The sequence below is a fragment of the Nicotiana tomentosiformis genome, chromosome 1 (genome assembly GCF_000390325.3).
Source record: "Nicotiana tomentosiformis chromosome 1, ASM39032v3, whole genome shotgun sequence".
NCBI lineage: Eukaryota > Viridiplantae > Streptophyta > Magnoliopsida > Solanales > Solanaceae > Nicotiana > Nicotiana tomentosiformis.
In genome coordinates this window covers 130,385,773-130,457,861 of record NC_090812.1, presented here as the reverse complement: position 1 = coordinate 130,457,861, position 72,089 = coordinate 130,385,773, and the positions used below count along the sequence as shown (strand labels likewise).

General features: G+C 37.4%; 3 protein-coding genes and 1 non-coding gene across 5 annotated transcripts in view; 3 read left to right on the top strand and 1 right to left on the bottom strand.

Moving 5' to 3' along the window:
- The first annotated feature begins 20,946 nt into the window (after positions 1–20,946).
- LOC117279763 (small nucleolar RNA R71) lies at positions 20,947–21,053 on the top strand. Its single transcript, XR_004510178.1, has one exon. It is a non-coding gene; the product is annotated as a small nucleolar RNA R71 (small nucleolar RNA).
- A 5,405-nt stretch (positions 21,054–26,458) lies between these two features.
- Positions 26,459–46,278, top strand: LOC104108958 (uncharacterized). The gene is made up of 13 exons (XM_009618119.4): positions 26,459–26,673; positions 26,774–26,859; positions 27,442–28,630; positions 28,749–28,816; positions 30,152–30,234; positions 31,391–31,490; positions 31,702–31,787; positions 35,004–35,086; positions 35,841–35,968; positions 36,077–36,178; positions 44,341–44,634; positions 44,841–44,963; positions 45,629–46,278. The coding sequence occupies exons 1-13, from the start codon at positions 26,670–26,672 to the stop codon at positions 46,010–46,012; spliced, it is 2,730 nt and encodes a 909-aa protein (XP_009616414.1). The 5' UTR covers positions 26,459–26,669; the 3' UTR covers positions 46,013–46,278.
- Positions 46,279–60,984: 14,706 nt separating this feature from the next.
- Positions 60,985–65,015, top strand: LOC104108960 (uncharacterized). The gene is made up of 4 exons (XM_009618122.4): positions 60,985–61,556; positions 62,248–62,469; positions 64,039–64,128; positions 64,553–65,015. The coding sequence occupies exons 1-4, from the start codon at positions 61,215–61,217 to the stop codon at positions 64,781–64,783; spliced, it is 885 nt and encodes a 294-aa protein (XP_009616417.1). The 5' UTR covers positions 60,985–61,214; the 3' UTR covers positions 64,784–65,015.
- A 688-nt stretch (positions 65,016–65,703) lies between these two features.
- Positions 65,704–72,089, bottom strand: part of LOC104108959 (V-type proton ATPase subunit d2) — a 9,511-nt gene continuing 3,125 nt past the window's right edge. The window contains exons 3-11 of one of the 2 annotated variants that reach the window (XM_009618121.4): positions 68,322–68,429; positions 68,135–68,237; positions 67,669–67,749; positions 67,465–67,550; positions 67,307–67,366; positions 67,169–67,217; positions 66,715–66,849; positions 66,062–66,200; positions 65,704–65,971 (exon numbers count right to left, since the gene is read on the bottom strand). In XM_009618121.4, the coding sequence (XP_009616416.1) occupies positions 66,069–66,200; positions 66,715–66,849; positions 67,169–67,217; positions 67,307–67,366; positions 67,465–67,550; positions 67,669–67,749; positions 68,135–68,237; positions 68,322–68,429 (754 nt within the window). In that variant the 3' untranslated portion in view covers positions 65,704–65,971; positions 66,062–66,068. Of the gene's footprint in view, positions 66,201–66,714; positions 66,850–67,168; positions 67,218–67,306; positions 67,367–67,464; positions 67,551–67,668; positions 67,750–68,134; positions 68,238–68,321; positions 68,430–72,089 lie in introns of both variants that reach the window. The other variant, XM_033659358.2, reaches the window with a different exon arrangement.

Below are 72,089 nucleotides of genomic sequence, written 5' to 3'. Positions count from 1 at the left end.
TTATCATATCCAATTGATATCCATCATAATAATAGTTCTCGTCTGCACACAAAATATTATAATTAGCGCGTATCAACTTTCTTAATAGCGCTTAAGTACTTCAAAATTTTTCGGGATGTTACAGTCAAGGTCTGCGGACGCCAGGCAGCTACCTCGATAATCTCCGAATGACTGAAAACTCTAAGAATCACCAACCACTGTGTCCGAAAATACCTAGATCTGCACAAGAAGTGCAGGGTGTATCATGAATACAACCAACTCAGTAAGTAATAAGTCTAACTATTGGGCTGAAAGCAGTGGCGAGCTTCACAGGTACAGTTCAATTACAGAATTACAGTACAGAAATATAGACATGCTTCCAAGTTTAACAGTAAAAGCCCAAACAGGTAAAATATGTCAAGTTTAATTGAAAAAAGATATGGTACCTCTCGATATTTACATGTCAATTATGTATGCCAACTGAAGTGCAAAACAGTGATGAAATCATATGCATACTTTCAGAGTATTAATCACTCAGTCCTCCCATTAACTCCATCCTTACAGTCACTCAATTCTCCCAATCGTTCAGCACTCGCACTCGCACTCAGTAGGTACATGCGCTCACCATGGGTGTGCAGATTCCGGAGGGGCAAATCTAGCTCAAGCTCTATAATAAGCCAATCATGGCATGAATCAATAAAATATGTTGCGGCGTGCAGCCCGATCTCATAAATATTCTCACAATCAGGCCCTCGGCCTCACTCAGTCATCAATCTCTCCAGTCTCTCTGTCTCACAAGAATCATAAAAATCAGCCCAAACAATGATGATATGATGTATCAATAAATGGTAGAGATACTGAGATATGATATGCAAATAATAGTTGTGTCTGAGTACATAATTGATATTTAAGAAAATAATTCCACATACAACACAACCTCTATGGGTCCCAACAGTACCAGCATGTAGCCTAAGCATGATTTCTAACATGACTCGTAGCTCAATTTTTCTAACACAAGGAGAATATACGGATAACAACAAGATTATTTAACTATACAGTTCCACGGAATCGACCAAGTCAAAATTCCTATGGTGCACACCCACACGCCCGTCACCTAGCATGTGCGTCACCTCAACACCAATCACATAACAAACAATTCGATACAATCAACACGAGCTAAAGGAATCAATTACATAAGAAAATACTAAGTTCTTCATCAAAAGTCAAAAAGTCAACTCAAAAGTCGACCCCCTGGCCTACGTCTCGGAATCCGATAAAAGGTACAAAATCCAAAAGTTCATTCAATCACGAGTCCAACCATACCAAATTTGCCAAATTCCGACACCAAATCACCACTCAATTCCCCAAATTAAACTCTCTAAATCCCTAGCCTCAAACTCTCAAAATTACACCTTAAAACACATAAACAATGTGGGAAATTCAATGGGGAAACAATGTTATTGAATATAAGTGATCATAAGTGACTTACCTCAAGAAACCCCTCGAAATCACTCTCAAAAATTGCCTTAGTCCGAGTTTGCAAAGTCCAAAATGAGAAAAATCACGAAACCCTCGAATTAAATATTCTGCCCAGAGATTCCGCTTCTGCGGTCCAAAACTCCGCTTTTGCGGTACCGCTTTTACGGTCAAAAATCCGCACCTGCGAAATTACACTCAACCCCGGTATGCCGCTTCTACGGCCAAAAGCTCGCACCTGCGAGACCGCACTTACAGCCCCGCGTCCGCATCTGTGCGCCTGGAGCCAAATTCAAAAATTCGCAACTGCGACCACCATTCCGCTTCTGCGGACTCACAAATGCGCTCCATCCTCCGCGCCGACGATACTCCCTTAGCCAGACCAACTTTGCTTCTACGACCAATCCCCTCGCAGGTGCGATCACACCAGAAGGCCCCCAGCTTTAGCAATGCTTCAAGTCTCATTTTTTATCCTTTAACCATCCGAACTTCACCCAAGGCCTTGGGGACCTCAACAAAACATACCAACAAGTCCTAAAACACGATACAAACTTAGTCGAGGCCTCAAATCACATCAAACAATATCAAAACACGAATCGCACCTCAATTCAAGCCTAACGAAAACTAAGAAATTCCAACTTCTACAATTGATGCCGAAACCTATCAAATCAAGTTTGATTGATCTCAAATTTTTGCACACAAGTCATAAATGACACCACGGACCTACTCCAACTCTGGGAACCAAAATTCAAACTCGGTAACTACAAAGTTAACTCTCGGTCAAACTTCTCAATTTTCAAAACTTCTAATTTTCCAACTTACGTCATTTCAAGCCTAAATCAACTACGAACCTCCAAATCAATATCCGGACACACTCCTAAGTCCGAAATCACCCAACGGAGCTATCAGAACTATCAAAACTCTATTCCAAAATTGTTTACACATAAATCCACATCCGGTCAACCTTTTCAACTTAAGCTCCCAACCTAGAGACTAAGTGTCTCATCTCATTGCGAAACATTTCTGGAACCGAACTAACTACCTCGACAAGTCACATAATGACAATTGAGCATAAAATAAGCAGTAAATGGGGGAACGTGACTACAACACTCAAAACGGCCGGCCGGATCGTTACAATCAACTTCGCTGTAGCACTCAAAATTGATCAAAATCAAGTTATATTAGTATTATCAAAGGATTACTACTGTAATTACTTCTACACATCAAAAGTTAACAAGAAAAAACAACATTAATATCTAATAAGTTCTACACTTTCACCACCTAATAACAAAACAGAACTATGCAGAAACGAGAAGACAACAATTCACAACAATTCATCTTCTTCTTGATGGCTGCCTCAATGTCCTACACTTCTCTCACAACCTGCTTCATTTTTCCAACCCATTTTAACCTTCCAAATACCAAACCTTTCCCTTAATTCCCTCTTCATTACATACATTTTCTCCTTCAACATCCACTGCCAAAATAATTAAAGAAAAGATGAAAATGATCATGTAAACACATGGCCTTCTTCAAGATTGCTAGTACTTGTTAAACTAAGAAAGTGACAAACTCAAAATTTCAACCCAATTGAAGTATTTAAAATTGATCAGAATCAAAAAGTCTTATTAGTGAGATCACATGATTACTACTGCAACTAAGTACTTGTACACATCAAATGTTAACAAGAAAAATAATATTAATATCTAAGATCTACACTCCTACCATAAAAAACAACACAAAACTATAAAGAAGCCAGAAGAAAGCAGTTCATAACAATTCTTCTTCTTGATGGCCATGCTGAAAAAACTCTCAAACACTTTCATTTCAAAAACACTCTGAAGAGCAAAAAGCGACCCAAAAGGCCAGTAGTCCAACCCCTAAATTGAGCATCCACCTCGAGCAAAACTCAAGAACAAACCACCAAAATTACCATAAATTATAAAACACAGATTATAAAGATCATTGTCTGCTAGCAGTCTGCATCAAATTATAGTGTGAAGGATACTCAGTAAGGTAAAATTACAAGAGTAAAGTGAATAAAATCATAAGGTTGATGAACTTATTAGGCCCCCTTGATTTTAGTAATTGAAATACCCCAATAAACGGAACTTTCAACAATTAATTCGGCACGCAGGTCAACAAAGCAAGAAAGGTACAGTCAGTTACTCCCCCAAGATATAATTCACATACACAACAAAGGCATCCCAGTGCACAAATCATTCCGCAAATTTATGCAGGCTTTGGAGAAGGACCGCATCCAAGGGTGTAATATGTAGATCTATAGGTCACATACACAATGACACTCTAGTAAACTTCTAATAGTCCGACCCTCAGAATTTATGTCCTCTCATACTTAGTTAATTACATAAATGATGCGATTTACCAAACATCACATGTGAGCTCATGCCAGAAGCAACTACAGGTGCATAACTCTTCTACAAAATGTGCTTGAAAGGTCAAATTTATGGAAGATTGAAATTACGGCTATTACCTTTCAGTTAACAGCATGCACACGTGGTAATTCTAAATAAAGACATTTCTAGGACAACACCCCTAAGAATTAACAGAAAAGAAGGCGAAAAAAGGTACATATTTCCATGCAAGATGAGTTAACAATGAAAACATTAGATATGAATCAATCAATCAAGGCGCTGGCATAAATATATATTGCAACTAAGCTCATAAAGGAAAATACTACCAACACCACCATTAAAGAAAAAACACTTGTGTCTGATATTGCAGTTTCGCTTTCAATGCTTCATCTACCGCAGAGAAGTCCTAGTCCCTCAGAACACGAGATTTTGCAACTTCGAGAAGTTCATTAGCTGCGACAAAAAATGTAGCAGTTTGTGAAACAGATTCACAGGAACCAAAGCTAGATGAAGATCCTGAGACAAGGATATTTTTCTCTTTAAAAGGCAACTTTTAGTTCACATATACTTGACAGAATTGGAAGGTTACAAATCCTTTTCGCTGATGTCACTGACACATGCTATAGTAACAACGCTCTTTGAGATTACCTGCAATAACCAAGATTCACCAATTCACCATAGACACTCTTTTAATAGTTTTCTAAGTTAGGTACACTCATGAGAATCATAGATTTGTACAATTGTATAAGCGGCTAATTTATATTTTCTTGCAATTCTAAAACGATAGCTATTCGTCGTTTATGGATTTCTGTTATCATAATTATCTATTTTTTAAATTATTTTTCACATGCATTATCCAAAAACATTCACGAGTCACTTATAATAATAGTTCAATCCTTTCAGTAAGTAGTAATCTATCCGTGTTTTTATACTCCATTATTAGTATAAATATTTGTTTTATTCTTTACACATACATTACCTAAAATATTCACGGAGTTAATTATAAAATAGTTCAAACCTGATAACCTCAGAGAATGCAGCCTCAGTTACGACTTCTTAACAACAAGTATAATCATTGGCGTAATTTCTCTCTCTATTCTTTTTAAATTTTTCCTTTTTGCCTAATGGCATTACCAGTAAAGTAAATGTGACCAACTTCAGTTGACATGGAATTCATATATTCCTTCAAAGACCAAAACAACAGATTCTTTGAGAAGGTAAGCAATCAGAGCATAAACAAATTTCTGTCATTCTGATCTTTTCATTGGATGATCCATTTAATATATATGACAAGGAAAATGAACGCCAGGGCAAGCACCCTTAACCATTATAAAGCTCTTTCAAGGGTAATACAAGAAAAGGGCCATATCAGGAATTCTAAAAATTTATTACAAGCTAGAAAAACTCAAAGTGATTAAAAAAATAAAAGTGAAACACATAATTGTAGGAGTCATCATCAGTTGAGAAGTTAAAGTCACCAAAACTTAGAATTTAACTATAGAATTTCTTCTATATAGTTTCATATCTTTATATGAGATTTCTGTTTTCCCTTAAAATTGAATAACAATTAAACTTATAATATGATTCTAAGGACACGTGATTTCATCTAATACCAATTGACAAATGTGAGGATGATTAATAGAAATTAACAATAAAGTAAAGCAAACCAGTTTTAGAATGAGACTCAGCCCTCGAGTTTGGACACCCTCGAATTGGTTGGTGCAAGAACTATGAAAGTATAACAAGCTGAATAACAATGGTGAGAACAATAAAGAGAATTATATTGCTTTTTATGTCTGTCAACCGTGTGCTACAAATGAGTAGAACCCTCTTTATATAGTAGAGGAGTTCCACTTATGGTACAATTCTAATTACAGAAAGAAACCCCATGATTATCTAAGTCTAAGGATTTACTTAGACTTGACAAAATAGAAATGAAAAATCTCACAATCGATGGCTCAAGTTGGATATTGAATGACTTGTTCGATGAAAGAACTTTCAAGTTCGTATTTGGCTGGGTGATGGCATCAAAACGCCATTCATATTTAGACAAAATTTCATCCCACTTGATCATTCTGGGGATGAAAGTATTATTATGTTCTTGATTTGCTTCCATGAGCATAGTATATCCTTTATTACTTTCGATTTTAGCTTTTGGGGCTAAGGTTGTTTTCATTAGTCTGTAATATACTATGTATATTATGGCTATTTCTCTTGTATTAACTTTGCTATTCATACTTTTTGTTTTTATATTAAGAATTAATGTATCCAAAACATTCTTGTCATTTATGTCAACCGAAAAATTTGGATAACAATTAAAGTATACTGGACCTTGGGCTAGGTTACTTTGTAAACCTCCTAATAATGAATCATCAAAGTTTAATAATCAGTCATCTCTTAATAAGAGACAAAGAGGGGTGTCTAAACCTAATATGTATAAAGGTTTGATTGCCACTTGTACTAATCCAATATGAAGAAAATTATATTTTTCCTATATTGTTGAATATCTTGTGTTGCCAGTAACTTGATTGTTTCTATCGAGTTATTAATGGCAACAGTCGATTCACATGTTTTGATGTTATAATTTTTTATAAAATCAAACTTGCCAGTATTATATGTTGTACTGTAGGATTCTTTTGGAATACTCCAGTTTTGTAAATCATTTTCAATTTTGGCAATATCAGTGAGGATGGTGTTATGCGACTCCAGGGTCGTCTATGTGTTCCTAATGTTGATGGACTGAGGGAGAAGATTTTAGAAGAGGCACACAATTCTCGGTATTCTATTCATCCAGGTGCTACAAAGATGTATCGCGACCTGAGGCAGCATTATTGGTGGAAGCGGATGAAGAAGGACATAGTTGAGTAAGTAGCGAGGTGCCTAAATTGCCAACATGTTAAGTATGAGCACCAGAAGCCAGGTGGCCTACTTCAGCAGATGGTTATACCTGAGTGAAAATGGGAGCGCATCACTATGGACTTCATAGTTGGGTTGTCGTGGACTTTGAGGAAGTTTGATGCAGTTTGGGTCATTGTCGACAGGTTGACCAAGTCGTCACACTTTATTCCAGTTGTGACTACGTATTCAAAAAGATTGGCCCAGATTTACATTCAGGAGATTGTTCGGTTGCATGGTGTGCCTATTTTCATCATTTTAGATAGAGACCCTCAGTTTACTTCGCACTTCAGGAGAGCATTTCAGAGCGAGTTAGGTACCCGGGTAGAACTCAGCACAACCATTCATCCGCAGACCGATGGACAATCGGAGCGGACAGTTCAGATCTTGGAGGATATGCTCAGGGCATGTGTGATTGACTTCAGAGGGCAGTAGGGTCGATTCTTGCCTTTGGCCGAGTTTTCTTATAACAACAGTTATCAGTCCAGCATTGAGATGGCTCCATTTGAGGCTTTGTATGGTCGGCGATGTCGTTCGCCCATCGGATGGTTTGAGCTTTGCGAGGCTAGGTTACATGGTACTGATTTAGTGAAGGATGACTTGGAGAAGGTGAAGTTGATTTAGGAATGACTTCGCACTGCACAGTACAGACAGAAGAATTACGCGGATCAGAAGGCACGTGATTTATCATTTATGGTGGGCGAGAAGGTTCTCTTGAAAGTCTCGCCGATGAAGGGAATCATAAGGTTCGGGAAGAAGTGCAAATTGAGCCCAAGGTTTATAGGTCCATTTGAGTATTGAGCCGAGTTGGGGAGGTTGCTTATGAGCTTGTTTTGCCTCCCAGTCTATCGGGAGTTCATCCGGTTTTCCACGTGTCTATGCTCCGGAAGTATCATGCTGTCATATTGTATATGTTAGACTATAACACGGTTCATCTAGATGAGAGCATGTTGCCATTATTGACAGGTAGGTTTGCCAGTTGAGGTCTAAGAAGATTTTTGCGGTAAAGGTTTAGTGGAAGGGTCTACCAATCGAGGAGGCAACTTGTGAGAAAGAGGAGGACATGCAGAGCAATTATCCACACCTATTCAGCACTCCAGGTATGATTCTAGACCCGTTCGAGGACGAACGTTTGTTTAAGAGGTGGAGAATGTAACGACCCGACCGGTTATTTTACTTTCTAGATCCTCGTTCCCCTAATTAACACTACCCGTATGTGTTTATACTATTTTATAACATGCATGTATGGTTAGTTCAGGTTTGGAAGGGTTCGGGTTGAAATCGGAACACTTAGTTCCTTAATAGTGGCTTATAATGGTTAAGTTTGACTTGAGTCAACATTTTGAGTAAATGACCTTAGAACTGGGATTTTACGGTCCCAATAGGTTCGTATGATAATTTTGGACTTGGGCGTATGTTCGGATTGGGGTTTGGATGACCCGGGAGCGTTTCGGCGCTTAATATTGGAAGTTGACACATTGAAGGTTTTCAAGTTCTTTAAGTTTGGTTTATAATAGGCTTTGGTATTATCGAGGTCCGTTTGGGATTCCGAGTCTGTGAATAGTTCTGTATGGTGATTTGTGACTTGCACGCAAAATTTGGTGTCATTCCAAGTAGTTTAGGTATGTTTCGGTGCGTTCGGAGAAAGTTGGAAAAACTTGAAGTTCATAAGTTGATTTGATTTGGTTTTGGGGTGCGAATCATAGTTTTGATGTTGTTTTACGCGTTCCAAGGGTTTGAGTGAGTCCGTTTTATGTCCACGAACTTGTTCTTATGTTTGGGTGAGGCCTGATCTCGGCTAGACCCACACCACAATTAAGTAGTGAAGCGGTCGATGCAATAATAAACCCAACGAAGGTCGGGATCGAATCCACAGGGAGTTAGAATATGGGATTAGGTGTATATCTAAGTTAATTGCACGTTTTGGCTCCAATTACACTTCCACAAACTTGATTAGTGTTCTACTTCTACTTTACTCTATTGTTTGCAAGTATAAAACTATAGACAATATTTTTGGTTTTGAGTTTTTCAAATGATTAAAAGGAACTAGGGTCGTTACTTCTACCTAGGTGGTTATTTAATGAGTTGTAAACTCCAGGGCAAATTTGATTAGTTGGGGTTGTGATGTGGCAATCACATCCGAGTACTCACTCTATACCTCTCGGTAGTTTGAATGATTTTGCCCAATTTGGCTTTCTCAAGTCCAATTGGTATTTGCAGAATACAAGTGATATTAGCTCAAGTCGGGTATTTTTATCTCTAGGTTTAACCCTTTAATCGGGGCTATCAATTTGTTGAGTTCACCCCAATTTCTTATTAGTCAAGTTTTTCTAGACTTAGTCTCTCTTTCTCAAGAAGAGGCCAATTCAAATAGACATGAATAAATATTTGCAACCATTGATTCTAGGATTCAATCATTAACAAGCCTAAATATTACTAACCCAATCAAAAATAAGCCCTAAATTAAACACCCATCAAATACACACACTTGGGTTGAGTCACAACCCTAGCTAAAGGTTTAGCTGCTCATTAAAAGTACAGAAATTAAGATAGAATGCATATTAATTGATTGGGGAAAGAAAATATAATGTATAGATGTTAATCTAGTACAAAAATCCTCAAAATAGCAAAAAAAAAAAAGGCTCAGGTGCTCTTCTCCAACTTCACTTGACCTAAAAATGACAAAAAGTTCTATTTATACTAAGCTAAAAATATCTGACAAAATTGCCCATGCAGAGGTTGTACTTTGAGCTTCTACGGTCGCACAATTATTGTGCGGTCCGCATTCTTAGAATTTTGGGCTTGGGACTTCGGGGCTTCTGCGGTCCGCATAAAAACGAGTGCGGCCGCGCTTCTCATTGTGCGACCGTATAAAAATGATGTGGTCCGTACACCTTGATTTTGAACTTGAATCCAACTCTCTGATTCTTCACTCCTGCGGACCACATAAAGTGAGTGCCTCCGCACAATTTTGGTGCGGTCCGCACTCCTTCAGCTTGCCCAAATACCATTCTCAGAATCTCCTCTTTGCGGCCGCACTAGAATTGTGCGGTCCGCACTGCTGGCCTTTTTGCCCTGTTTTGGTTCTTGTTCACTTTTTGACTCCTTTATGAGTTGATTTATACTTCTTTGGCTCATATCCCAATATTTCTGCAAGTAAGCACATTCACGTAGGTCATTGTGGATCCAAACTCCTCCTCTTCTACTCTTCATTAGCACATCTCACTTTAGAATGCAACACTCGATACAAGGATTGTGAAAGGTTCGCTCATCTCTCTCAAAAGAATGCCACAAGTCCGGCTCTAAGTACCATAAGCTTGCCCCTCATGTAAATCACCACTAATGTAAGCTCACTCAACTTGAAATCATGTAGGGCTTTTGCGGGATGTAATGAAGGCTTTTGGACCAAGGTAGGACTTGTTGGAATATAATGGTTTCATCTTTCCTTAAGCACTCCATTTTCTCTTTTCGGCTCATACTTTCTCGACTCTTTGAGTCATTTTCTTCTTCCTCAGGGGAACTAGAGAGATGTAACGTCACTCTTTCTTGATCATGACATTCCTTTTTCTCCTTTTCTATTTACTTCAGCCTTTTATCCCCACTTTCTTTTGAATTCCCTTTAACTCTTCATTTTATTCACTTTCTTTTTGGATTTTCTTTTTTCTTTTCTTTGCCTTCCCTTTTCTTCATTTCTTTCTCTTCTTTGTACCTTTTATCACTTCAAACTCCTTGTCTCTCTCCCAAACTTATGTTTTGCCCATTGTTTCTCAAGAATGCTAAGGAAAGATCGGGTGCCAAGAGAGGGTCACTACAGAACGGATAAAGGCTTGTAACGTGGTTATTGAAAGAAAAAAGTTTCGGCTCAAAGGGGTTGACTAGGGTTATCACATTGGTAGGCTATGGAAGATTTTAAATTGGATCAAGAAGAGCCTACAATCATTTCTCAAGCCAAGCCACACTTAGAATTTCGCCTAGAAAAATATTTGGGGAAAGTTCTTGACTATTGGCACGAGAACTTGGACTTGCAATTCAATACCTCACCTCTCACACTGCTGGATTGCTAAAGAGAATGGAGTCGAGAGCCCACAATAACCCTAGATAAGATTGAGAATCACAAATGGCTCGACTGAACCACTCGATGACTGTTTAAGTCAACACAAGAGTCTAAAGGTCACAACTAGAGCTATTTTATGCCAACAACTTTGTTTTTAACCATAAGATCAGAGGTAAATGTGTTGGTACCAAGTGAAGCATGCTCGAGACACTTTTATTCATTACTACTTTATGTTGTCGAAACATAAAAGAAAACGGGCTAAATCCCTTAAGAAGGTTGTCACGCCATCCATCGTTGGGAAGAGCCACCTGGTTCACACAAAATCCACCTTTGGAAAGAACCGTGGCATTAAGAAAACCAAAGGCTTATTGTTCACTCAAAACGTAAAAAGAAGCTAACAAATTAAAAAGAAGCTACTAAAGTAAATAAGAAGTTATACTACTAAGGAAAAGCAAACTAAAGAAGCTATGAAGTAAACTACAGGAAGCGAGATAAATGAATATACAAACCGAAGTGAAATGAATATATACATAAGGAAAATTAATATCTACATCAAATGAGGAGAATATATACATACCAAAGGAAAAATAAGAATGAAAGAAAAATAGTATCAGAGTTATTACATGACAAATATCAAATGTTAATTAATCAAAATAGACCACCCCTCAAATGAAAAATAAGCATTGTCCCTAATGCTTAACAAAAATAAGAACAAGGAAGGGGTAGAGAGTTAAGAGAACTCCCAATGTGATCTCAGTCTGCATGGGATCACCAGCACCATATGTCTCCTCTAACTGTATGTCATCATCTCATGGCTGAGGGACAACTGTGTTGTTGAGCATCTATATCATCTCCTCAGCAGTGTGTGCAGTCGCAATCGGCTCCTCACACTGGCCGGTTGTTGCCTGTGTTGCTGGGACTGTCTGCTCCATAAGCAAGTCCAATGGAACATCTCCAGCAGATGCAATCTTTTCAACCTCTTTGCTCAGCTTCTCTACCGACTTCTTTGATACCTGGGATCTACGCATCTTCTTGACTTGTTTGCCCAAATCCTTAATGACCTTCCCATGCATCGCCAGAGTATCAATAATGGTCTTCTAGTTCTCCAGAATCTTTTTCAATATTTCCTCCACTGATGGAGGTATATGTGGCTCTGCTGGGGTTGTTGGGGCTGAGGACTGTGCTGCAACAACACTGGATATATCAGTCAGCTTTGTAGTAGCTGCCTGCATCCAGTTGTTGAGACTCGCCAATATCTGGGAGACTCGCAGCATAGTTTGAGGATATGTAGATGAAGCCGACACTGATAATGGCACGGGTAGTCTAGCAGAAGCAGGTGGTCCGGAAGATGAAGGTGGCATGGGTGTTGTCCAGGTAGAAGTACTGGCTACGGTGGATGGCTCTGCAGCTGAATCAGTAACCACTACCGTTGGATCCTCAGAGTGGCTCGTGGAGGTAGTAGCTTTACCCTTGAATTTTGGGTTGTCAACTCCCTGAAGTTGGTACCAAGAGAAAGGCTTTCTGGCCTTCACTCGGTGTCATAATGCCTTAGCTCCACCCTTTGGTCCTTGAAGTACTCTGTGAGGAAGTTCGGGTACGGGTAGGACCTTTCATCTTTTTGGACAGCCAGAGTGATGTTTGTGGACATGATAGCACCCACATTAATTGGGTACCCAGCCATAATTGAGGCTACCAAGACTGTACGGGGAAGTGGAAGATTGTTCTCGTTGAGGCATGGATCAATGCGGCTACATACAAATATTTGCCACTCTTTTGCTTCAAAGTTTAGGGTGGCTCGGACTATTGGAACTCCTGCTGTGAGCAACGGAGGTGCTGACCCTCGAATAGCCAGAATCTCAGCTAGCCATGGGCGAGCTGTGTCACCCATAGCCAGCTTCTCCAGGTATTGGACTGCCTCCACTTCCTCAAACCTCACATACTTGTTCAAGGAGCAGGCATCAAACTTTATTTTCAAATTTCGAACTTTTGTCACCTTGGTACCCTTTTTGATATGAGCTACATTGGTATATAATTCCTTGACCAAATACTCATTGGCATCCATAATGTTGTGGGTGAACCATTTCCAACCTTTTCTTTCCTGGAATTGTCAGAGGACATTGGGGCTGTGTTTGTCTAGATCTTTCATCAAGAACTGCCGCTCAAGAGTGAGTGACCGTTGCGGCCATCATTCCCTAAATTTAGCAAAGGCAGCAGCACTGACGAATTTGTCCACCCATAGCTCTGGTCTCTTTGATATCTCCAAACCTCCTACTGTAGTATCCCCCATATCCCATCGTATGGGACATCACCATCATCGTCCACATTAATTGGATTAGCTGGAGCATGTGAGGAAGAGGGCTCAGAGGCTTGACTACCCTCTTCTGAATCATCAGAGGAACTGGCAGAAGAAGAAGAAGACTCATCTACTAGGTGGAATCTACCAGGAAATTGTTGTGATTGGGCTTCCGTATGTGATTGCATGGAGTTACCATAAGAAGCTTCCCCAGATGGGACATACTCACTGGTTTCCGAGGCTTCGGGAGGTCTGTTGACTGTAGCTTTCTTACTTATTACCCTTTGAAGTACTAGAGGTAGGTTTCTTTTACCTCGTCCTCGGCCTCGGGAGGGTTATGCCCTCCCTTGCGAGGCATCTCCTCTACCACGTGAGCGAACCATTGTTTGCAATGCATAACAATAAGAGTCAGTTAGATTTGTAAACCACATATGCATGATTAACAAATGCAATAAAGCAGTCTCAGAAGGGGCAGTGAGGACCGCACGAAAGTGAGTGCGGCCGCAAACTGCCCAGTGCAGACCGCACAAAAGTGATTGCGGCCGCATAACCAAAAGTGTGGACTGCACAATCTTGAGTGCGGCCGCACAACCCTAGGTTCAGACTACTGGGGTCTCTGATGTTTCATCAGTGTGTACCGCACAAAAATGAGTGTGGCTGCACATGTCCACTGCGGACCGCACAATTTTGAGTGCAGCCGCACAGCCCCAAGTTCAGACTACTGGGGTCTCTGATGTTTCATCAGTGCGGACCGCACAAAAATGAGTGCGGCCGCACAAGTCCATTGCAGACCGCACAATTTTTGAGTGCGGCCACACAAATCATGCACACCGATACCCTAGTTCAGAGAACTGCGAACCATACAAAAATGTGTACGGCCGCATAAGCTCATTGTGCGGACTGCTCAAAAATGTGTGTGAACGCACAATTTGAATTCAGGCGGTACTGACTTAGGGTTCATAAAATTTTATTCACAAATTACTCAAGTTTTTAGCAATTAAACATCATTAGTCACTTACCCATACCCCAATTAACATTTTAAAAGGCTACCCACATGATTCTAAGTACAAACAACTAACCATTGACATATTTAGGCATGAAAATAACCCTAGTCAAAAGAATAAAATTAAGGAAAAATCTAAAGAATAAATTAGCATACCAGTAATGAAGATGCGGGTGAGATTCAACACTGATGAAATGATGAGAGATTGAAAACAATGAGGATATGCACTGTGCTAGCTTAGCTTCAGGTTTTAAAAGAGCGTAAAGTGTAAAAAGCTAAGCGTAAAGTGTAAAAAGTAAGGTGTATGAAAATTCCCTGATCAAGCTTCGTCATCGCCTTCATCCTCGAAGGCTGCCCATTCCTCATCTTTTGCTTCCTCCTCCTCCTTCTCCTCCTCCTCATCCTCATCATCATCCTTATCCGACTGCTCCGGCTCGGCCTCGGACTTCTCATGTGTGTTGACATTCTCATCCTCTGGGATTTTGTAACCATTACCAAGCCCAACCAGCTACCGAGCATGAGCATTGAGTGGGAAACGCTCCTCCAATATGGCACTCTCCTCTGTAGTGGCCGAACGTCCCCCAATCTGACGTTGTAAGTCCATCATCCCATATAAATGGGCCATAAAGCTGTCATCGCGAGCATTACGCTCAGCACCTGGTATTGATGGCATAACAGTATCCTCCTTAACCCGAACGCTTGTAATGTCCATTAGTCGTAGGGGCTGATCAATGATGTGATCGAAAGCTTTCTCCTCATACACCTCTTCCTGTCTCAAATACTGTGTTAACATGTTTGCGAAGGGCATTTGATCAATTCTCTTACTAGTTCTCACTCGAGTCATCTGGTAGCGTATCAAATGAGCCACATTCACCCTCTGGCCAGTCATGAGGAAATATAGCACACACGTCCTCTCACGGCTAATAAGAGTGTCATGATTGCAAGGTATGAGCTGTGTATTAATCAATTTCAGCATTACTTGAGCCTCTGCCCTCATCTTCTTCTTGGGGAATTTCCTATGACATTTGGTTTTCGTATCCTGAACCCACGCCGCCGCAGAATTGACACCACAAAGAGTGTGTCTCAGTTCTCGATATGTAGGACGGATGATGAAATTGTCCAAGGGTTCCTAAGGAACATCTGGAGCACCTAAGAAATTGCATATTCCTAAGGCTGAAAAATCTATCAACCTTCCCCGAATGGGCACCAGCTGCTTAGGATCCTTTGGATCAAAATCGGCATAAAATTCTCGAACCAGATTGACATTGATATCCCCGGTATTTTTGAACACATAACGCAGCCCCAACTCATCAATACCTCTCCAGATTGCTTGGTACTTGGCTTGTAGGCGACGTTCATGAATAACAGATTCTGGATGTATATGTCTCGCCCTACAACGTTTGTACCAGTCCTTAACATGTGAAGGTATGCTCTTGAGTTCAAACTGCTTTTGTCTTTGATATTGTGGGTGAGTGGCTGTTATAGATGCCACTACTTACAATCCTTCAACTTGATTTGAAGTGGTTTCAACCCCTTTTCTCTTCTTCGGTAGAGGTGTGGAGGGAGCCTTAGCCTTAGACGGAGTAGTGGACGTGGCCTTGCCTTTACCGGAGTCCTTCCTTGGATGCATGTTTGTATCTACACAAGTGAGCATTAATCAGTTTATGACGTATTGCAAAATTCAAATCATGGTCTTACGACCCCACACTTAAGAGTTAAACACATGATTTTCAACAATTTCTGAGGTTACTCAGACTTCACCTCATCTTTTATTAGTATGAGAATCAAGCAATGACACATGGGTGCTTCCTCCAATTTCGAAGCATCAGGCTACCAGTGAGCCACCCCACACTTAAAATTTTAAAGTGGTGCACGACTACATAGCACTAGTCTTACAATCCCGGAGACTCGGGCTCCAATGGGGACAAAGAATGCCTTTGAGGTATTATGACAAACACTTAGCATGCACTAGTGCCATGGGAGTGCTTGTAGGGATGAGGGATTGCCTCGCCCTCCCAAATCGGCTTGGGAGTTCCATGCTACCACTTGTTCACACAACAACAACACCATTTCTATGGGGTACATGGGGTTGGGACACACAAATACATTGTTACAATGAAGAACAACCCCAAAATTTGTATCCAATGATATGCATTCACCCAATTTGAAATTGCCAAAGAATGGAGGTAGAAATCATACCTTAGATGTTTAAGAGGAGGGATTGCCCTTGAATTGATATTGCAGGTGAAGGAAAGAGCAGAGAAATGCTTGTCTTCAATGGGTTTGTGAAAGAGGGGTTTGGCAGTGTGTTCTTGGCGTGAGTGTGTGAGATTTTTTGTAAGCAATAAGGTTTTGGGAGTTTAAGTTAGGTTTTAAGGGAGGGGGTAAAAAGAAACAAAGGAAAAGAAATTAAAATAAATCAAAAAATCACTTATCTGGCGACGCGAGGTTACTGCCTCGCTTTACCCCTCACGAGGCGATCTCCAACACGAGCTTTGGGGTATGCGGCGTGAGGTTCAGTACACGACCCGCCGAAATTGCCTGCAAACATGTTAGTTCCTATAAACGAGAAGAAAAAATTCTAACTACACTAAAAATCAACTACGAATTGGGTTGCCTCCCAACGAGTGCCTTAGTTAACGTCACGACATGACAAATACAACATTACAATGAGTTGCCTCCCATGAAGTGCCTGATTTAACGTCAAGGCACGATGCATGCAATTGACTTAAGGCTCGCTCAACATTTTTGGCTGAGCAAATGAAACACTGATACTACTTTCGTCTCATCCATGCCCAAATAATGTTTCAACTTGTGACCATTGACTCTAAACTTGCTCCCATAAAGTCGATTCCCCATACATCGAATACTTCCACCTCTTGAATTGGGTTCATGGGCATCTCACGTCGACGGGAAATATTCCCCGTCCGTTGGCACTCATCACAACTTTTCACCCAGAAGGGTGCATCTTTAAACATCGTCGGCCAATAAAAACCTGACTCCAACACTTTAGCCGATGTCCTTACACCTCCAAAATGTCCTCCATATGGTAAAGCATGACATGCCTGCAAAATAGAAGATTGATCTATCTCGGGAATGCATCTCCGAATTATGTTATCAAGACAAATCCTGAACAAATATGGATCATCCCAGAAATACATGCGACAATCACGAAAAAACTTTTTCTTTTGCACAGAAGACAAGTCATAGGGAACAATACTGCTTGCCAGGTAATTTGCAATATCTGTATACCATGGTGTAGCCTCGAGGCTCGTTGCTAAGAGTTGTTCATCTAGGAAAGTCTCCATGATCTCCTCCACCTCAACCTTCTTTTCCGGTCATTCAAGCATGGACAAATGATCAACAACTTGATTTTCTGTTCTCTTTCGGTCCCGGATTTCCAAGTCGAACTCTTGTAGCAGTAGAACCCATCGAAGTAGGCGCGACTTCGACTCCTTTTTCTCAATTAGGTACCTGAGGGCAGCATAGTCAGTGTAAACAATTACCTTTGAGCCTATCAGGTATGACCTGAATTTATCAAATGCGAACACCACAACTAGCATCTCCTTCTCTGTCACTGTGTAATTCAGTTGGGCGCCGCTCAAGGTTCTACTTGTGTAGTATATTAGATGCATGACTTTATATTTTTGTTGCCCAAGAACTGCTCCCACAACATAGTCGCTTGCATCGCACATCAGTTCGAAAGGTTTCCCCAGTCGGGGGCCACTATGATTGGTGCAGTCACCAGTTTCTTCTTCAACTCCTCAAACGCTACCCGAAAGTCATCAGAAAACACAAAAGGGTGATCTTTTTCAAGCAGTTTACATAAGGGGTTAGAAATTTTGGAGAAATCTTGTATAAACCGTATGTACAAATCGGTGTGGCCAAGGAAACTTCTTATTGCTTTGACGGAAGTGGGTGGTGGTAACTTTTCTATCACATCAACCTTTGCACGATCCACCTCAATGCCTTTACTTGACACTAGGTGCCCCAAGACTATACCTTCTTGTACCATGAAATGCCACTTTTCCTAGTTGAGCACCAGATTGGTCTCCACACATCTTTTCAGCACTCTTTTTATATTCTTAAGGCAGTCATCGAACGAGTCTCCCACCATTGAGAAATAATCCATGAAGACTTCCATCATGTCTTGTACCATATCTGTGAAGATGGCCATCATGCACCTTTGAAATGTGGCGGGTGTATTGCATAGGCCGAACGACATTCTTCGAAAAGTCTAGACGCCATATGGACAGGTGAATGATATTTTCTCTCTATCTTCCGGGGCAATAGAGATCTGATTATACCCCGAGTATCCATCCAGAAAGCAGAAGTGGGACCTCCCAGCCAATCTATCTAGCATCTGATCAATGAACGGCAAGGGAAAATGGTCTTTTCGGGCGGCCTTGTTCAATCTTCTGTAGTCCATACATATTCGCCATCTCGTGACTGTTCTTGTTGAGATCAGCTCGTTGTTCTCATTTTTCACAACAGTCATTCCACCTTTCTTTGGCACACATTGAACTGGGCTAATCCAATTGCTGTCGGAGATGGGGAAAATGATTCCCGCATCTAACCACTTTATCACTTTCTTTTTCACGACTTCTTTCATGTTGGGGTTAAGCCTTCTTTGATGTTCTTTGGAAGGTTTGTGGCCGTCTTCCAGTAAAATCTTATGCATACAGAAGGACGGGCTGATACCCTTAATGTTTGCAATGGTCCAACCAATTATAATTTTGCACTCTATTAATACTTGCAAAAGTTGTTCTTTCTGCATATCTAACAAACCAGAAGAGATAATAACAGGTAAAGTTGAGTTAGGTCCTAAGAAAGCATACCTGAGATGAGGTGGTAGTGGTTTCAGTTCTAACTGTGGTGGCTTTTCGATCGATGGCTTAGCTGAGGAGTCTTTCTTACTTCTAAGTGCAAAGACTCAAATTCGAGCTCTCTTTTCCAGAACCCTTGGCCTTCAAGAGCCAGCACCCACTCCGCCAAGTCCTCTCCATTTACTTCCTCTAAGTTCATGAGACAGGCTTCTAGAGGGTCTTTAGCATTCAGAGTCTCATCTTCCTCCTCCAAAATTACATCCACGGCTTCTATCAGAGAGCAGTTAGCAAATTCACTTGGTCGCCGCATAGACTTCTGCACATTGAACGTTACCTTTTTATCGTTCAGTCTCATTTTTATCTCTCCAGTTTCATAATCAATTAGAGCTCTCCCAGTGGCCAAGAATGATATTCCCAAAAATATGGGAATCTCCTCGTCAACCCGGCAGTCCAGAATGACAAAATCTGCTGGAAACACAAACTTTCTAACCTGTACTAGTACATCATCAAGGATACCTGATGGCCTCTTCACTGTCCGGTCGGCTAGCTGTAGTAACATGGATGTGGGTCTTGCTCTTCCAATGCCTAACCTTTTGTAGATAGCCAAGGGCATCAAGTTTATGTTTGCCCCCAAATCACACAATGCTTTAGCAAAAGCATAACTGCCTATTGTGCATGGAATTGTGAAACTCCCTAGGTCTGACAACTTCTCAGCTATAGGTCTCGTCACGACAGTACTACAGGTCTGGGTTAGTGTAACAATGGCCAAGTCTTGAAAGTCGAACTTGCAAGACATCAAATCCTTCATCATTTTGGCATACCCAGGCATTTCCCTCAAGGCATCAATCAGTGGAATGTTCACCTGGATTTGTTTCAACATCTCCATGAATTTCTTATACTGCTCATCCTTCTGATATTTGGCCAATCTCTATGGGAATGGTGTTGGAGGTCGTTTCCTTCCTGTGATTTGAGTTTTATCCTGCTCAGGCACTACTTCTACTGTCGTTTCTTGTGCTACCGCAATCTCCTTCGCAACCTCTTTTTATTTGCTTGTGCTCTCTTGTGCATGTTGTATCGGCACCTCAGTTAACCCTGCTGAATCATCTACCTCAATGGGTGCTGGCACAAGTGTTTCAGCTGGTCGGCTTTCGCGAGCAATTTCTTGCTCTAAATCTAGGTCTCTACCATTTCTTAGACTCACTTCCATAAGCTGTTTCGGGCCCTACTCTTTTGGATTGACTTGTGTGTCTGCAGGTAATGTCCCTTGGGAGCGATTATTCAGAGCCATTGATATCTGTCCTAATTGAATCTCAATGCCTTTTATCTCTAATTCATGTGTGTCCCCTCTCTCTTGCATTTTTCCATTTGACCCAATCAGTTGTTGCATCATTCCTTTAATTTCAGACAACCCATCATCTTGTCTCACTATTTGTTGTTGTTGAGGCTGTTGATAAGCTAGCTACTGATTTTGCTGGTTGTATCCGTGTTGCCTTTGGTACGACACAACTTGACCCTGTGGTTGTATAGCTCCAGGATTGTTGCTATTATTGTACTGCTGCTGTGCTGGTCTATATTGCTGATTCTGTTGCCCCCAATTCTGACCACATTGCCTCTGCCCTCCATAGTTGGCCACATAGTTCATATCTTCCTGATAGTGCTGGTTGTCACTTTTCGCACTCCAAGAGCATACATATGGTTGGTTAATGCATGGTGTACATAATCCCACATTAGTTGCATCAACTATGTGTACCTGCTACTTCTGGCCTGATTCATCGATCTTTTTGGTGAGGATACTCATTTGCGTCATCAGAGTGGCGATATTTTCGGCTATGGAGTTGTTTGGGTCCAAAGCCACTAAGTGAACGACATAAGTGATCGTAGAGTCTCTTGTCATCCATCCTGAGTTTTGAGCCATTTTATCAAGTAGGATCTTGCATTCTCTGAATGCTTTGCTAAAAAATGCTCCACCTGCTGAAGCATCAACATTGGCCTTTAAGCTGTCTGCCAATCCCATGTAGAACCTTTGCCCCAACATCTGATCTAGAATGCCATGATGTGGACAATTAAGCAGCATACCCCTGAACCTCTCCCACGTTTCTTGTAGTGTTTCTGTTGGTTTCTGCCTGAAGCTCAATATCTCATCAATTTGTTTGGTAGTCTTATTGGGTGGGTAGAACTTGTTCAAGAATTACTTTAGCTGGCACTAAGTTACGACTCACTCGGATTGCACCAAGGTTTCGTTATTCCTAATTCCACTTTTAAAACCTCCGTATTGATCCTTCATATACGTTAGGAGTGATGTTGTTCAACAACTACCTAAATATGCACTCTCTTCCAAGTAATACACACTAAATAGGCACAGTCGATTGAGAGCTCTTCAACCAACCACAATATAAATGTAGTTGAACAAATAGAGAAAAACTATGGCAAATCTATATTAACGTAACAGGAAAATCATCTTCCAATAGGTTCCATCAAAACCCTAGATTAGAAATTTATCTACTCATACTCATAGTAACAATATCCTAAGTATTTTGCATAAATAAATTATAAAGTAAAGATGAAGGAATGTAGAAATCGATGATTCTATCCCCCAACGGGTGTTCCACGAGCTATTCTTGCCCCCGGTCGCAAAACTCCTTCAAAAGTGGTGTTTAATGTCTATTTATATGTATAGGAAAAGACTTAAATGACATAGACCAAGTCCTAGTCAAACAAGGAGACGAAATAAGCCTTCAAAATCCGGATCAGGCTCGCCTCATACCGTGTCTCGCGAGGTAAAACGCGAGATGCATCTCGCCCCAGACCGTGCAGCGACAGGCATTCAGCGTGCTCATCCTCACCTTACCCCTTGCGTCGCCTGCTCCCACACGAACTCAGAGTCTCGCCTCGCCAGCTCTATCGCGAACTCCATAGCTCGCTTCGCCGGCTTCTTCATTTTTTCGCTGCTCACTTCTTTCTTTCTTCTTTCCAACTGTTTTCGAGCACGCTTTATACTTTAAATCTTCCTTTTGCTCTAATTTCATCTCTAATGTACCTACACATAAAATAGACTCCATTACGCGCAAATAAAGTATAGTTTGGCATTAAAGCACCTAAAATGTAAGGTAAATAATGTACTAAAATATGGAATTATAGCCGAACATCAATACACAACACTTAAATATTTCTCGTCCTCGAGCAATCAAACTGCACTTATAGACACGATCTTTTTAAGCAATTCCCTTAACTCGTCACACCAAGAATCTTTAAAATATACTAAGCACAAAGGTGTAACATCCTCACCTCAAGATTTGACTCACAAATACCATGCATTATTCATAATTCATTTACTTACTCTAACATGGAGGTCAACGACATTACCTCTCCATCATGAATCACGTGCCCTCACACAACAAAAGAGATTAGTTCCACACACAATAAATTTTAAGACCGTAGGAACTCAAGATAGGAAGAATTCACTCGCTCTCAGAAATAACATTCATATGCCACAATGATGCACCATAGGCTTGCCAGTAGTGTAATACTCTACTAATCGAGCTCATTCATTCTAAGATCAAGTAAAACTTTAAGTGGTTGTAATGTAGGCTACGGGTCGGTAGGATACATTTGGATATGAGTGACTACACCTCCCTTAAGCACTTTAATACATATACCTTAACACTCGAGCCCATACTTATGTCAAACCAAAACTTCACCTTCACATCAATATATATTACCCTATACTTCTTTAAGCATAATTACATCACTAGCCACCACCATCAAGATTTGTTTTATACAATACATCCCCGGCAACGGCGCCAAAATTTGGTCACGCCCAACTATGCCTTATAAAAAGGATTAAGCAGTCATTGCAAATATATTCTGGTTAACAAGTCCGAAGTCGAATCCCACAGAGAACTAAGGTTTAGTTACAACTGTTCAATATTGCTAAGAAACACAAGTCCAAATAATTTCCTAATTATAGAGATTATAATATTTATTTCTAACTAATTAACTAACAACTATTATAAAGTAGTAAAATTATCAACTAACAAGGATAAAATTTGAGACAAGACTAAGGAGGTTTAGAATTATTATTTCCCCAATTATCGGATCACTAGCCACCACCATCAAGATTTTTTTTATATACAATACAACTATATGTATTTTTTTTATACAATACATCCCCGACAACGGCGCCAAAATTTGGTCACGCCCAACTATGCCTTATAAAAAAGACTAAGCGGTCGCTGCAAATATATTCCGGTTAACAAGTCCGAAGTCGAATCCCACAGGGAATTAACCTATTAAGCACAACTACTAAACTCGCACAAATTCACGTAATTAATATTCAGAAATATTTAAATAACAAATTGGATGTTTACTAACTAAATATCACGTAATGAAAGTACAGTAATTAATAACTAACTACGAACGGGTTGTAGACAAGAATTGGAATGGTCTAAGGTTTTGATTTCCCCTATTGTTGGAATCCTTTCCTCTACGTTTCCTATAAATTTGCCTAAGTTTTCTCTACCGATCATGAGCTCTCTGAGTGTCGTAATTCTCTCCCGAGTAACTACCACAATTTACTAGATATATTCTTCCGAATTACGCTAGCTGGCACTAAGTTACGGCTCACTCGGATTGCACCAAGGTTTCGTTATTCCTAATCCCACTTTTAAACCCTCCGTATTGATCCCTCATATACGTTAGGAGTGATGTTGTTCAACAACTACCTAAATATGCACTCTCTTCCAAGTAATACACATAAATAGGCACAGTTGGTTGAGAGCTCTTCAGCCAACCACAATATAAACGTAGTTGAACAAATAGAGAAAAACTACGGCAAATCTATATTAACGTAACACGAAAATCATCCTCCAATAGGTTCCATCAAAACCCTAGATTAGAAGTTTAGCTACTCATACTCATAGTAACAATATCCCAAGTATTTTGCATAAATAAATTACAAAGTAAAGATGAAGGAATGTAGAAATCGATGATTCTATCCCCCAACGGGTGTTCCACGAGCTATTCTTGCCTCCGGTCGCAAAACTTCTTCAAAAGTGGTGTTTAATATTTATATGTGTAGGAAAAGACCTAAACGACATATCCCAAGTCCTAGTCAAACAAGAAGACGAAATAGCTCTTTACCGTGCCTCGCGAGGTAAAACGCGAGATGCATCTCGCCCCATACCGTGCGACGTCAGGCATTCAGCGCGCTCATCCTCGCCTTACCCCTCGCGTCGCCTGCTCCCACGTGAGCTCAGAGGCTCGCCTCGCCAGCTCTAATGCGAGCTCCATAGCTCGCTTCGCCAGCTTCTTCATTTTTCCGCTGTTCACTTCTTTCTTTCTTCTTTCTAACTATTTTCGAGCACGCTTTATACTTTAAATCTTCCTTTTGCTCTAATTTCATCTCCAATGTATCTACACATAAAATATACTCTATTACACGCAAATAAAATATAGTTTGGCATTAAAGCACCTAAAATGTAAGGTAAATAATGTACTAAAATATAAAATTATAGTCGAACATCAGCTGGCCTAGGCAAGGTTCACACCTGCGATGATATGTCCGCAGAAGTGGAGCCGCATGTGCGAAAATCGCTTGGGTAGTAAGGTGCATTTATATCGGACTTAGGTAGGTTTTTATCTCATTTTATTTTGGGGTGGTCGATTGAGGAGCTCTTGGAGAGGGATTTTTCGCCTATCATCGTGAGGTAAGTAATTACTACTTAATGTGAGTTTAATGTGCAGATTTTGGGTAGCTTCTTGACATGTAAATTATAGAAATTATGGGTTTAGTTGAAAAACTTAGGTTTTGATAAAAATGGGATTAAACCACGAAAATGATTATGGAATTGAGTAGAAGTTATATATTTGGGTTCGTAAGGCTATGGGTAGCTTTTATCTTCAAAAAATTTCAGAATCCGGGCACGTGGGCCCGATGGTGAGTTTTAGAAATTTTTTAATTTGGGTTGGGTAATTACTCCAGGAGCTAAATTATGAACTTTTGAGCATATATTGATTAATTTATATAATATTTGGCTAGTTTCGGATTGTTCAGCACCGGCTTAAGGATTTAAAGTTAATTTGTGAACCGAAAGTGAGGTTTGGGACGAGGTAAGTCTCTTGCCTAACCTTGTAAGAGAGAATTTACCCCATATGTATTTTAAATTACTATTTTCTTCTAATTGTGGGTGCTACGTACACACGAAGTGACGAGAGTCCGTGCGTATATACAAATCATGCTTATGTTCGGGTAGTTTTAGGACCCTATCATGAAATACTTGTATTGTTTGTACTGTACTTTTGGCGGGTTGCTTGACCGTTAGTAGAAATTGTGCCTCCTTGTGTATTAGTCTTGTGATAGCCTTTGAATCAGATGTTCGTAGAGTATTCTCTCTTCTTGTGGAGCGGGCCGAACGCCTCAACAGTATAATAGATGCATCTATGGTTCGTGCCGGTCGACTCTCGGCAGTGTACACATTATTTTGGATTGGGCCGTATGACCTCGGCATAAAACGTGCGTGATAATGCTCGGAGTCCAATTACACTTGATATTACTTCCATGACTTGATAAATTATAGTTTACTTGATGGCCCGTATTTGTTGAAGCTAGTATGTGCTAATTGGAGATTTTAAATTGACTTCTAGTCAAAGAATCACTTATTTACTATTTGTTATTGTGTTACTATTATTGATGTATTCCATATCTATTTATAATTTCCGTACTTTATTTATTGGCCCATAGTAAGTGTCGATGTCGACCCCTCGTCACTACTTCTTCGAGGTTAGACTAGATACTTATTGTGTACATGTTGTTTATGTATTCACGCTACACTTATGCACTAATCATGCAGGATCTGAGGCAGGTGCATCTAACAGTGATTCAGGCGCGCACCCCCGTTACCTTGAGGCATAGTGGTGAGCTGCTCTCTATGTCCGTTCTGCAGCACCCGCAATCTCTCTTTTGTATTTACTTTCTGTCTATCTTATTCCAGACAATAGCATAGGTGATTTTGTATATTCTACTAGTTGCTCATACACTTATGACACCGGTTTTTTGGAGTATTCTAGTAGACACTTTATGTTTTTGAGCATTACTTTCATTGTATTTACTCTCTCATTAGTTTATGCTTTACCTTACTATAAGTTCCCACTATTCATTTACTTAATAAATAAAAATCAATTACTTTAAAATTATTAAAAAAGAATAAATACATGACTGATTCACCGTTGGCTTGCCTAGCGGCGACGTTGGACGCCAGCACGGCTTATACGAAAAATTAGTTCGTGATAATATGAACCAATTGCATACCAGTTTTAGCAATCAAAGACATGAGTTTCCGTATTTGCCCCTTTAAGCAGGACGATGAAGACCTGCTTATTCTCGCTAAAAGCATAATTTTTTCATTTAAATGTTCTAATAATAAGCTCCAAATAGCTCCTTGACCATTTCTAATTAAATTCTCTACGACAACACTAATATTCTTAAATACTCTTAAAGTGTAAAAAAGGAAGACATTTCCCTAAGGGGTTAGAGAAAAAATAAGTCAGAAACTATTACATAGGGCATAACAGTCATTTGAAAATCATGGCAAAAGTAACGTGAACAAGATTACCAAACGCCGAAGAGCTGCTAACTCCCGCTGCTGCTGCTGCTACCCTTTGTTCGCTGCAAACTCATACACAAACCCTAATTCCATAATTCTCTTTCTTTCTATATATTCATATTAACACCATTACACTTTTTTTTGGTAGCTAGAAGCGGAATTGGATAATGGGTAAGTCTGTTTCTGTGTTAAATAATCTATATTTCAGAGTTTCCTTTATAAGTTCGAACTCATTTTTTGTTGATGGGGTGCTTTTTTGTTGTGATTTCAGAGAAGAGAAAGTCTCGTAAAGAAAGTAGAAAAGAAGCTCGGTCCGCTAAAAAGCAGAAGAAGTTTGATTCATGGCTCCAACATCAAGTAAATTATTTTTTTTTGATTTATAATTAATTCTTTTATTCAGAATTTAGCTTGAAAAACATTGAAAATATGCATGTTTTTTTATTTTAGCCTGGTATAGGAAGAGATTTTGGTTGAGTTTTAGGAGTAGCAATTTAGAGATAACAGGTTAAAATCCTAACTTTAACATCAGTGTGATTCAGCCCTGGTGGGCATAATTAGCAAACAATTGTTGTCGACTGTAACAGGCTGTCTGGTGGATTAGCCTGAGGTGCAGCCAAGCTGGCCGGACATCACTATTATTATTAAAGTATATCTTATAATAAGAGCTTCTATTGCTAGGTTGATGTCAGAGCATAAACACCTTCTTCCTTTTTTTTGAGGGGGTGGGTGGGTGGGTTCTAATTAATGAGGATGTTCATGAACAACCAACAAATGGCATTTGATTAGGCGAAATACTAGTATAGATATAGAATATTTATTTAAGCAGATATTTTTCTTTTTGACATAAAGTTTAACTATTACTTTAGATCCACGACAAAGCATGGAAATTCAACCTGACTGGATTTTTTTTCTGACACTGGCTTCTGTTTTGGGTTGTAGCAAACACAAAAATTGCGGAGATCATTGCCAAATTTAAAATCAACACAGGCAATCCAGTCACGGAAGAATAGCCAAGCTCAAAGACATGAACATCTTCCTTCCTTAAAGTCCAGCGTTCGAGTTAAGAAAGACTTAGAAACTTTTCCACGGGTGGATGCTTCTAATGTGGAAAATAGGAGTTTGAAAAGGACAGAAGGCTCAAATAAAAAAGCAAAGACCTCTATGGAGTCTAGTGTTGACTTGCAGGCATCTCCACGGTTGGAATCTTCTAAGGTGGAAAATAGGAGTTTGAAAAGAAAGGATGCCTCAAATAAAAATTCAAAGACAATGTTTATGGAGTACCTTGAAATGGAAAAGAAGGGAGAAGCTACCTCTGCGGACATAGATTTGAGATTGGAGAGAAGACTCGCTAAGAAACTCAAGGTGAAGAATGAGAAATTGCGAGGAGATGATGATATTGATATGTTACTTGAAGGAATTCCTTCTGTAGTTGACTCTCATAGTCAATTGAGTGAATCTCTGGAGGGTACTGATATTGACACTTCGCGCAAGAAACAGAAAAAGAAGTCGGTGGATGAAGTTTTAGATGGTAAATTTGTTCCTGAGGATGGGAAGTCTGATCCTTCATGTGTTAGCGATGTTGATCACGGAAACACAGATTTACAGACCAAGCAAAAAGAGTCAAAGAAGATGAAAAGAAAGAAAACGAAGTTTGAGGAGTATCTTGAAACTGAAATGCATGGAAGGGTTATTTCAGCAGATGATGATCTGGCTTTGGAAAGAAAGCTTGCGAAGAAGCTCAAGGTGAGGGGAGGGAGATTACAGGGGGATGATGATGAAATGAATATGTTATTTGAGGGAATATCTTCAGTTCTAGATTCTTTTGAGGATGAAAATAGTCAACTTGCTGGAGAAGTGCCTCCAAGGAGTGATAAGAGCTCCTCAAATGAAAGCTCTAAAGAGAAAAAATATAATAAAGAAGCACAAGGAGAAGATCAAGAGCAAGAGGGAGAGCAGAAAGCTGAGAGCACTCTATACTGTACAGATTCGAAGGCACCAGCTGGTGCCTTTGAAGTTTTATCTGCTGGATCCGCTGCCAAAGGAAATGGAAAATATGTTGCTCCGCACCTGAGGTCACGCCTCAGAAGTGAATCAGAAGAGCATGCTCAAATTCGTCGACGACTAAGAGGTATGATGTATGGTAAACTTGCACTCATGTTGCTCGTCTTTGGAAACTTTTTTTTTTTTTGCAAAATGATCTATGTTTCTTGCACCTGAAGACGGTTAACAGAGTCAATTTCTTTCAGGTCTTCTGAATAGGATGTCCGAGGCTAATGTTGAATCGATCACAAGTGAAATTTCCACGATCTACCAGGTATACTGCTGATTCTCATCCAATATTTTTTTTGAATGAACTAGTTTATTCACGAAAACAATATATTCCGTATTTACATGACTTCATTAGTAGGTAAAATCATCAACCATAGTTTCTCCAAGGGTTTTTCACACTTAAAATTCAAATCACAGTATCACACCACTTAGTCGAAGCTAGAGAGATCACAACAGTAACATGATCTCAAAACATTGCCAAACTGAAAAATAAAATTCAACAAGAAGAGGTAGTAGTAGTAGGTATAAGATTTCTTGCTTGTGGGAAGAAGGCGACATCACCTCTATCTGGACTAGACAACTTCCTATAAATGGCCTTGAGCTTACTTTCTGCAGCACCCACGTGATATCTAACCAATTGCTTTTGCGCATTCCATCAACTGATCTTCTGAGAAGCCAGTATGGTGCTGCAGAGTTTGAGTCCATAGAGGACTTCTGTTGAGATTGCTTCAGGCAGCATAAACAGAGGATTCTGCTAGCATTGATGGGCAGTATGCTATTGTGGTTTTATAGTTCATTAGACCAATTTCGGAAAAGAAGAAAGCCAGGTTCTCCATCTCCTGATTATCAGATGGTGTTGAAGCTTTTACGTTCCTAACCAGAAAAACATAGGGAGATGACTGCTACCTGCCTCCTCCTTTGTATTTTGGGTTGCCACTGTTTCTTTCTTCTGCAAAGTTTCTTTCTTTATGATTTTGTTGGAGTTCCTTCAGAGATTTGTGAGTTTCTTCACCAATATTTTGACTGGTTTCTTGTCCGAACATTCTATCACCGACTGCACTGTCCACAGTACTGTTCCGTTTACCTGTTGCTAAGATAGGAATCCATAATTTATAGTGAAATATGTGGCTGAGACAATTTATTGGTGTATGTCTTTGAGGTTTCAGATTACCCCTACTGCTTATGGACTCGGTGGTTCTGATAAAGCAGTTAGTGACTTTTTAAATACATTTAGCAATTCGGGAGTTAGATCCTAAGAATTTTGTGGGAACTCATTGGGTTTGTCGTTGTTGTTGTTACCATTCAGAGAATACAGAGATCATTGACGTTGCTTGTTGTCTTTACAGTTAACACTTGTGGCTGTTACATTCAGATATCTTTTACTACTTATACAAGCTTCTCATGAATATTTGTTTCGTGCTGTCATATTAAGATTATTGATATGTTAGTTTCTTGATCACAACAGCATACCTTTTCTTTTAAAAATATCCTGACCAGTGAGACTATACCTAAAAATAAATTATTTTCTTGTTCTATTGTTGTGAGTTAGAAAATGACTTGCTTGGATTTACACCTAACGTTAGTGTTTCCCCCTTGGCAGGCTGTTGGTCGAACTTTTGGTTCTCAGATTATCAGTGAAGAGGTTTTGGCATCATGTTCTAGAGGTCCTCGTGGCAATGAACAGTAAGCATTTACCTTGTATTTTCTGAAGTCAATTTATCCAGTCTAATTTTCTAGAGAAAGCTTATTTCTGAATAATTTTTTATAGAACAGTAATTTCAAAGCTAGAACCAACATTAGCTTAATTTTCTTGTATCATTTTCTGTCAGCGTTGCTTCAAGCTGCTTGTTTCCTAACAAGGGTTTCACAGAAGCTAAGTGGAGTAACTTTGAGTGTCTGAAAATAGTACTGATAAAAAATTTGTTTGTCAAAATTTGATTGAAGATGGACTTTAAGTCTGCAAATCAGAGAATACCTTTTTGATGTTTCGTGGCACAAAGCAATCTTTCTGCTGATCTGTGTATTGATTTTAGTTATTTCAGCTTGTTCCACCTGCAGAAGTCCGACAACAATTAGCACCTTTTTAGTACTCCTTGAGTCTTAATGCCTTATTGTTTTCTCTCATTATGCTCTGAGTTACATTTATTTGCTTATGTAATGGCTGGTTATAGTTAGTAAACATCATAAGTGGATGGCATATCAAGGTATGCAGTCTCTTTGAGTTTTGTCACCCACCATTTTATTTCCTTTTCTAACACTTGAAGATTGGTGATGACCAACTAGCTAGTTGTTAACTTTGAGTAACTTTTGAGTGTCTGAAAATAGTACTGATAAAAAATTTGTTTGTCAAAATTTGATTGAAGATGGACTTTAAGTCTGCAAATCAGAGAATACCTTTTTGATGTTTCGTGGCACAAAGCAATCTTTCTGCTGATCTGTGTATTGATTTTAGTTATTTCAGCTTGCTACACCTGCAGAAGTCCGACAACAATTAGCACCTTTTTAGTACTCCTTGAGCCTTAATGCCTTATTGTTTTCTCTCATTATGCTCCGAGTTACATTTATTTGCTTATGTAATGGCTGGTTATAGTTAGTAAACATCATAAGTGGATGGCATATCAAGGTATGCAGTCTCTTTGAGTTTTGTCACCCACCATTTTATTTCCTTTTCTAACACTTGAAGATTGGTGATGACCAACTAGCTTGTTGTTAATGCTATCTGACTATCCTCTTAGTATTGACATGTTTCCGTCATAACTGATATACCTCAACTTTCTATTATCTGGTGCTGGATTTTGCACTGTCAATTCACTTATTTCTCTTACTTTCAATGTAAAAGGTATGCAGCGGTTTTTGCTGCTTTTGTTGCTGGCATGGCATGTTTGGTTGGGATGGACTTTGGCGCAAAACTTCTGGCATCTCTGGCTCAATGTTTCGAGGTATTGAAACATTTACAAGTGGTAGTTTTATGGATCAAACACTTTTTTCCAAAAAAAAGGAGAAGGAATTTAGTGGAGGCAGCATTTAATCTTCTTAAAATCGATATGTTATGCAGTAGTGTTTAAAAGCATAGGTTACTTGTCCCATCTCATATAACGTCAAAACAAAATAACTTTACAACGTAAATAACTTGTTGTATGCTTTATTTAGGATGAGTATCTGAATGAAGATAACCTGTCTGTTAGGAACCTGACGCTTCTGCTCTCGTACTTGTACACTTTTGGAGTTTGCTCAAGGTAACCACTAAATCTGAATTGATTACTCTCTGAATTGATTATTAGGTGGACAACGTTGGCATTATACACATGCCTACATATCTCCTTTGTTTCTTTTACTCTCGTTGTTAGATTTTCTGTGGTGCTTTCCTTCACTATACTTGCTGTAACTTGTAAAGTTGCTAGATATATGAGGAGATGAGTAGGACATTAGCTCATTCGTGTGGGATCAGATAGATCTAGACTTCTCTGATGTTCTTGCATAAGTGAGCCTCAGGAAACAAAGTTAATATATGGATATGCCACAATCAATAAAGCAAGCTTTTGAAAGTTGGTATTTTTGGAGAGTTGACAAATCCATCAAAAATATCTGGAAAATGGTGCCAGCAGTAATTTTTTGATGTATTTGGAAAGAACGGAACCAAAAGTGTTTTGATGGCATTTCAACTCCACTCTACTCCCTCAAGGCTGCGTGTTTAGTTAATCTGTTTAGTTGGAACTATCTCACCCCTGTTAATAGTGCTGATATTTTTCTGGATTTTATTAGCTCCCTGATAGTAGCATAGGCTTTTGTAATGGAGCTAATTATCCTATCTCTTTTGTAGTCCTTGCATCTTCTTGATGCCCTTTAATGAATCTAATTTACTTCATCAAAAAAAAAATATATGGATTGAAGACGGGCCCCTAGTATTCCAAAAATAATTTGACAACCCATGTTAAATTGTTCAAAAATTAAGCCTTTTTAGTCATTCACGAATTTACCTTATTCCGGTGGAAGAACATTCAGTCGGGCTCCTGTGATTCAGGTCTTACCATAATTTGCAGTTGCTTAAACCTGTGATGTGTACTATTAAACAAGAATGTATATGATGCTTTTATGATAGAAGAAGAGATGTTCTTCTGAGGAAAAAGCATTTTGGAGACAAATCATAAAGGCTAAACATGGTGAAGAAGATTACTGGCACACTAAAACAGTCCAAGCATCACATGGAGTTAACCCACGGAAATTTATTAGTAAGCTCAGTGTTTTGGAGAGCGAGAAGCGGAAAAAAGCGACGAGGCCTCGCTTCACCGAAGCAAGAAGCGTGAAGCGAAGCGCTTTTTTTTTTCATGTGAAGCGCAATTTAATACATAAATAAAAAATATTAAATAGGCATAGATAAATGACCAAGAACTCAACTAAAAAAACCAGAACAGTTAAAACAGAGAAAAAAACCAGAACAGTCAAGCTGGATCTTTTTTTTTTGGCTTGATGCCATTGAATAATAAGATAGAATTTACTACAATCACAAAAAAAGAAGAGGAGAAAAGTTAAAACAGAGAAAAAAACAAGAACAGTCAACAGAACAGAGATTAACAAAAAAACAGAGCAGAAGCAGAATATAGAAAACAGAGCAGAACAGAGAAAAGATGGAACTGAAAAAAATAGAAAAGAAAAAGAAGAAGAGAAAATAGGAGAGAGCAGGTAAAGCAGAGAAAAGCAGAAGAGGAAGAGAAGGTAAGAGAAGAGAAGAAGAGAAGAAGAGAAGAAGAGAAGAAAAGCTTACCTTGAGAGAAGTCGCAACAGTCTAGAGAAGAGGAGGAGAAGTCGCAACAGTCTAGAGAAGAGGAGGAGAAGTCGCAAGGTTTGCAGCAATCACTCGAAGCAGATGTTTTGGAATAAAGGTCGCGTAAGAGTGTATTTGCAAAAAAAATTATAAAAAAAAACCCAGGCAGCTGTCGACCTCGCTTAAGCGAGCTTTTCTCTTGCGCCTCGCTTCTCGTTTTTTTGCCTGAAACATGCGCTTTTTATCAGATGCCTCGTTTTAGGGAAGAAAAGCGCAAGTCTTGCGCGTCGCCTCGCTTCTGCGCTTTAAGCGAGAAGCGCACACTTTTAATAACACTGAGTAAGCTATGGGATGACAAGAGTGGGTTGCTCTAGTGGTAAGCACCCTCCACTTCCAACCTAGAGGTTGTGAGTTCGAGTCACCCCAAGAGCAAGGTAGGGAGTTCTTGGAGGGAGGGAGCTGAGGGTCTATCGGAAACAACCTCTCTACCCCAGGTAGGGGTAAGGTCTGCGTATACACAAACCTCCCCAGACCCCACTAGTGGGATTATACTGGGTTGTTGTTGTTGTTGTTGTTGAGTAAGCTATGGGATGAATTTAGAAACAATACTCAACTCAAGCTGGGGAATGGTGAAAATGTCAGATTCTGGGAAGACAAATGGCTGGGTGCTAATACTCTAAAGGACGAATTCCAGCAGTTATATCAGCTGATACTCTCACATGCCCCTGTTAATCAATGCAGTAGAGATGACATTTGGAGTTTATTCCTTAGAAGAAACATTCAAGATTTGGAACTAGAGGTGTTGTAAATCTTTTGTGGAAACTGGTGTGGAGTTGCAGGCTTGCAGCAGTAATGTTTATTTGCTGTGAAGTCATGCTACCTGAAATTGTCCAGAAGCAGTAACATCATAGAGAATTGGCCTTGGCAGTTAGTATTGAAAATCGAGATTCTTACCAAGATTGCATGTTTCACTTGGACAGCCCTCTCTGGAGGATGTTTAACACATGAAAAGTTAACAAAGAGGGGTTTCCTCACTCAGCAATAGATGCTATATGTGCACAACAATCTGAAGATGCATCTCACCTCCTACTTCACTGTCAAATGGCGAGAGAAATGTGGTCCACGTTCTTCTGTCTTTTGGGGGTACATGGATGGGGTAATCGCTTACAACATTAAGGAAGCCTACAGAAGTTGTGGTCAGTAGAAAGTTGGAAAATCTATCCGGAAGATTATGCTCACTTTTTTTGTAATGCCTGCATCTACTTGATGCTTCTTTATGAAGTTACGTTTACCTTTACCAGAAAAGATAGAAGAGATGTTATTTGCAAATAAATTAAGGAAAGCAACATAGAGAAAGATGCTTGTAATACTTACCACTTTCCACATGTAAAGCAAATGACTACTCTTCGTCTCCCTGTGGGTAAGAGGCAATATTGACAATCTTCTCTCTCCTCCCCCTCCTCTTTCCCATCCTTGCATGCCTTGTATGTGCTACCGTAAATAAACAAAAAGGAGAATACCCTCTCACTTAGATCTCAAAGGAGCAACAAGAGCTGCAGTGAATTTTGGCGACTTGTGTCCTTTTTCTTCTTTATGATGTGAATCCTTATAGAATCAAGAGAACTAGTCTTTAGTTACTTTCATATATTCATACCCTCATTAATTCAATTATATTTCTTATGCTTCTTAGTGACTTGATATATGATTTCCTGGTGACGTTGAGCAAGAGATTGACAGAAGTGGATGTTTCTACCATATTGACAGTTCTACAAGGTATTAAACTTACCTTCTGACTGTGGCTTTCTTTCTTGGAATGATCTGATCATCCAATTACTTTCTCCTTCTTTACTCCCTGGCCTGTTCTCTCTTCCTTGAGCATTAGTGAGAAATTTTAACAAATTATTCATGAGTTACCGGGCAGTGTTAATTCATGGTGACTTATTTCCCTTCATCTCTTATAACTCTATGATTCAACATTCTTTTCACCAAAAAAAAAGTTTTCTTAACCTGGGCAAATAATTAATTTCATAAACGAATTTTTTCTTGCTATCTTTGTATGTTCCAAACATGAAGAATGCTCCACTTTTGTTAAAAATTCAACATTTTAAATTAAAAGTTTGGTTGTCAGCTTTTATGCTAAAAAGAGAATAGATAAGATGACCTTTATTTGGGCTCATATGATACCTCTATAGGGTATCTAACAAATTTTTTTATACCAGAAAGTGGTATCTAAAAGCTTTAAATTAGATATCTAATTCCTACCTTCGTGTTGTGTAGAATGCAAAATAAGCATTAGAAAATCAATTATAAGGATAGAAAAATTTGAACAATGAATATCAGAAGGAACAAGGCGTATAAACTGTGGAATTACTCGCATTATCATGGGAATGTTTTAGTAATTTCCTTAAAGCTAACTGGTTCTTGTATCAATGTGGCAAAATACAATGTATTTTGGCAACTTATTTTTTTTCCAGTTCTGATTAGTTCGAGTATTATATATTTAATCCTACATGATTTTGCTGAACAGCTTGTGGGATGAAATTGAGAGGTGATGATCCCGTTGGCATGAAGAACTTTATAGTTAGCGTTCAGAATAGGGTGAATGAATTGAAAACTTCATCTGGAGAAGGGCAATCAAACACTATCGGGAAAAGGGTAAGCTAATGCTTTGTTACAAAGGTTGCTTCTTATTCTGCCTTTGCTGACCACATACGTTTCTGGAACCTCGTTAATCTGTATATTTGCATACTGGTTTTGTTGCAGATGGAGTTCATGCTTGAGATGATATGTGATATCAAAAACAATAAAAAAAGGACCAAGGAGGATACCTTGCAGCTTACCCGAATAAAGAAATGGCTACAAAAGGTGCTTGTTGGATTCAGCTGTTTTGGATAAATAATTATCTATTGGCACATTTTAATCATTTGATCTTTGCCCTTTGTATTGAGCATTTCATCTATCTTATAAATTCTTTTTTTGATGAAAAAGGTAAATGATTTTATTAAAGAGTGTACTAAGAAGGTAACCAAAAAGATTACGGCAGAGAAGCTTTCCTTCTGTATGTTGAAGGAAGGCAAAAGATCTAACATAGAGTTCATATCAGATACAATATGCTTCCTGCACCATAAGTAAAGACTCTTTAAACGTATAGATTCTCTCCTACCATTAAAACATCTGTTGTTCTTTCCTGTCAGATATTCCAGAAAATGCAAGTAGGAATTGCTTTCCAATATAGTCTTATGTCCTTAGTTGAGTACTGCTCATACCAGCTACTTACAGCAAGTTTAATGCACCCTGGCATGACCCACTGAACTCCAAAAATGGCCATAAATTTGCCCAAATCTGCTTAGTAAAGGTACAGTGGAGCAAAAGATGATTCATAACCAACTATCATAATTTCCTTCCATTCTCCCCAAAAGATTTTTATAACATGTCTTCACTGTGAACCTGCCATCTTTCTGAAGTTTCTATCTCAAAGTATCAGTCACATGAACACTAAGAGATCCTGCTTCCAATTTTTGGATCAAATCATTAATGCCTTCGATTGCCCAGTCAAATAGGTTTCTTCTCAAATGATGATTCCATCCCTAGGTGGAGTAGCAGTCTGCTACAGTGCAGCTTTTATTTGTACAGATTTCATAAAGGTCTGTAAATTGTTCTTCTAAAGGAATATCGTCAAGCCACCTGTCAGTCAACATCTTCACCTTCCTTCCATTCCCATCTTTCAGCTTGAGGCTATCAAAAAATTCATCCCAAAGGTTCCTGATGTACTTCTAGACAAACACACCATACGCCTTTTTAGCACTGTTGACCATTCCTCACTTTTAACATATTTAACAGTAATAACATCTTTTCATAGGCCGTTACTGTTATCATTAAACCTCCGGTGCCACTTCAGTAACAAACTTTTACTCTGCAACTTTAAATTCTTTTTCCCAGACCACCAGATTTTATGTCCCGTGTTACAATTCCCCATTTTACCAAACGGGCCTTCTTTTTTTCTTGGTTACCATCCCACAAGACATTTCTCCTTAACCTGTCTAGTTGTTTTTCCACTTTCACAGGCATGGGAACAGGGGCGATCCACCCCTTTAGGATGGGGTGACATGTCGCCTGCTATGATGATAAATTTTTTATATACTTATGTTGAGATTTTCTTAAATTAGGTTAAATATCTGATCCTGCCACCTGTAGCCGTAAACTAGACAAAGGTGCCATGGCTGGTAGACCTTTTTGAAAGTTTTTCTCGTGTGTAAATTCAAGTTGGAATTTATTTTGAACCTTGCTCGACTTTCCTGTTTCTTTGTGCTTTTGATTTCCATTTGTCCCAGTCATTTCCTTTTTCAGCTACCTTCCAATTTTTTATTTGTCGTTTTATTTTTTTTATATTTTTTTTTCTCTATTCTATTATTTTTATGTGGTCTCTCGTAAGCACACTCAAAAAAAGAGACTCCAAGATTTTAAAATTCTATAAAATAAGCATTCTTCTTAATCTTAAATTTATGAGTTTTCTTCTTTCAAATCCAAAAAACTTGGGTCTTAATTGGAATTTTTGGTTGAGATCAAATTTTTATATTATATCTTAAAAATTTATGTTATTCTATGGTTATTAAATATACTTTAAATCTCTTTAGTATTAAGTTATGATAATAATTTCGTAAGCATTGCTTAAAAATATATGAGATTTATGATTTTGATCTTTGGGATCGTGTAGTTTATTTATTTCTATACTTATGGGTTATAATTTATCTCTTGAAGATATTTTTTAAATTTTCTTAATCTGATTGATGATGTAATTCTCTTCTTGAAGATGTTATCTTATTTTTGTAAATTTATTTTTAATATACAGAAAAAGATGTAATTTCCTAGTGAAAATGTTGATTTTACTTGTGTTGTTATAATGAAGGCTGAGGGTATATCGGGAACATTCTATCTACCTTTATAGGGTAGGGGTAAGGTCTGCGTACACATTACCCTCACCAGACCCCACTTATGAGATTAAACTGGGTTTGTTGTTGTTGTTGTTGTGAACTCAAAAAAGTCGAATAAATGTTCCTAACAAATTCCGTATTAGTCATTAAAAGGTATACATTAAAGAAAGTTATGGAACCCGCCACCTTTATATCCTAGATCCGCCTTTGATGGGAAATAGGGACATTATGTGTATGGAAACCCCATCTAAGACACTGTTCATTTGTGTCACCCTACCCAAAAACAAATGTACTGCTTCTTCCATGGTGCCAGTTTCTTTCACATTTCTCAATCACCCCTTCCCTGACATTAGCATCATTATTTCTTCTCCTAAAGGAATACCAAGGTAAATGGTAGGTGAACTCTCAATCCTACAACACAAGATAGCAGCCAGCTTTTGAATGCTGTGATCAGAATTCACTGAAAATATGCTTGCTCTTTTGCCCAATTTGCATGCAAACCAGAAATAGCGTCAAAAGCTAATAGTATTGCTTTCAGATGCAAGAGTTCCCTTCATCTGCACTACACAAAACAAGGTTGTCATCAGCGTAAAAGATATGCGGCACTTCCACTTTATTTCCATTTCTGCCTTGGTACTTGAAAACCTTCAATCCATTTTAGTTATGTGGCCCTTTTAAGCATCATGCTGAGAACTTCCATTGCGAGTATAAAGAGATAAGGTGAGTGAATCGCCTTGCCTCAAACATTTCTGTGGGGGGAAGAAACCTTGAGGAGAGCCATTGACGATGGATGCTCTAACAGTAGTAATGCAATACTTGATGTATTGTATCCATTTGGCTCCAACTCCCATTAAATCCATCAGCTTAAATAAGAATTCCCAGTTTACGCTAGCAAAGGCTTTCCCAATGTCCAATTTGCATATCACACCAGATTTTTCCCCCTTCTGTTAGTGATCAAGCCACTCATTTACGACCAGCACAGCACTAATTGCTGTTTCCTTTAATAAATGCGTTTTGGTTGCCGGAGACTAGCTTGCCAATAACCAGTTTTCAATTTTTCGGTGAGCACCTTTGATATGATCTTTTAAATGCTGCCCAAAAGACTTAATAGGCCTGAAATCCTTGATTTCCATAGCTCCTTTCTTTTTCAGGATGAGGGTCATGAAAGTTGCATTGAAACTTTTCTCCAGATTGGCTTTATAGTAAAATTGCTCATTAGTCTTAAGACATCTTCTCTCAGAATGTGCCAACATTTTTGAAAGAAAGTCATGTCGAAGCCATCCAGCCCAGGTGCCTTGTCACCAACTAACATCTTCACCACTGCATCAAGCTCTTCCAAGGTGAAAGGCCTTTGCAACCATTCTCTATCTTCCAGAGATAAAGTCAAGATGCTGCTGTCACTCCATGATGGTCTCCAATGCTCCTTTTCAGTAAACAAGTTCCTAAAAGTTTATTTTATGCCATCTGATTTCATCAGATTTATCTTCAAGCTCCTTTGGTCTCCAGCTTATCAATAGAGTTATACCTTTATGAGCAGTCACAACTTCATGGAAATAACTTGTGTTTTGTCTCCTTTTTGGATCCACAGCCTAGACTTGTGCCTCCAGGAAGTCTCCTCCGCGTTAGCAATGCATTCAAGTTCTCTAAGAATTTCATCCCTTTCCGATAAATTCCCAGTTGCTACAGGAACACCCAACTCAGAAACATCCAGCTCTTCCAACCTCTTGAAGGATTTAGCTTTTCTTTCCTTCAGTCTACCAAATACTTTTTTATTCCATTCTTTAATATCTTTCTTCAACATTTCAGCTTGCTGGCTAACATTTTGTCTGGTTTCCCATGAGTATCAGAGGATTTCCACCAGTTTCCAACCAAGTCAATGAAAGATTCGTCTTCGAGCCACATATTCTCGAACTTAAAATAGGACTTGTTCTTTTCAAATTCACTACATTCCAGCATGATTGGGCAGCGATCCTGCACTGTCATAGGCTGGGTTCTTGAAAACAATGCAAGTCAACATTCGATCTTTTCACCAGCATTTTAATTGTTTTCCTCTTTTTGTGATTGTTTATACCCCTGATAGTCCAGCTACAAATTTTCATCTTCATCTTCGATTCATACAGCTGCCCCTGCTGCTCCCTTTTGAGTCTTCTCCAAATTTGATATCAGAAATCAAGGCATTGAGTTCCTTTTCACCTTTGGGTCTGGAGGATGGAGTTGGAATGCTAATTTTGGTACTGGTGTCTTTCTCAGGAAATAATAAAGATAGGTTTCAACTAGTCATGCAACACTCTCCTTCAATTGTAATTGAGTTGAATATAAAGATGAACAACATGAAATAGTCTAGCAATACTTTGAGATTGCTTGGGAAATGATTCGTGTGAATTAAGCAAGCATTGCGATGAATGTTCTATTCATCTTCTCATTGTTATGGGTGTCAAGGTCTCTGTCAGTGCTTATATGAAATTTTGGAGAATGGTTGGCCCCTAGAATTGGTTTAGGCACAAGGGCTTCCTAGTTTTCTCCTACAAATTCACGATATAACAGTCTGACTCGCATCCAGCTCTCCAATTGCCAAATTATCACTTCTGATTTATGGTCACAAATGCCTTTATTGCTTCATACCATGAAAAAGTTGATTCCTGTGAGTTAAGAGTGTATTCTCTTTATTGAGAGGAAAAACTGTCTTTTATCCCTTCATTTATTAGGGACAAATTTATTTGCTATTCGTCTTGGAGACACATGATAGATTACCCTTGAACTACTGTTCCTCTCTAGGAGACACATGGTGCACAGGCACACCGAAGGTAGGAGAGAGAACTGGTCTATCTAGTTGATTAGTAACAAAGAAGAGGCTGCGCATTAATGGATTGGTTGCTACTTAACTATTTGAAAGCTATAAAAGGGAGAACATACATACATTTTTTTTCCGGTGACAACGTCAAATCACAAATCCAACAATCTAGTCAAGTCTATGCTCTAGTTTAAATCTTATTTATCTTCATAATAAGTACTTTGACCTTATGCATAAAGTACCATAATCATCAAATTGTGCAATAGAGGAGATCTTTCAATTATATGTGTACGTGTGTGTCTAAACCTTGGGAGATAGAGTTACGTGTACTGTGCTGGTGGAAGGTAGTAGATGCCCGGTAGAACTAGTCGAGATGGCGCAAGCTGGTCCGAACACTACTGCCATAAAGTGTGTATAGTCAAGCTCTAAGAGTGATGTATGAAGAGGGAAGAATTGGAATGATCATGTTTGGAGAAGGAACTGTCACTAGTGTGAAAACAGTAGTAGGAGATACAGAGGAGTTTCCTGTAACAGTGGATTGATACCAAGGTTCAGTATTGAGCCCCTACTTGTTTGCCCTAGTTATAGATAAGCTAACCAATACGATATAAGATGAGGTTCCTTGGTGTGTGCTATTTGTTTTTGATATTGTGTTAATTGATGAAATTGGCGAGGGTGTCAAACCAAAAGCTTGAGCTATGGAGAAGCACCTTATAGAATAAAGGTTTTGGGATGAGTAGAAGTAAGATTGAATACATGCACTGTAAGTTTAGTCAGCATGAGAAGAACGAAGTTGAGGTGAGACTAAATGGGATGGCGATGCCAAAGTGCAAACAATTTAGATATCTAGGCTTGTTGTTTTAAGAGAATGGAATGATAGATGAAGATGTTACTCATAGGATTACAATCGGATGGTTGAAATGGTTAAGTGCTACCGAGGTGCTATGTGATAAAAGGTTGCCTACCAAAGTGAAAGGAAGTTCTATAAAATAGCTATAAGACCGGCAATGTTATATAGAGTGAATGTTGGGCGAAAATCCAACATATTCACTATTTGAGTGTTGCAGAGATACGGATGCTAAGACGAATGTGCGTCCCAGTGTTATTAAAAGCGTGCACTTCTCGCTTAAAGCGCAGAAGCGAGGCGAGGCGCAAGACTTGCGCTTTTCTGCCCTAAAGCGAGGCATATGATAAAAAGCACACGTTTCAGGCAAAAAAGTGAGAAGCGAGGCGCAAGAGAAAAGCGAGAAAAGCTCGCTTAAGCGAGGTCGACAGCTGCCTGGTTTTTTTTTTATAATTGTTTTTGCAAATACACTCTTACGCGACCTTTATTCCAAAACATCTGCTTCAAGTGATTGCCGCAAACCTAGCGACTTCTCCTCCTCTTCTCTAGACTGTTGCGACTTCTCCTCCTCTTCTCTAGACTGTTGCGACTTCTCCTCCTCTTCTCTAGACTGTTGCGACTTCTCTTAAGGTAAGCTTTTCTTCTCTTCTTCTCTTCTTCTCTTTCTTCTCTTCTCTTCTCTTCCTCTTCTGCTTTTCTCTGCTTTACCTGCTCTCTCCTATTTTCTCTTCTTTTTCTTTTCTATTTTTTTCCAGTTAATCTTTTCTCTGTTCTGCTCTGTTTTCTATATTCTGCTTCTGCTCTGTTTTTTTGTTAATCTCTGTTCTGTTGGCTGTTCTTGTTTTTTTCTCTGTTTTAACTGTTCTCTTCTCTTCTCTTTTTTTTTTTTTGTGATTGTAGTAAATTCTATCTTATTATTCAATGGCATCAAGCCAAAAAACAAAAAGATCCAGCTTGACTGTTCTGGTTTTTTTAGTTGAGTTCTTGGTCATTTATCTATGCCTATTTAATATTTTTTATTTATGTATTAAATTGCGCTTCACATGAAAAAAACGCGCGCTTCTTGCTTCGGTGAAGCGAGGCCTCGTCGCTTTTTTACGCTTCTCGCTCTCCAAAACAGTGGTGCGTCCATACAAGATTAGATAAGATTTAAAATGACCACATTCACTAGAAGGTGCAAGTATATAGTAGATCGTTTGGTCATGGCCTGTGTCGACCTACATATGCACCGGTCTGTAGGTGTGAAACTATGGTGAGTGAAGATGTTAAAATGGGACGGGTAGACCTAAAATCACATGGAAGGAAGTTGTCTCGAAAGGTGTACAAATCCTTATGAAGATTTAGCTAAAGATAGGGCACAATAGAAGAAAAAGATCCATATAGGTGATACCTCCTAGCTGGAAATATGTTTTAAACTTGCTTAACTTCTAATATTATATATATATATATATATATATATATATATATATATATATATATATATATATATATATATATATTCACTTTCAGTTTTATTTTATTTTGGTATGATGATGATATCAGCTGAGCTTAAAGAAAGAAGCGGGGATTCATGTCGCCGGCCCCAACTTGTTTGGGACTTAGGCATAGTTGTTTTTGTTGCATCTATGGAGATCGAAAGAGTGAATTTCCTCAGTGAGTAGCAAAGCTGCCCGATAAGTCATTTGCACCGTGTCCTTTCAGATGAACGTTTCCTGATCATTCTCTGAAGGTATAGTTAATAGAAAGCTCTCCCTTTCTTTCTTCTTTCTGAGCCAGTATTATATGGTTCAACTGACTCACTTCTTCATTTCCAATTCTGGAACTTTTTTGTTGATTCCTCCGCCTCCCTTTTCCCCGCTTCTAGTATCTTTTCTTTTGGAGTTATAAATTTGTTTGTCCCCTGTGAGTACTAAAAGAACTCATGTTTTACTTAGTGTATCCTCTATATTTTAACTTACTCTATATCTGGTAATTGGATATGCAGAAGAAATTATTTAAATGCTCCTGGACTGATATTAACATCATTCTTAACAAGATATTAGATCCATATTATGTCCAATCTTTATTTTACTTTAATGCAAAATTTGGTTCATGATTGGATTTTGTTGAAGATGGCCTTTTAAATCTAGTGAAAATGTGCTGGCTTTCGCTCTAGAGAAACTAATAGATATATATTTGTCGATCTAGTAGTACTATATTAGAACACTACTCTCGCAAGATTCAATAATTTTCTGCGAAAGATAAATGTAGAGGGCCAAAAGTACTCTGTAAATAAGTTGCAAAACTATTCTTTTGTTATTTGGATGGTCAAAAGCAATAAGTGATGGTAATCAGCTTTCCAAATTCCATGAATTTGGCATTCCTTAGATTACCACACTCAACATTGTCTCATCATCTCTGTCATCCTTGGATATACATGTTAATCTCTTTTCGTTCTGTGCTTTGCTAATCTTAATTGCAGCTTAGAATAGATGATATATTGATTCGAGGATTGAAGTGGAGCAAGCTGCTTGATCCTGACAAGAGAGGCCAGTGGTGGATAGCTGGGAATATTGATTCCACAACAACTGATATTCAAGATGTTGCCAGCACAATTGACTTGGAGGTCACGGAGGCTCAAAAGATGCTCCAGCTTGCCGCTGCTCAGAGGATGAACACTGATGCAAGAAGGGCAATATTCTGTGTAATAATGAGTGGGGAGGACTATATTGATGCATTTGAGAAACTTCTAAGATTGGATTTGTCAGGCAAGCAGGTTGGCACCCCTTGGTTGAATTCCTTATCATTTATTGTTGTGCTTGTCTATCGGAAACGGCCTCTCTACCTCACACTAGGTAGGGGTAAGGTCTGCGTACACTCTACCGTCCCCAAACCACACTTGTGGGATCACACTGGCTTTGTTGTTGTTGTTGTTATTGTTGTGCTTCAAGTGTGCAAATTCTTTAATATCTATACATGCAGGATAGGGAAATCATGAGAGTTTTGGTAGAATGCTGTTTACAGGAGAAAGCTTTTAACAAATACTATTGTGCTCTAGCTTCCAAGTTATGCAGCCATGGCAAAAACCATAAGTTCACTCTGCAGGTATGCCTTTTGCTCAAATGTATCCTTGCCAAGTTTTACGTGATCTTTTGCACCTGGGGAATCAGGGGGACGAAAAGTTCAATTATTACATCTCCTAATCTCTAGAAAGGGTAAACTTACATCTCATCTTGCCGCAAATCGGAAAAAAAGGAAAAGAAGAAAAGACAAATGAAGTTAGAACAGTGCAAATTTCTTGTGCTTTCTGTTTCCTGCTTGGATTGATGTGTGCAGTTAGAGGTTCAAAGTTTTTCTTAGTAATAGTCTATTTCTGACCTGTGACTCATGTTAATAGTGCGTTAAATTGAGACCTTAGTGGTGGTTCAAGAATTTCCTTGGTACATAAAATAATATTATTTGAGATCATATGCTCATTTTAGCAATGAAGGATGAATATGAAGAGACTATGGACAGACAATTTTTACTCTTTCTGTCTCACCCCATTGGTCCTCATTTTCCCTTTTTATTTTTTTGGGGGGGGGGGGAAATTGTTATGCTTGAGAATCATCTGAAACATGGTACTCACATGAGCTGATGTTTGCACCCAACAAAATTACATGCACTAACCTCCTAACGGTAGTGCAACTTATAAGTGTAATTAGTTCCAAAAGAGGGTATTACATACTAATGTCAAAACCATAACCATGCCAATCCAATGTCATTTGCAGTACTGCCTCTGGGATCATTTCAAGGAGCTTGACTCGATGCAGCTGATCAGATCAATGCACCTATCCAAGTTTGTGGCGGAGATGGTTGCTTCTTTTAGCCTTTCACTTGCTATATTAAAGGTTATTGATCTAAGCGATTCTTCACAACTAACTCCAAAAAGAATCATGCATTTCCGGATGCTATTCGAGACCATCTTGGAATTTCCTGAAAAGCTTGTGTGGAACATTTTTACTCGAATTGCTGTTATGCCAGAGTATGAATCCCTTCGAGATGGGATTGTCTTGTTTATCCGCAAGTACGTAGCGGATGACCAAAAGTCTCTGGCAGATAAATTCAAGATTGCAAAGAAAGCCCTTAACAATGTTGAAGGAGTTATCATGTAAGTCTCTGCATAATGTATTCTAGCTTTAGGATTTTGTAGGAATGGTTAGTTACTGGAATGTTATTAACCCATTTTTGGTAGAGGGTTTTCTTGATTTCTGAAATCATTTATTTAACCAACTTACATAGGATATATGTGACGAGAATTTCAGTATAGAAGTGTCCTAGCTAGGTGACTTCCAACTTTGGAATTGCATAATGTCTCACTTGTGAACCTTTCTCAGGAGCTCATATTTGATTCCAGTCACAGCCTACTACTTTTTAATTACCTGTTTATGCATTATTGTTCCTCCAATCACAAAAAGAAAGAATTTTAAAACTCAATCAGTTAATTAATGAAAAGGCAGCAGACTAATAACTATTGAACCAAATCTGGTATATTTAAGTGGAGACCCAGATTTGAAATCGGAACAGCGAATTCTGAGTCATAAAATAAAGAAAAAATTTAAAAGATGAAAAGAAACACACTAGCTAAAGGACTCGCCTTTATAACGGGATGTGTTTGTTTGTTCTTTCCAAAGTAACTCTTCATCCTTATAGGCATGAAATTGGATTTAGTGGGACCCAATCCGAGTATCGGATATCGGTTGTAAAACCAAAAAAAGGAACTCTTCAATTAACTTTTACCATTTTAAAAATGTTAGAATGTGGGGAACGGAATAGCAACTTATGGAAAGTTCTAATACCATCAAAAGCTTTTTAATTCTAGCTTTCTTCCCTTCCATCCCACTTTCATTCTACTGTTTTCGCTTCCATCGCAATTCACGGGTGTGTCCTCCAAATAAAAATCAAAGAATATAAAAAATATTGAGAGGGTGTTTGGATTGGCTTTTAAGCTAGTCAGATCAGTTTTGAAGCTCTTTTTAATTTTTTTCGGTGTTTGACAAAGTCAAAAAGTGCTTAAATAAGTTAAAAATTACTTAAAACAAGCCAAAAGCAATAAGTTGTGCTGTTTTTTTTGGCTAAAAAGTTATTTGTACTGAAAATCACTTTTTTAAGCCAATCCAAACAGGTTCTAAATTGTTGCTGCTGAATTCAATGTGATATACTTCCTTTTTTGGTTGTTGAGACTCTTGGGGCTCGCCCCAAGTTAGGCACTAACGCTCCAAGACTCACGTGTGGGACTCTTGTTCACGAGGCTTATGCTCCAGACACCCGATAACATGCCCCCTATACGCAATGCTTAGCGCCTAGAACTCACCTAACATCTCTTGTACAAATTACGTGCTAAATTCCTTACTTAACATCACAACAATAATAAATCTAGTATAATCCCACATATGAGGTCTGGGGAGGGTAATGTGTACGCAAACTTTACTCCTACCTTGTGAAGGTAGAGAGGTTGTTTCCGATAGACCCTTGGCTCAAGGAACAGTGAAAATAAAGCAACAAACAATAGCAACAACAATGAAATAGGGTAACAGAAGCGAATGACACAACATGTAATAATAAAGAATACGGAATAAGAAAAATACAAGAATAGTACTAGTACTACTGGTAAGCCTAGGAGAAACTAACGACTACATGTCAACCTTCACTTTAATTCTCGACCTCCACCCTTTCCTATCGGGGGTCATGTCCTCGGTAAGCTGGAGCAATTGTATGTCTTGCCTAATCACCTCACCCCAATACCTTTTTGGCCTACCCTACCTTCCTTAGACCTGTCATGGTCAACCTCTCATACCTCTTGATCGGGGCATCTATATCTCTCCTCTTTATATGCCCGAACCATTTTAGCCTCAATTCCCGCTTTTTGTCCTAAGCAGAGGCTGCTCCCACCTTGTCCCTAATAACTTTGTTCCTAATCGTGTCTTTCATGGTATGCCCACACATCCATCTCAACATCCTCATTTCAGCTACCTTCATCTTCTAGACATGAGACTTTTTGACGGGCCAGCACTCAACCCCATACAATATAGTCAGTCTAACTACCACTTTGTAGAACTTGCCCTTAAGTCTCGGTGGCACATTCTTATCGCACAACACCCTAGAAACGAGCCTTCATTTAATCCACCCCGCTCCAATTCGATGAGTAGCATCCTGTTAATCTCCTTGTTGCCTTGGATTAAGACCAAAATACTTAAAACTATCCCTTTTTGGGATGACTTGTGTATCAATCTTGACTCACTACTGCTTCATGCATCCTATTACTAAACTTGCACTCCAAATACTCTGTTTTCGACCTACTCAACTTGAAACCTTTAGACTCCGACATCTGTCTCCAAATCTCCAACCTAGGGTTATCCCCACATCGCATTTTGTCAATCAGTACTATGTCATCAACAAATAGCATATATCGTGACACCTCCCTTTGTATGTGTCACGTGAGCATATCCCACGCTAGAGCAAACAAAAATAAGCTAAGAGTTGATCCCTGATGTAACCCTATCTCTACTGAAAAATGTTTCCGAGTCACCACCCGTTGTCCTCACCCGAGTCTAAGATCCCTCGTACATGTCCTTAATTACCATAATATATGCTACCGGAACACCTCTAACCTCCAAATATCTTCATAGAACCTCCCTCGGGACTTTGTTGTAGGCTTTCTCTAGGTTAATGAATACCATATACAAGTCCTTTTTCCTTTTCCAATACTGCTCCACCAATCTCCTCACAAGGTGAATAGCTTTAGTAGTTAACCGCCCAGCATAAATCCGAACTGATTCTCGAAAATAGACACACTTTTCCTCACCCTCCTCTCCACCACCCTCTCCCACTCAGAAGTTTGATACCTCTATAGTTATTGAAATTGTAGATATCATCCTTATTTTTGTACAACAGAATCATCCAACTCTATGCCAATCTTCGGGCATCTTCTTTTTCATCAAAATGATATTAAACAAGCCAGTAAGCTACTCCAAGCCTGCTCCGACCCGTGCCCTTCTATAATTCCACCGGGATCTCGTCAGGCCCAGTTGCCTTATCCCTACACATCTTCCTCATTGCCCCCTCAACCTTCTCAACCTTAATACGCCTACAAAACCCAAAGTCACTCTGACTCTCTGAGTTCTCCAATTCACCGAACATGATGTTTTCCTTATTCAAGAGCTTATGGAAGTACGTCTACCATCTACGCCTAATATATGCCTCTTCCACCAGTACCTTGCTATCCTCGTCTTTGATGCACCTCACTTAGTCTAGGTCCCGAGCCTTTCTCTCTCTAATCTTGGCTAACCTACAACTTCCTGTCACCTCCTTTGCCCCAAGATCCTCATACAATCATTCAAATGGTGCAGTCTTAGCCGCCATGATTGCCAATTTTGCCTCTGTCCTAGCCTTCTTATAACACTCCCTATATGTCCTTTTCTCCTCCTCGTCCGCGCTCTCCACTAGCTTCAGATATGCCACTTTCTTGCCCTCCACTCTTTCTTGGACTTCCCCATTCCACCATCAGTCACCTTTGTGGTCTCCCAAGTATTCCTTTGTAACCCCTAACACCACTATAGCAGCTTCCCTAATGGAGTTTGCTATCGTGATCAACATACTACTCGCGTCCACACTACTCCTCCAAGCCCCCATAACCAACAACTTCTTCCCTAACTCCTGAGCTTTGTCTTTAGCCAAAGATCTCCACTTGATCTTAGGCTAACCGTACAATACTCTCTTATTCCTTGCTCTCTTTATCTCCAAGTCCATAACCAATAGCCTATGTTGCGTCGATGGACACTCACTCGGGATAACCTTGCAATCAGTGCAAAGATCTCTATCACACCTCTTGAAGAGAAAGTAATCAATCTGAGTCTTGGCTACCTTACTCCAGAAATTGACCAAGTGTTTCTCCCTCTTCCAAAAACACGTGTTACCTACCACAAAGTCAAAAGCTCTAGCAAAATCCAACAACGAGGTTCCTCCCTTGTTCCTATCTCCAAAATCGAACCCGTCATGCACCTCGTCATAACCCCTAGCAGTCTCCCCAATATGGACATTAAAATTACCTCTTATGAAAAGCTTCTCGGTGTGTGGAATACCGTGCACAACCTCGTCCAAACCTTCCCAGAAGCATCTTTTGACCTCGTCGTCCAAGCCACTTGAGGCGTGTAAGCACTAATCACATTTGAAGTGAACCCACCAACCACTAGCTTAATATGCATCAACCAATCGTTCACCCTCCTAACGTCCACCACTAGCTCCCTGAGATCCCTATCGACTAAAATTCCTACCCCGTTCTTGCCCTTAGCACCAATTGAATACCATAATTTAAATCCATTAACATCCCGAGCCTTCGTATTCACCTATCTAGTCTCCTGGACATATGCTATATTAATCTCCCTCTTCTGTAGAATCTTCCCTAACTCTATAGACTTACCTGTCAATGTCCTTATATTCCAGGTTCCCACTCTCAACCTAGCGGATTCCCTACCTCCCTTACCACCCTTGCTCCCCGAGCCCCGGCCCACTATAGAATGATCCAAAAAAAAACGTTTAACTGGTGTGAAGAAAAGAATAAATAAGATAAGAAGTAACTCCTTGGGCTAAACGACCGAAGTGCTATGTGAATCCACCTTTGATAAGAGGTATAATATGTAGTTTGATAGCATTTCTTAATGAATTATGATATTTTTCTTTGAATTTCTAGAATGTTAATACACTGTAGTAATTGACTTGTATCTCATTAAAACTTTTATACTATTATATTGTTTACACTTATATGCGATAATTTTTTTGAAGTATGATTTTTTGTAATTTCTCAATTTTATTGTATTTCTCATTTTTTGGTATATTATTTTATCTAAAATTTTTATGTGGCACCCGGTTTTGCGCCACCCATTAAATTTGTACTCACTTTTTAAAGAAAGTTTAACCGATACCCTATTTCTGGATAACTTCATATACATACGTTTTTCTCTTATTCTTTATAAATTTTTTTTTTTTTTTGTGCTTAGAGTTTCTTCTTCTTCTTAGTTGCAAAATGGAATTGTTAAATTTGTTATTTTTTTTTGACAATTTGATAATTGAGATTTGTTCTTTATGATATTTAAAAGTTATTTTTCAAAATTGAGCTCATTTGGAGTATATTTGGTCATTGAATCGTGTATTAGATTGTTGAATTTCGAAGAATATGTTAATGTTTCAGATCGAAATCTGAAGTTGCATTCAATAGATTACACTACTTAAGATTCGAATTCCTAAAGTTGTATTTGAAAGATGAAAAAACTTCAGATTTGATTTCTGAAGTTCCATTGAAGATATTAAACTACTTCAGATCCGAGCGGGTACATTTTGTAAAATTTTGTGCGATGCGGGTATAATTTCAATTGTAGCCCCAAAAGTGGGTATATATGAAAATTTTCCTTATTTTATAATATTAGAATCTAAAGATTTGCGGAGCTTATGCTTCGCCTCATATTTGTAAATCCTCTGTATTACCCCAATATTTTTAAATAAGGACATATTGAATATTTAGCAAATAATTTAAGTTAAAAAAAAAAGGAACAAACTAATAAAACAAAACAAACAAAATAAGAAAAAAGAGAAAAAATGGAAACAAAAGGGTCGAAGCCCATTAGAAAACATTCTAAAGCAAAAGGGATTTGGGGGAAGGGAAAGAAGAAGAAGAAGAAGGAGGAGGAAGAAGAAAGAGCCTAGCAGCCTGGTGCTGTAATATTGTTGTTCCTAGCTACTATTATTTCAGATTTTCAGGTATATTTTATTATCCCATTGACATGGGTATATTTTAGTTTATCCTGGATTGAGTTAAATAGTGAGTTGATCTTTAATTGAATTGGATAAAAGAACACCCATAAGTAAGATCGATTCTTTCATTCTAAGTAATCATACAATATCATGTTAGGTACTCTATTGGAGAGATTCTGGGTGCTTGCAAAGCACTACGTGAAATAGAACAACAGTATTAATTTTTCAAGAAACACAAACTTCTTCTTTTTTCCCTACTTATAACGACAGACAAGGGAAATATAAACTACTTCCCTATCCTTTTTAGTACTACTTAAGTGAATAACAGATAATCAATATTCATATTCTAGAGGAATTAAACAGAAAAATTAATTAAATGTGACAAAGTTGGACCTGTTACGTTGCTAGTTTCCGAAGTTGATATATAGATTGGTTTTGTAATAATATAGGTAGTTAAAGAAGTTGAACCAAGTGCTCGAAAGTGACAAGTTCAATATTTGGCACGAATACTATGGGCAGTAAACTTACCTCAATTTGTATTTCCATAACTTGCATGTTTTACGCATGATTTTTGATATGAATATGTTCCGATTATTTTGAGTTTGCATGTGGGACAAGACCTTTACTTGATATGGTACTGAATATGTCACTTGAGATATTTATAATTATTTAAAATATTCTCACTATTACTAGACATGTTTTACTGTTACTTGAGATATGATTACCGTTACCAAAGTTGGATCATACGATTTGATAAGAATTGAAATGCCGTGTACTATTTTGAAAATGCTTTCATGTGAATATTTACTGTTTAAAAAGAAAAATATAAATGAGAAGAGACTTTGAAGGATCCCGTAACTAACGACGAGTTCGTTAGACCTGGTGCACCTTGTATTTACAGATTATCGATTACAGTTATAATCCTCGCTAGTGGGAAGGTAGAACTAGCATATAATTACAGTTTTCCCTCGAGTAGGGACCTACAATTATATTTGACTCCTTTTACGAAGGGGTCCACATAGTGATACAGATTACATGATCATTTCTTGGAAACCTCCCAAACATAAAGATTTACTATGAGACAGTATTTACCGAGTTTATTACCAATTTGTTAAATTAATTTATGTTACACGAAACACATGAACAGTCTAATTATATTTACAGTTTTAGAAAGGACATTCTTATGATATTTTCTGTTTGATATAATAGCATGTTTTCTGACTTGTCCCCAATAAAAACAGTTGTGACTAAGTATTATTACTCACTGAGCTAGCGACTCACTCCCCGCTATTTTTTTAATACAGAGACAACTGACACAGGCGAGGATTTTGTTAATTAGAGCGCACAGACTGATAGTTCTTGGTGAGCCTCGCACTTGTTCGCGTGGGCGGAGATTTTATTTATTGTTATGGTCTTTTCGTGAACTCTTAGGCTCTCTCAATAACGTTCTTTTAGTGCCATGCGTATGCTTTAAGTATTGTACTTTCTTATCGAATTTAGAGATAAATTAGTATTTCTGGTTGTTAGTGGGTGGACTGTTAACAGTTGAGATTTGTTTGGGTTAATTGATGAAGTTATTATTGTTTGGATTGATATTATGATGTTTAGTTGTTGATTTTGAGATAGAAAAGTTTTTGGTTAGTCTAAAAATAGGAGAAACTTTGTCCGATCTTCTATAAAATACTGACGAGGCTTACTTGGGAGTACTTGCTCCTAAGTGCCGATCGTGATCCTAAATTGGGTCGTAACAAAGATGGTATCAGAGACACTCTTGTGTCAGCCTTGCCGATGGTGGGTTAAAGTTCAACTGAGTTTAGACAAATCCCGGTTGGGCGGGGTAAACCTCAGTGCTGAGTCTAGGCGAATCCCATGCGGCGGGATAAACCTCAGCGAGTCCATAAGAGGGGGTGTATGTAACACCCCCGTCTTTAGACAAAGTCCCACATATGCAAAACACAAGAGGGATGCTGAGTATATAAGTTAATAAGCCTTAGACCCTAGTGACGCATTTTAAACCCGTGAGAGCCTAGGCTCAGAGCGAAAAATATCACTAGTAGACTGGGCTGTTACATCCTTGCTTCGTGCTATCGTCTTTAGAATATTAGTATACACAAAGAACAGATCCTTGCTTGATTCATTTACACGAAGACAAGAAAATGAAATTGGATAATACATAATTACCCCGGGGTTGTCCCATTTTACCAGTTGCACCCTTAAACTTTGCGGGGGTCCTATGACCCTATCTTTGCTCGAAGTATAATAAATACCACCTTCCGTGACTAGCATCACTTTCGACAAAAATAATATATTACACGCACCAATCATATTTTGACATATGTTTTTCTTATTTAACTGTTTATATTTTCTTTTTATTCATTATTTATTTTAAAATTATATTTTATTTTCCTTTTCTTTCTTTTTCTTTTTTTTCTTTTCTTCTTCTCCGTCACGTTGCCACATCAAGCTATTTTCTTTTCTTATCTTCACCATTGCAAGTTTCTTATACTAAATTTTTTTACTTCAAATTTCTTCAAGTAATTTAATATATTAATTTTTGAATAATTCACCCATATTTCTAATTAAAAAAGCTTTACAAAAGTCACCCATATCAAAGAAAGATGGTAGACGTATTTTTAGTTTCGAGCTCTGAAACTCCATTAATGGCTGTCACACTCCTTTTTACCCCCAAAAAGATAATGTGTTTTATGGATTATTGTGGGTTAAAGAATTTTTCCAATTAAAATGACATTTTTGAAGTAGGGATTATTTTATTGTTCAGAGTCGCCACTTGGAATTTGATTTTTGGGTGTTCCAAGTCACCTTTTATTTGAATCCCTATTCAAAGGAAGATTTGACTCTTTTATTATTGGTGTGCAAAAATAAAGTTCGGGTAAAAAATTCTATTGACCGGGGAGAAGATGTAAGGCATTCCCCGAGTCCCATGATTCTAGAACGGTCGTTTTATTGACTACAATTTGGCTTGAATTAATTTTGGATAAACTGTAATTTATTGATTTCCATATTTTATCTATACGCTTTTAATTATTAAAATATAAAATTATCTTTGAAACGAATCGTGTGTGTAAATTCATTTTGTTTATTGTGCCAAATTCATGTCACGTGTACGTGTACACAATTAATAGCATTTTTATTATATTAAGATTATTTTGGCCAAAGTTGCGCAACACATACTTCGGTTTTAATTTTGAAAATCACAATTATGCCACGCGAACGTATACATAACCGCGATAAACTAATTAAAGCGCGCCTGAAGCACTCTAACGGTGTTCATTATTCTAACTAAACTTTGAGATTATTCTAAGGCCAAAAGTTTATGGAAACTATTGAAAGTGGGTCTGACAGATGATTTATTTTAGCCAAAAATCTTAAAGGTCTCGTATTCTATTTTATTCAATGAAAAATAAAAGTCAGAAATCCCATTGCCCAATATCAAATGAACTTACAACGACTTTTCTATTCAATTACAAATTAATAAAATATTTTCACTAAGCCTTCGTTAAACAATATCAACTCAAAACACACTATCAGATCCAAACAACGATTCAAAATCATGTTTGCTCAATATTTCATCAAACATATTTACTATATAAAAATTCTTCGTTCTTTAATAGCTCAAATCCCATAACTTATCAAAGTTTAAAAGCAACTAAGAATCTAAGGATATCTTTTGCAATTCTAAATTCATCACTGCCACCAAACTTATTCTTTAATATTGCTAATTCATTATAATATCTATGAGCCCACGAAAAGGAATTAAACTAGTTATTCATGCTCATCAAAAAAGAGAAAAGATATTAAAACTTTCACATGTACAAATAGAAACCAATTTTATGCATTTAACGATGAATAAGGTGGAATTTTATATCTCTTCTTCTCTAGATTCAGCAAACAAAACAAACACCCAACATTCATATTTGGGAGATTTAAGCAACGAAACAGTTGAAAGCTTTTAGCTAGACCAATCAAAATAAAGTATCAATTAAATCAGTAAAATAAAGAGAAAAAAGACCTTTGTATAGATAGATCTCAACTCGAATTACAGCAGCTTGTTGATTTTAAACGAAATATTTGCCGGCAACTTCAACCGGAACCAACGATTGGAACCCCGTACAACATGAGAAAACGAAATCGGGACTTTGCTGCATTTTTGGAACTCTTTTACAGAGGTTGTTTGGGTTGGAATTTGAAGCTATTTTAAAGGTATTTTAATGAAGGTTTTGTGATAGTTTCATGGCAGAAATATTTTGGTCTTGCTCTATGGAGATGAAAGCTAAAGCAAAGAAGAAGGCAGCCTTTTTTTTCCTCTGTTTTTCCTCTCTCTATTTCTATTTTCCCTCTCTTTCTCGTGTGTGTTCAAGCAACTCCAAAAGATGATCTAAAAGCTTGTGTCTAAGTGTTTTTATATAAGTAAGAGAGTAGGAGTGTAAGTTGTTAAAGAGGAAGAGTAACAGTTGTTAAAGAGGAATAGTGAAGAGTGTGAGTTGTGAGGGAATAATTATGTTGGTGGTAAGATGTGTGCTAAGTGACATGAGGGAGTTGGGGAAAAAGGGGTAAAGTAAGTGGTGGAAGTGAGGTATTGGTGAGATGGGTGAGATATAATTTTCTTAAGTAATAACTATAAAAGGTGAAATAAGAGCTAAAATATATAGATTATACTTAAAATATATTTACATACTAAAAAGTGATTGAAAAATTCAAGCATGGTAAAATATTAGGTGCTCACAATGATAGATGAATATTTATCAAGTTTCAGACCTTCAAATCAATATAACCTCAAAATCTAACATCAAATATCAAATCCCACAAATAGCCAATCATATTTAAATATAAGGATTCGAACCATCTGTAACGGACTTTCGAAGAACCCGCAATGGAGTTTAAAATTTGCAGTTCTAAATCTTCAAAATCTAACCAAAAAATCAATAAGTAACCCGAATTTGTACTCCAGATTTGATTTTTGAACTTTAAAAATAGGTACCGCAATCTCCTTCGATAATTTAAGTTCGGTTCTTCAAAACCGAGCATTTCGTTCGTCACTTTTAGTCCTTTCCGTAATCAAGGATATTGAAATAGTGATCTCAAATAAAGACTAATGGAGCTACAACCTTCTAAGAAGAAGAAAGAGAAATGGAGAAAAAAGAAACATGAAAATGGGGAAATTACCAGAAAGTGGGTGCAAAGGAAAAAAAGAAAAAGTAAAGGAAAAAAATAGAAAAATGGAGAAATAACCAGAATTTGGGCAAATTTTTACTTCTCACTCGCTGTGATTGTGTGCAAAATACTAAAGGTGCCATGTCATCTCAAAAGGAGATATTTATTATACTTTGAACAAATACAAAGGGTTATAGGACCCCACAAAGTTTGAGGGTGCAATTGAGAAAGTAAAACAACCGGGGGTAATTATGTAAACTTACATGAATTCACTGCACTCCATTTCTTGAACAAATCGATCAAAACATTTAAGATTTTCAAGGTAGCTTTGGCTTGGGTAATATTTAATTTGCTAAGCTTTAGCTATTATGTTGTCTTTAACAGAATTTTTGGTTTTATCTTCAACACTTTATGGATCATTGATTATGTAGCATTGTTTCTTACTCATTCAATCGACCTATGACGAGATGATAAGATAATTTGAGTACAAAGATTCTTCAATTCGTTTATATGAAAACATTTTGAAAAGGAAAATTTTGGTGAAATCACACAAATTGATGGCAAAATATACAATTATCATGCACTGCTTGTTATTACACGGATTGTTGGTCACAAGCAACATATTCACGACGTCCACAAGATATTAGACACACCTTAATTAATTTGTCGTTTCAACTCAAAGCAAATCACGTAGAAAAATAAGACTAATGGCGTCTAACTTGTGGACCCACAAAACTTTTGCAAAAGCTGACGTGTCTGCAATTAATTGGTCTTCATATGGTTTCCTTGCATAATTTTGCTTTTCTGACAGGGAACCACGAGAGGAGTCACCTTTACACCAAAATATAATAATCTTTTATTTTTAATTTAGACGAGATAGTTTGACTTGATACGAAATTTTTAATTTTTTTTTTTTTGAAATTTGTGATCTTAAAAGCTTAAAGGATAAAAGTTTTGTGGGGTCATGACATTTGTGTGATTATAAAAACTTCTCATTAACGGTAAAATTGATAAAATGAAGAGTTTAAAATTGAACTATTTTTAAATTTAGAAATGTGTAATTTATTTTAGATTAGATTAAAAAGAAAAATATCTCATCTAATTTGAAATAGAGAGGATAGCCATCTTTTTCCTTTTGAGCCTTGAGTCCTTGACCAAAAAAGTAAGCACAATATAACATCTTATGTCTTCATCTTTTGACAACATATTGAGGTGGAGTTCAAATTCATTGTTTACTAGGAAAACAAGAAACAAAAAGGAAGAGGAAAAACAGCCAAACAGTAGAATTGGAATAGCTTTAGGAGAAAGTTAAGCAAAAAGTAGAGGAGTTCAGACTCATTGTCTACTAAGAAACCAACGGAGCCTTCACTAGAAGACAAAAACACAGAGGAAAGACACTTTGCGCAGAAATACAAAACTTGTGGCACATCATTTTCTGCCCAATTTTCACAGCAAGCTTTCAGCTTTTACAGTTTATCCCACTTTCCCTACACAAACAGCAAATCCTCCTCTTCCCTTGGCCCATGTTGCACAACTATCTTCACATTTTTATTTATGAAGATTAAACTTTTGTGGCATATAACAAGAAAAACATAGAAAAAGCTCGATTGGAATTATGCATGACCACATTTTCTCAATCCTTGCGCACACCAAAAAGTATGGACAATATGTAAAGAATGACTTGAAAAATTATATATTCTAAGAGATCATTTGGTTGATGTGTTGAATTAATTTATTTTAGTATAAGATAATATAATATTTAGTTGGTTGCCTAAGGAAATTAATCGTTGCATTAACTACTGCAGAATTTGATTGTCAGTATTAAATAATATATCCGAATTAAGTTAATTGAAATTTGTGTATTATTTTATGCAGAATAAAATATAGAATAATAATATGTATATTAATAATGCGGGAATTAAATATTTAAAGAAAAAATACCCTTCAAAATTAACTAATTCATGTATAGAAATCTCCTCATTACTAACCACTACATAAACAATAACTACGTTATAATTCCTTGTATCAACCAAATTACGGTAAAAGTTATACATTTCTTTGCAACTTTTTCTTTACAAAAGCCTTCACTTTACAAAAAAATTGTCCTACGTTCTTGTCAAGGTCTTTTAATGAAATTTATGTAAATTGCAGAAGTAATCATAGCAATCGGTCAAATTAAAATAGACTTTCTAGCTCATTAACTAAGATGTAAATTAGCATTAGGAAAAGGTTCAAGCAGCAAATGATGGAAAACTTAGACTATCTAAAGGCGAAAAGGATTACCTACTCCTACAATCCACATTAAACGCTTAATCACACGTACTGAGATTCCTTTCGAATTTGCGTTAGTTACTTTCACTAACTCAAAGTTTTCAAGAAAATGGGCTTTAATTTCCTACTTGCCACTTGCCACTTAATTTAGGGAAGTATCTTCTTCTCTGTCTCCCCATGCATAACTTAGGTGTAACATTTCAATGTCATCAAAACTTTCTCACCATCTTCTAATTTGTTATTCATTACTCCCCAGTTTTAATTTATGGGAACGTTTTTGCTTTTTGAGAATCAATTTGATTAATTTTTGAAGCTAAATTGGATTAAGGTTAACTAAATATTTAAAAATTAAAAGATACTAAAAATTTATACGAAATATACTGCAATTCTTCTCATATCAACATGATGAAAAATGCATTTTAAAATACTGGTCAAAGTTTACATAGTTTGAATTTCGAAAAGCAAAAATATTCATATAAATTGGGAAACTTTACATAACTGTCACAATTTAAAAGAAATATAACAAATTCGTAGCATGAAATCTAATATTACAATTGTGGCAGGAAAATATTTATATTTGTAGCACACAGTTCCATTAAAATAGGAATATTAATTATTAATCTCTAAACATAAGCAATTTGAATGGAAAGTCAATAATTCTTTGTACAAAAATCATGCCTTTTTTCTCTTTATCTATTAGCTTTCCTTCTTTTTCTTCATCTTCTTAATTTTATTTTCTGCCGAAGCCAATATATTTTCTAAATTTGTTCCATTTATTTTCTTTTTAATTATCTTTCTCTTCCTTCTTTCTTCCTTTCTTAACATAAAGATCTTACTTCGATAATAATATACGTTAATATATACATAACGTATATAAAAATATATATATATATATATATATATATATATATATATATATATATATATATATATATATATATATATATATATATATATATTGAATTAACACATATAAAATATACAAAAAATATACATAAAAAATATATCTTCAATTAAGATGACACTTAGACATGTGAAATATACATAAAAAATATATCTTAAATTTAATTAAGATGGCATATAAATATACAAAAAACATATATATAAAAAATACATCATAAATTAAAATGGCACTTGACATATAAAATATATATATTGTATATATATATAATACATCCTGAATTAAAATGGCACTTGACATATAAAATATATTTGAAATATACATTAAAAATACATCTTAAAATAAGATGGCACTTCACAAATAAATATACAAAAATTATATACATAAAAATACATTTTGAATTAAAGTGATACTTGATATACAAAGTATAAAAGACGTATAAATCAATTACATCTTGAATTTAGGTGGCATTCACATATGCATCAGATTTAAAAAAATGGAGTGAAGAAGATGAATGTTGGGCTTAATTTTTGTAATATGCTAATAATGAAAAAAAGTGTTATTTATGGAATAAACAATAAATGATGCTTTTTTTAAATAATAGTTAAAAAAGGATTAAGTGGATAAAAAATTCTATAAAATTGAAAGGAGGGAATACTATTCATGGTCCCACCCCAACTTAAAATACAAACAGTAAAAAAATAATTAAAGAAATTCCACCTACGCACTTACTAGTGTAGTCGAACTATTAATGAAGTTGATGAAAATTATAGAAGGTTAGATATGCAAGTAGAAACAAAAAACATTACTTAGTAAACAATTTATTTCCATCTGTCTAGACAATGTTATTCCATATACTCCTATATCATATATGCTAGTGAAAGGTAAGTAACAAACATTTGATAAAAATATTTGAGTGCACACAAAAATCAAATTGATCCAGAAAGAAAGAAAGGAAAAAACAGAAAAACAAAAAGAAAAGGTAGTTGGAGTGCTAGCTATCTTTTCCGTGGTGTCCAAGTATGTTAGCCCATTTAGTCCATTCACCTTAGTTGACTCCTTTTCACAAATCCACTACACCAACAAAAATAAAATGTCATTATCAAGCGAAATGTGTTAAACTATTTGCCAAGAGCTTCACAGTTGTTGTGAGCTAAAGAACCACTTGATCCAAGTTGTAGCTGCTCTAAACACCAACCAACGCCACAAAATCAAAAGATAAATACATGGAGTTGTATGGAGAAGATCCTTTTCTCGGTTTCCGAAATAGCATCCACAGAAATGATCCACTAATTTCATCTTCTACTAATAGTAATAGTAATACTTCATCATCATCAATGGCAGCTTTGGGGTTGGCCATGTTGTTGCAAAATCCGCACCAGCGTGATGCAGATGTGGCAAGGGAAGCATTAGAGGAGAATGAGGTCAATTACAGAGCTTTAATGGAGATATTTACCTGTAGAAAATCTAGCCATGTTACTCTGATTCGACAAGCTTATTTGACAAAGTTTAGAAGACATTTGGACAATGACATTTCCTCCATTGAACCTCCTCATCCTTGTCAAAAAGTAAGAAAAACAATTCCCTCTTTTCTTTTGGCTTATCAGACATTATACTAGAAGATAGGGGCTTATCAAGAGATTCCACTCGATCCTTCTTCTTTTTGTTCCTTTTTGTTTTTAACCTTTTTATGTTTCTTTTCGATGTTTTTTTGGGTGCCATTTCTGATGCTCATTTCAATATCTCAGAAGAGGAAAAAAAACAAAAACAAAATCGCCCACCTCTTTTCTTCTTCTGATTTGCTTGGAACATTCAGGTTTTGCTCCGTGTATGGTGAAAATTTGTTTTCATAGCCCCTTTTATTTCGTTCTTTTTTAATAACTTTTTGCAAAAAATTGTGACCAATTTATGATGATTTATTTTTTCCAGATTTTTGGTTCAGAAAAGTCATTTTTCATTCCTCTGGGAACATTTGTTTTTCTTCTTAAAATTATGATATTCTTTCTTTCTTTTTGCATCCATGTATGGATTGATTTGGTTGGTAGTAGTGTAGGGGACTACATTATCAGCAACACCCGAAGCACGCAAAGCTTTAGCTAACAGATTGCTCTGTATGCGATGCACAGTGGTTTATGATTATTATTCCAACCTCTTTAGCAACATCTTTTTTTGGAAATTTATAAAGAGACTTTTTTAACTTTAATCTTCTTTGGGTTCAAAAATTTATGATGATTTTTAATTATTGTATTTTTTTGGTAGATACTAATGGCATTATCAGCATCACACAAAGCACACAATGCTGATATTAGCCAACACATAGGCAAGTGTGATGCAAGGAGATTATACCAAACAGGGGAGGGAAGAACAGGTGTCACTGTTGATGAAGCTGTTGTCTTGGAGATTCTCAGTAAAAGAAGCATTCCACAGCTCAAACTCACCTTTTCTAGCTATAAACACATTTATGGCCATAGTTATGCTAAAGTAAGTCTCTTCTACTGCTTCCTTTTCCCAGACTTTTTACTATGCCAGCGTTTGACCATAGTTTCCCAAATTTATTTTAAAACTCTGATTTGGGTAAAGTTTGGTTTGAAGATGAAAATCTGTTTGGACATAATTTTTAAAAATATATTTCACTTTTTGTGTTTGTAGAAAAAACATGAAATGTGACTTATACTCATAAGTTCTAAAAACTATCAAAAATATTCAGCAATACCAAACAAACAAACTTGCTAATCCTGTATATGCAGAACCTTCATCGATGTCATTCATTATCATTATCACAAATCATAGTCCTGAACATAGATAAGTTTGGCACAAAATTATCATTTTTATAATTAACTACATAGTACACTATCCTAAAACCATAACTTGATATTTTAATATCAACTGCTAATAACACAATTACTAGCTACTATAATTCGTCAAATTGTAATAATATTACAAGATCCATCCGTCCAAAGGAAAATGATAGTAATTAGTTGGGTCATAATAGATGATAGTTTTTTTATAAAATACAAAAGTTTGGGGTAACTTTTAAAATTGTTAAAAAATCAAACAGTAATATTTTGGGCAAAAATAGTTCTAGTGCTAGTTTTGGGATTTGAAAATTTTGTTTTCAAAATCTGTCAAAACATGGATAAAATCTATAAACAACCATGTTTTGCCAAATTTGTTTTGAAAAAAACTTAGCAAAATCTATAGCCAAACGAGAGCTATATTCTCTTTAATAGAAATCAAGACAAGAGACAACAACAACAACAACCCAGTAAAATTTCACAAGTGGGGTCTGGGGAGGGTAGAGTGTATGCATACCTTACCCCTACCCGGGGATAGAGATGCTGTTTCCGGAAGACCCTCGGCTCAAAAGAGAGACAATATATCAGTACTATCGACAGAAAACAGAAGTAATGACAGCAACATAAGAACCAGAGAGTAGGTGCAAAGCACTAACAGTAATAAGTAGATAAGGTCCGGCACAAAGAAAAACAAAAACCTGACAAGAGAGATAAATAAAAAGAGCTTAGCTTATATACAACCATGGTTTAAAGGATTAGGTCATTCAAAAAATATTTACATGTAACCATTCATAAAAAGTGAGATCTGTAATCTTGAATTAGAAGAACCAACAATGTTACTATTCCCTTAGTTTCCAAACAAAGTCAATAAATTTCTGTGTTTGGTTTAAAAAGAGAACAGGGGGACAACTTCAATAAGTGTTTTTGTTTTGGAGAAACAATATGTGGACCCTAGAGAGAGATATATTGATTTTCCATTTTGCATACCAAGCAAGAAATGGTCCAGGCAGTTTTCCTTTCCTTAGGTTGCATAAATAGGCAGGGATGAATAGATAATGAGTAAGTAGGTCTAAGAAGATAATGAGTTTTTGCAATTGTGTTTAATATGTAAACTTTAACAGTGGAAAGGAAGATTTCAAGAGTTTAAGTTCCTTTTCTTTTACTAATTTCACATTGTTAGTTTTAGTAATCATTTTGGGAATTCTGTTTTCTTTTTACTTGTCGATATTTCCTTGTTAACAAAGCTTTATTGTAGTATTTGAAATTTGGAAAATGTGGAGACTTGGAGGAAGCACTGGAAGCAGTAGTCAAATACATCTGCAGCCCCACAAAGTATTTTTCTCAGGTAGTTTTTCATTCATTCATATGCTTTGATGGAGTCACCTCCTATTTGTAGAAAAAACTATTTCCAACTTTATTCTGTTTAGCCCTTCATCAGTATCCAAAAGTTTAGACTAATGTGGGACCACTAAAGGGGATAAACACTTGTTTTTTAAAATAAAATATTTATGTTTAAGAGTGCAAGAATTTCAACCATGATTCCACACCCTTGATGAATGATGGCATCCTATTTTAACTCAGCAATGGGTATTAGTGCTCTCAACATTAATGTCTATTCTGCATGTAGTCGCAAATTTCTCAAATTCTTGGGACTCTTGTCTCTGACTTGACCACCTTGAATTTACCACTTATCATTCTATATAAAGTAAAAAATGAAAACAAAATGAGGAATGTCATTAACTAAACGAATGGAGTTGAGTATTGCACAGATGGTGTATGAATGCTTAAAGGGAACAACAAGGGATAAAGGAGCATTGATCAGAATAATGGTAAGTAGGGCAGAGGTTGACATGGAAGATATTCAAGTGGCCTTCGACAAGAAATATGGAGTTGATCTTAAAACTGCCATTTGTGAAAGTATTCCTCAAGGAGACTATAGAGAGTTTCTTGTAACATTGGCTACCAAAGCCTCCAATAGATCTAAGCCTGTTTCTCTTTAAACCTTTTTCTCCCTTAAACTTTTTTTGTATGTAGTAGAATATACGGAAAAGATTATGCTGTTAACCTATATGCAAAGAGGGCATACAGCTCATATTTTGGGTACAAATAGGTATCTTTTGGATTACTATCCTTACCGTAATCTCCCCTTTTCACTTGAAAATTTCGTTTGCCATATACCTTCTGTATACATGATGTTTTGACAAAGTAATCATAATATTATCTTAGTATGTACTTTGTGTTTGTGCTTTATTTTATGGGGAAGAAAATTAAACTTAATTGTATAAATTGCTTTGCGTACTTGATCGTGGATTAGGTCCTTTGAGTAATTCTCGTTTATCTCATGTTATTAGGTATGATTACAAGTACTCTATTCCTCTTAATCTTCTCTTTCAATATATAACTTGATCAACTCGTTACAGGTTATTATTATATTCTTACCAACAAAAGTATATGACACTCCGGTGGATACACCGGAGACTTGAAAATTAAAGACTCATCCAGTTTGCATTCTTTATCCACTTGAAATGAAAGCTATATAAATAAACTCTGATTCAGCTAAAAACTAAATAGAAAATGAGAACAGCAAAAATTACACAAACTCGTTCTTCAGATTTCTAATACTTTCTGTTGCCAGACAACTCTTACCAATTCATTTTCTTTTGGGTTTTCCCTCCATTTCATGACTCTCCTAAGGAGGTTTAATTGAAAGAAAGAGAAAACTAAGGAGACCATGCAGATGAAATGGGACGAATGAAGCAATAACTTATGTTTTTGGATTAATAATAAGATAGTAGGAATCTATGGTCTTTGCACTAGTTTCATCATTTAACACGTACGTTCTCTATTTCAATTTCGTACGCCCTCGGATAGCAGATAACAATACTTTTAAGCTTTACTGAACATGATAATAAAAATAGGATTTCATACAAAACGAGTTATGTATTCAACACAACTGCAGAATTTTATTGTGATAAAGTTCAAAAAATAGAGATTTTCAGATACACATCAATCCAAGGATCATTCCAGATGATATTCAACCATGCATACACTGAATTTATTAGAGAAGATACACAATGAACATCTCTTCGCAACTCACAGTACAACTCAGGAAGCGCGCAGAAGGACTGGCAAGTTTCCTGGAGGATAACTTTTCGAAGCATGACCCCCATCACACAGCTGAGGTTAACCTTTACCCGGAGAATAACTCATATTAATCAACAAACTACAGTGCAACTCAGATATACAAAAGAGTATGGAGAGCACATAATCTGAATTACCAGATCATTAAAATATGAAAACAACACTGTCATGGACTCTGGATTTCTGGTTCTGAGCCACACATTCAGATATCCACATTAAGTTCCTAATCTCCTGTTCTCTCAGCCTTACATATGCAAAAAATACACCATAGTGGAACTGCAATAAAGGAGTAGAGAGAATCAGTGAGGGAAGTACACAGATTATAATATTTCACTTTACATTCTTTACGATTTTTTCTTGTATAATTTGAGAACTGGGAGGACTAGGGGGTCGAAGCTGCTGTGTGATTAGGAATTCTAAGTTGTTTGAACAACTTTTTGAAAACGATTTGTGTAAAATACACGTGTTTGGATAGTTGCAAGTTTTTTCCCCCTGAAGATATGTGAGTTTTGCGGGAAGAACTTATTTGAAAAACACGCTAAAACCACATTTTTAAGACAGCTTGAAAAAGAAAAGAAAAGTTCTTGAGAAAACTTAAAGAACACACCATCAAAGAAAAAATAAAGAATAAACTTTAAAAAAAAAGTGAAATCCTTTTTGAAAAAAAAAAAACAAAGAACACATTGTAGATCCTTTTGCATGATTTCAGAAAATGTTTCACAAACAAGCAAGAAAATGTTCACGGAGATTCTACACAAATACAGTTAAGCAATTTCCACAGTATGAAAACCTGTTGTTCAAATGCCAGGCAAAGGCGTTTGACTTCCTCTTCATAAAAAGCCTTGTCAAGCATCTGGCTCTCCCCATAAGCCAACTTAGAGAATATGGATTGATAAGGAGGGTACTTCTCCATGACACCACGGACCTACAAGTACGAGGAAACATGGAGGATAAGCCTCAACTTCGGGTTTAGCCACTAAACTTGTAAGCATCAGAAAAATTATCAATTGCTTCCACCATAGTTCTGCAAAGAAAATCAATAATTCTCTCTTTGCTTCACTTATCTGTCATCTCAGTGCTGAATGATACTTCACCCTTTTCTTTTTCAAGAAGTATGGTAAGGAAGTAGAACTTCATGCAATAGAGAATAGACAGAATACTAGCACCCATCTAACAATATAGAAGCTCCATATACAAGAAGGTTCTAGAAAAATGAAGGAAAACAAAAGTTACACGTAAAATACCTGATCTATATCTTCGCAGATGGCAAGTTCCTCATGACCATATGGATAACTATTCAACACAAATAGTGTCAGAAAAAAAGAGGTCTCCAATGTCGCATATGACTCAAAAACGTAAAAGATTAAAGTGCATAAACTTACAGCAAGCCAAAATTAGAGTACAACTTCCTACGGTCATCACGTGTTAGTTCAGTGCCAATGCTGCATCAACAAATTCCAGTTGGTAGTTGAAAAATTATAACCTGATATACATTCAGTAGTATACCCAGATTCAGAGAAATCATGAACCCATGACATACCTGTTTATGGTGATGTTAACTGCTCTCCTGTCTGCCTCAAAAGCAAGTAAGTCAGACATGATCTCTGCAGTAGCACCACCTAGTTCCTATTGACAATATTCATATCAGACAAGAGTAACAGGACGTGTAATTTTAGTTTTGAGGAAAGGGATCAGTATCTAAAAGTATAAACATATGGTACAAAATTGTACAACAAATGATTACCTGGCAAAATCTGTAGAAATCTTCAAGGTACGCCTTATATAGAGTATTCCTCATAATCTCAATATTCATGTCATCCAAGTCCTGCATGAAATAAGTCCCATTGACAAAGGAAATATTTAAACATGGGCAAGGCAGAAGGCAAACTCGCAGGAGCAACTCATCCAAGACGATTGATTAACAAGACTGATAAGAGCAACTGATTCAAGACAGTTGATTAAGAAATAAAATACTCAACATATTCATAGCCCTTCTACTTGGAATGAACAAAAACTGACATATTCAGTATATCCTTAAAAGCTGCATGTAAATAATGAATACATAACAAGGACCCATTAAGTGGACAGAAGATACTGATTAACTACTTAAAAGCGCACCATCCTTCTACACTAGAACTGCATGCATAGAAAAGCTTCATACTGAAGGAAGCTAGAAGCATAAACAAAGATAAGAGGGAAGCATTTGATACCTCTGAAGTAATGCACTCAGAGAAGTATGGAGCCAAGGGTGTGTCAACAAGCACCAGCCTATAAAGCTCCCTCATATTCTGTGCAACTGCCAGGGAAGCAATACTGTGGAAATAAGTTAGGAAAGTTAATAGATGCTACTGATTAGTTTCAGCTATTTAACAGCCAGAGAGGTATTATGAACGCTACCTGTCAAACATGCCCAAAGGATGGCATTTCTCCAGCAATTCTTGAACATCTCTCTCATGTAAAGTTCCAGTCACAATTAAGACAACATTGTCAATCATGTGACCATATCTGAAACATATGAAGGAATAACACAACTTAGATTCAATCATATAGACCAGAAAGAGGTAAATAATAAGCTAGATGAACATGATTCCATAAGCCACATCAGGCTCACTCAATTAACCAGCAGCACACCCTTAACCACATGTAGGACAACAATTAGTTAGCAACAGAAACAATAAGCATAATAGAAAACCCCACATTAAGCCATGAGCTTGATCATTTAAGTAGTGCCTGTCTCTTTCTTTGGAGATAAGTTACGAAAATCAAAGATGATAGACTAGGAGAGCTGTTTAAGCTTGTTCCAATTAAAACTAGCATACCAAGGCTCAATTATTGCTCATGCTTTATCTAAAACTAGGAGCTCTCAAGTGCAACTCACAAGGTTTTTGTTTATATATTCATTTTCCATAGTGACTATTAGTTGCAGTCCAACTCACATGTTGGCACAAGAGGAAAGTTTCGAACACATTTATGTACTAATATGGGATATAATATTCAATTAATCCCAATCGTTACTGGAAAGCATATGGCAACTTGGGAAGCATCCCCTATTGCAGATAGTGCAAGAAAAGGAAAAGGTTGTTTGTTGAACTGCTGCCCTTTTGTTAAATGGAAGGAAAAGTTAAATCATCTCAATCACACATTGTGAAGGCGAAGGTTTAAATCATCTCCATCACACATTGAAAAGGAAAAAGTTGTTGAACTGCTGCCCTTTTGTTAAATGGAAGGAAAAGTTAAATCATCTCCATCACACATTGTGAAGGCGAAGCTAGTTAATTATGATGCACAAAAAGTCAGAAGTTCGCTATGTGTATGGAGAGAAGGTGCAAGGGAGAAGAGCCGAACAGGTATACAAAGCTATCCCCTAACCTATTATGGCTATCCCTGTATATATGTTTACAAATGAATGGACGAGATATTGAAAGGTCATCCGGATAAAGTAGATGCAGCTTGGTCACTTTAACGCTAGGATATTTCGCAGTTCCATTTTTTGAGAGGCCAAATATGATCACCTAGCAACCATCTGGATCTTTTACTTCGTTAGCGACCTTATATATTCTTCCTCCATCCCAATTCATCTGCTATACTTTTAACTTTTTGGTTCTAACTTATTTATTTCAATTATAATTCTTTCAACTTCAACAAAAGAAATGCTCAAACACTTATCATCATTCTTTTCAAAAGTTTTCGTTAATTTCAACTCAAAAAATGATAACCTTGATTTCCAAAACCAACAATGCCATCACAAAATATAGGATAGATGTGGTAGTACAATTAATTTCCTACCGAGCAGCACCTTCCTCTCATCTTTTCTTCTTTTCTTTTGTAACATCTCCCACAAATAATATACCAATGGAGGGAGCAAGAAACAATGATAGGTTTCCGTAGAAAATGGAGGGTGCAAGAAACAAAGATAGGTTTTCGTAGCAAATGGAGGGTGCAAGAAACAAAGATAGGACATGTGGGACAAAAGACTATGGAAATGTATAGAAATTCTGCAGGGTACTTATTCCATCTCAAGCATGCTGGAAAACACTAATGAGAATTTCAGATTCTGTTTTACAGGGGTGTATGGTGGGCCACACACAAACTGGGAAAGAGAAGAGTTATGGAATGAACTAGGGGCTGTTAGAGGAATCTGGGATGAGCAATGGGTAATAAGAGGCGATTTCAATGTTTGTAGGTTTGAAAGAGAAAGGCATAATTGTCTGAGAAGATCAAGGGCCATGAGGGGGTTCTCATATGTCATTCAAGATCTATGCTTATTAGACTTACCATTGCAAAGAGCTCAATTCACATGGTCCAGAGGAGAGGAGAATATCCAAGCATCAAGAATAGATAGATTCCTTGTGTCATTAGAATGGAATGATACTTCTCAAAAAATTAGTCAAGTTGCCCTTCCCAAAGTCATCTCAAATCATTCTCCTATCATGTTGGAAAGTGGGGACTGGGATTCAAATCCATCCTACTTTAAATTTGAAAATATGTGGTTAAACACGGAAGGCTTTCAGGATAGGATCAAGTCATGGTGGCAGAGTTACGAAGTCAATGGCACTCCTGACTTTGTACAGGTGAATAAATTGAAGCTACTAAAAAAAGATCTCACAACTTGAAACAGAGAGGAATATGGCAGAACTGCAGCTAGGAGGGGAAGAGCCCTAGAAGAGCTTTTCTTTTTGCAACAACAAACTGAAGGCAGAACTCTTTCTCAAGAAGAAAAATCCAGCACGATGAGTCTTCAAATGGAAATTCAGCAGCTGGCCAAAGCAGAAAAAGTCTCTTGGAGGCAAAAATCAAAATGTTTGTGGCTCAAAACACCAAGTTCTTTCAGAAAGTTGCCAATTCCAACAGGAGAAATAATCTTATTGACAGACTCAAAATTGAAGATGATTTCATTGAAGACAAGGCTGTAATCTGAAGTGAGATTTTAGACTTCTATCCGAAGTTGTACACTGAAAATGAAAGATGGAGACCTTCAGCAAGGCTAGAAGATGTAGCAACTTTATCTAGAGAATAGAAAGAGTTGCTGGAAAGACCATTTGAAGAGGCAGAAGTTCTGGACATTATCAAAGCTTGTGCACCCGATAAAGCTCCAGGTCCTGATGGTTACACCATGGCATTTTACCAGAAATCATGGGCGGTAGTAAAGAATGATATCATGGGCGCACTTCATTATTTTCACCAGAATGGCAACTTAGTAAGGTCTTGTAATGCCTCGTTTATAGCTCTAATCCCTAAGAAGAAAGGAGCCACTGAATTGAGGGACTACAGACAAATCAACTTGATTGGCAGTGTTTATAAAATAGCCTCCAAGATCATAGCAGAGAGGTTGAAAGGGGTGATAGGGAAGCTAGTTTCAGGACATCAAAATGCTTTCATCAAATCAAGGCAGATTAATGATGCAGCTCTAATAGCCAATGAAATATTAGACTGGAAGATGAAGTCTGGGCAACCTGGTCTACTTTTCAAACTTGACATTGAAAAGACATTTGACCAACTCAATTGGGCGTACTTGATTAATATACTCAGGAAGATGGGATTTGGAGAACGCTGGATTAGATGGATTAAATTTTGTATTACCACGGTGAAGTACTCAATTCTAATCAATGGTGGACCTGTTGGGGTTTTCTCTCCCCAAAAAGGCATCAGACAGGGAGATCCACTGTCACCTTTTTTGTTCATTCAGTCATTCTTGCTATGGAAGGCCTAAGCAAAATGTTAGACAAGGCTAACCAGCTCCATTGGCTGGAGGGTTTTAAGGTGCGCAATGAAGAGGGCAATTCTGTGATAGTGTCGCATCTGCTATATGCAGACGACACTCTGATTTTTTGCAGAGCTGAAAAATCATAGGTTCTATATCTTAATCTCACGCTAATGATCTTTGAAGCTATTTCAGGCCTACACATTAGCATGCTGAAAGGCACCATCTATCCGATTAACACAGTCCCAAATCTGGATGAGCTTGCAGAGGTTATGTGTTGTAAAGTGGGATCTTTCCCTACATCATATCTGGGGCTCCCATTGGGAGATAGATACAAGTCTCAAGGCATCTGAAATGGAGTGATTGAAAAATTTAAAAGAAAACTGGCTTCCTGGAAAATGCAATACCTATCAGACTTACACTCATCAATAGTGTGCTAGATAGCATACCATCATATTTCATGT

Bases quoted from the DNA above. Each gene is read 5' to 3' on its own strand.
- LOC104108958 (XM_009618119.4), top strand. The intron at 31,491-31,701 runs GTATTGAAACAT...TGCTTTATTTAG, and splicing joins CTCTGGCTCAATGTTTCGAG to GATGAGTATCTGAATGAAGA. The intron at 35,969-36,076 runs GTAAGCTAATGC...GTTTTGTTGCAG, and splicing joins CAAACACTATCGGGAAAAGG to ATGGAGTTCATGCTTGAGAT.
- LOC104108960 (XM_009618122.4), top strand. From the start codon at position 61,215: ATGGAGTTGTATGGAGAAGATCCTTTTCTCGGTTTCCGAAATAGCATC. The intron at 62,470-64,038 runs GTAAGTCTCTTC...GCTTTATTGTAG, and splicing joins ATGGCCATAGTTATGCTAAA to TATTTGAAATTTGGAAAATG. The intron at 64,129-64,552 runs GTAGTTTTTCAT...AGTATTGCACAG, and splicing joins CCACAAAGTATTTTTCTCAG to ATGGTGTATGAATGCTTAAA.